Source organism: Bubalus bubalis, chromosome 9, assembly GCF_019923935.1.
Source record: "Bubalus bubalis isolate 160015118507 breed Murrah chromosome 9, NDDB_SH_1, whole genome shotgun sequence".
In the NCBI taxonomy this organism is placed as follows: Eukaryota; Metazoa; Chordata; class Mammalia; order Artiodactyla; family Bovidae; genus Bubalus; species Bubalus bubalis.
The window spans coordinates 47,319,174-47,391,262 of record NC_059165.1 but is presented as its reverse complement, the minus strand read 5'-3'; the positions used below and the strand labels follow the sequence as shown (position 1 = coordinate 47,391,262).

The following is a 72,089-nucleotide window of genomic DNA, read 5'->3' as shown; positions in this document are numbered from 1 at the left end:
AACATGAGTTTATCAACTCTTATTGCTAAGAAGTCCAGAGAGGGCTGGCTTCAGGGCTCAAATAATGAAGTCATGACCTGTCACTCCTCTCCTTGTTCTCTTGATTGGTTCCATCATGAGATAAGCCCTCTTTCTCATGTACTTACTCAACTCATGTCTACAAAAGACCCTTCCGTATTTTAAAGATGAAGTAACACAGAGGAAAGGACGCAGGTGTGGCAGTTGGGAAATCTGGATGCTAGTCTCAATTCTACCACTGGCTACATGAACTTCACCTGTCAGTGTCACTGGAGAAGTGTGAGTAGGTTCCTAGAATTATATCTTTCCAGATGCAGACCTAGAGTGAGGAGTGGGCAGGGGGAAGCAGGGAGGATGGCTGGAGAGGGGAGCACCTTGACCATGGAATTTTCAGAAAAGAGATCATTCTCTGTTTGGACTCAAATGTGTCTCATGCCCACCCAGAACCACTTGTGAGGACTTGAGCAATGGAGTGCCACCTATGTACTTGTGTTACCTGAACCATGGAAGAGACAGAAACTTGAAACAGTGGGCTATGTATTGCTGGAATTACAGTGAATGCATTCTGTGTCCTCTATCCAAAAAATAACACACCAGGAAACATTACATTCACTGATCCCCTAAAAATCAAACCTCTGATCTCAACTTTTTGAGTCCTATGAGCTAATCCCTTTGGTTAGCCATTGACAGAACCAGAATTCATCCCTGCTTTTCCCTCGGAAGGACTCCCCAGTCACAAGATGCCCCAAGAGAAACTGGGCTGTTCCAGATGGCTTTGATCCATGCCAGTACTCTTCATTATGTAAACTTTCCTTCTGACAGCTCACGCGGAACATGTCACATCTTGAAAGAGGAGTTTTCATTAACTACTTTGCTGCTGCCAAATGGAATCAGTGTATTATATGGCCCTCTGCCAGAATGTCAGGGAGAGAGAGATGGCTCCTCTGTCTGCAGCAGCAGCCTGGCTCCCATTGCCAAGCGGAAGCCTTCTATTTTTCAAAGATCAATGTATTTCCTAGCTCATGTAGCAGGGTAAGGTTACACAGCCTATGGCAGAATTGAGAATAGAATCCAGGTTTACTGACTCTGTGTGTTGTGCTCTTTCCACTGTATACTGCTTAATCTTTAAAATCTGAAATGTCATTTTAAAAATATGAGTTGAGTGAAGTTTGATAAAGGGTATGTATTTATTACAGAAAGAAATTTGGCCACCATCTCTAGTTCCCTCTCCCACTTCTCTGTCATATGTAGTGAGTGAGTACATTCTTAAGTACTTCTAAATATCTTAACTTTTGGAGGTCTTCACTCTGTAGACCACCATCATCTTTTTCCTGGATGACAGCAGGTCAATACCTGTAGTGGACTGTGTGCTCACAGCAACGGACAAAGTCATATAAACTGTAAATCTAGTCCTGACTGTCCCTTAGAGAAAGCTTTTCAATTGCCCCCATTGCCTTTGCCCCTAACTTTTAAGTCTTTGACCATGTTTCTCCCACTACTTCTCTTGCCCAATCCCCAGACCCAGCTGCATCATGGCACAGTGACCTTTTCTTTTTCTTTTTTAATTGGAATATAATTGCTTTACAGTGTTGTGTTTCTGCTGTATAGCAAAGTGAATCAGCTACGTGTATATGTATATCTCCTCCTCTTTGGATTTCCTTCCCATTTAGTTCACCGCAGAGCACTGAATATAGAGTTCCCTGTACTATACAGTAGGTTTCATTAGTTGTCTATTTTATACATATTATCAATGGTGTATATGTGTCAGTCCCAATCTTCCAGTTCATCCCACCCCTCCCCTTACCCTCTTTGTGTCCACCTGTCACATTTTCCTCTATGTCTGTGTCTCTGTTTCTGCTTTGCAAATAAGATCATATACCATTTTTCTAGATTCCACGCATATGCATTCATATATGATATTTATTTTTCTCTTTTTCATTTACTTCACTCCGTATGACAATCTTTAGGTCCATTCATGTCTCTGCAAATGACCTCTTCTACTTCTTTGAAACAGCCGACTCTCCCTTTTTCACCTCAAGGGCTTTGCCCTTGCTCGGAGTGTTACATTCCTTCCCATCTCCACTCCCTCCTATTAAATGTCTGCTCATTCTTTAGAGCTCAGTTTAGAGACTCTCATCCTGACAACCTCTTCCTCATCTCTCAGTCTGGCTTATCTGCCTCTACTACTTGTCTTGAGAACATCCTCTGGCATTTTAGCCCCACTCATGTGCTTTCTGCCACATCAACTTGTTTGCACACCCCTTGATCCCTTTCTGTACACACATGCACGCACCACACATTCGCTGTCACTGTTCTGTGATTCCAGCGCGCACTGCGGAACGGGGTGCTTTCCTCTCTCAGGCCCTGCCTTTCACCTCCCTTTCATTTCTGACCAAAATGAAGTCTTCTCTGTGACCCAACATGTGCCAATGGCAATTGTATTTATTAGTCACACTTTTTTTCTTTTATAATCACTTTTTCTTCAGCTTCTGCATAAAAGGAAGTGTTTCTCTTAGAATATGTGCAGAGCAAGTCCCGACCCCTTTATCTAGCAGCAGTTTTCTCAGTTTCTTCATTCAAATGTATGTGTGAGTGACAAAGATCTATAGTGTTCAGGTCCTCTGGGTAATTCACGTCTAAATTGGAATTGAATCCTAAAGAAAAAGAAGAAGATCCTAAGGAAGAAGGAACTTTTTCCTGAAGTTTCAGGAAGCATCCAAAGAAGGACAAGGCTGTTGGGGTGAGCAGGGCTCTTGAGTCCCCTATAATCTCACCTTGCAAGTATCTGTCCAAGGTCCAGAAGTCTCAGGGTAAGAAACTTCATATTTATGACCCCATGACTAGTTCTTCCCCAAGTCTTTCAAAATTCTAATTATTCTTGGGTGTGTGTGTGTGTGTGTGTGTGTGTGTGCGTGCGTGTGTGTGTGTGTACATCTTGACCTAAGAGACTATTAATTCTCCACTGGATCAAGTAAATAACCTCTTAAATAAGTTCACTGATTTAGCCTTTGTTCTTCTGTGACTACATTCAAGCTACTGCATGGTAGCTTGAATGATGTTTTGGAAAAGTAGTTCTACCCATCCTCTGTTCAAGCCTCCGAAGGCTGCTGCTTTTACTGAGGAAAAGCCAAAGTGCTTAGGATGGTCTCAAGAACAGGGTGTGTCCCCTGCTACCGTGCCGCTTTGTCTCCCTGCTGCCGTCTCTCATCCATCCCACTCTGGCCACACTGTCCTCTGTGCTCCTCACTCAGGCCAGGCCTGCTCCCGCTTTATGACCTCTTCAAGAGCTGTTTTTCTTGGCTAGACACACTGCACTCTGCTACCAAACTTCCACATGGTTCCCTCCTTCACCTCCTCCTGTCTGTGCTCACATGCCCCTTTCTCAGTGAGGTCTGTCTTTATCACCCCATTTTAAATCATCACTTCTCCACAGCTCTTTTGATCTATCACTGTTCTGTTTCTTTCCATAGCTCTTCTAAAATTCACCTACTTATTAGACTTAGTATCTCTCTCCCCCAGCTAGAATGCAGTCTTCAAAAACACAGGGCTGTTTGGCTGTGCGTTTCACTGATGTATTCCTATCATCTGGAAGAGGTGCTCAATAAATATTGGTTGAATGAATTAATGGAACGTAACCTACTTTATACTCTTTCCAGCTTATTTGGGAGCTTTTTGAGAGTTTATAAAACCCTTTCAGCACAATTATAAACTTCCAGTTAGTCCCAGCTAAGGATGTAACAGCTATTCTTGTGTAATTCACCTCATGGTTAGAGGTGACATTCTGTTGTTTAAAAAACACACCCAGTGGCTCAGCTGGTAAAGAATCCACCTGCAATGAGGGAAACCTGGGTTTGATCCCTGAGTTGGGAAGATCCCCTGGAGAAGGGAACAGCTACTCACTCCAGTATTCTGGCCTGGAGAATTCCATGGACTATTGCATGGGATTGTAAGGGGTCAAACACAGTTGAGCAACTTTCACTAACAGAGAAAGTTCTCAGCTACCTTGTAAATCCTCCTATGCTCCTTTGTTATTTACATCTTCTTACACACCCCTTTTAACCCTTTATTTTGGTTCCTAACATGAATGTTGTTTTGTCATTACCAGGCTCCTCTTCCCGTCTTGCCTCATACTGCATTCAGCCTTACCTTTGCATCTTTTCCTTAGACACCTTTTGAGAAAAGACTTCCCTCCACTTTTTAATAGTTCTTCATTCATCTACTACCATCACCTTTATAATCATAGCTAGAAAGATGAGAAAATTTGCTTTCTCACTATTTAAATAGATATCAGAGTCTATTACTAAATATAATACATTTAATGTATAGTGTGGCCAAATTTATACATAGAGCTGCTTCATTCTCATCATATATGATTTCAAAATATTTCTTACCACCCAAAACTAAGTGACTTAAGTCAAGAACAGTTATTTTCATAAATCTGAGGTTTCCTAAGCTCAGCTGGGTGGATCTGTTTCATGTCAGCTGAGCTCACGTAACGTGGCTGCAATGCCCTGGAAGGCCTCCCACTGTGTGGGCCTCACTCTTCTCTTGGCCTCTCATCATTTGGTCATCTGTTCTGAATTTCTTTACAGCATGGAGAGTGGCTTCCTAGAATGAAAAAGAAACTGTCAGACCTGGGGTCCAAACCAGCATAGCATCACCTCTGGAGAATTGTGTTCATCAAAGCAGAATAGGGCTGACTCAGATTCAAACAGATCTGCCTATCGATGGGAGGAATTGTTGTCAGCCACAGTTGCAGATAAACTACCATACCTAGTTCTCAGAACTTAAATGATACAAAGTGTAATTTAGAATGCATGGTTAATGATAGAGACTCAAACAGTTGATCAGCTAAACAATATTTGTGTTGTTGTGACTGTATGTGTGTGTAGGTGGGTGGTGGTAGAAAACACATAAACACATAAAAGGCTCAAGATTTCCAAAATCATAGCAGTCTGTGGGACATTTAACATGAAGGCAAAAGCCTGTCAGATCCCTAGGAGCATTCATGTGTCCTAGCATCTCTTACTAACTGTTGTGCCTGACTCTTAAGTTACAAGTAGCTTATCTAATTACATGTATACTCTGTTTCAGTAGATGAAGAAATATTTAACTCATTACAGAAATTTTATAGGAAAAAAAGGGGCTACTTTGAAAAAAAAAAGTTGGGAAGTCAAAGGAATACATTTTAATTAAGGAGAATTCACTTATGAATAATAGTTTATTTCCCATCCATATCAGGGAAATAACGAGTCCTCTCTGTAATTTTTACAATTTATTAATTTAAGCACAGGCCTGCACACATGGTAGATACTGGGTAGATGACTGCTTATTAAAATCAGGCCATGAGCAGAAGCTAGGGGGATGTGGATGTTCTCATTCCATCCAAAGGCACATTCCCTATTCTATAAAGATTAATCTTAGAGCTTCTAAAAATATTAACAATAGCCTTTTACACAGAAGTAATGGTACCTGGGTGGTTTAATTACCTTTTGTTCTCATTAACTAGAGGCAGATATTCAGGGCCCATAGCACAGAGCCAAGGAAGTGATATTAGTCATGGTTTTGTTACAGGTCGTGGGAGAGAAAATTGGGTTAATGAGAGGGCATGGGGATTGATAACCATAAGCCACGGTGGAGCGCACCAAATAAAGAGCATCTGACTGTGAGCAGACATGTGTATGCTTGAGTGCTTCATCATGTCCAACTCTTTGTGACCCTTTGGGCTGGAGGCCATCACGCTCCTCTGTCCATGGGATTTTTCAGGCAAGAATAATGAAGTGGGTTGCCATTTCATTCTCCAGGGGATCTTCCCAACCCAGGGATCAAATATGTGTCTCCTGCAAGGTAAAGAACCATGGCAGGTGGAGGTGGATTCTTTACCCACTGAGCTATCAGGGAAGCCCAGGTAATAGGATGAGGAATAGCAAATGCACATTCTGAAACACCAAGGGTTTGTTATGCAGTTTCCAACCAAGTAGATAGAAGGTACATTCTTGCTGGAAGAAAGACAGTCTTCTTGGATAAATCAGCTCATCTTTGACTGTTTAACACCTCGGATGTTAAGGAATGCTCTGGAAGTAAAGTTCAGCTGGCATTTAAACCACTGGCTGTGTCTGTAGAATCTGCCTTCTCTAAGAATAGCCTTAGAAGTCTCTATACATTGGCTCCAGCCTTAAAGAGAAATGTCACACTCAGGGTTCATGACACTTGTTTCTTCAGTCTCTTGGACCTGTCCAGTGATGGGGAACATTCTCACATTATAGGGTTTAGTTAATTAACAAGGAAGTTTCTGAAATCAGAAAAGCTTACTTGAATACTGGACTCACAATTTATCAGCAGTGCTTTCCTTGAATAAATGACTTAATGTCTCTGAACTCCCATCTGAAAAATGCTGATGGTGGGGAGAAGATAGTGTTTACATCACAAGGCTGATGGGGGTTTAAGTGACGTAATGAAGGGAAAGCATTCATCAGGGTCCCTGACCCATATCCAGTCCTCTGTACACTTTGTTAGTAATTTTTCAGTTCATCCTTACAAATGTCTAACATTATCTTTCCATTGAAATAGCAACATTGAAAGTATTTTGCATTCTTATCTCCTTAGATGTTTGTAATAGTTCTGGTAGGAATCATCATTGTCATAAGTCTTCCAATGAGAAGCTAGTTTCTCTGTGTGCTTCTTCTTCCTCTTGCTGCTGCTAAGTCACTTCAGTTGTGTCCGACTCTGTGCGACCCCATAGACGGCAGCCCACCAGGCTCCCCCGTCCCCGGGATTCTCCAGGCAAGAACACTGGAGTGGGTTGCCATTTCCTTCTCCAATGCATGAAAGTGAGAAGTGAAAGTGAAGTCACTCAGTCGTATCTGACTCTTAATGACCCCATGGACTGCAGCCAACCAGGCTCCTCCGTCCATGGGATTTTCCAGGCAGGAGTACTGGAGTGGGATGCCATTGCCTTCTCTGTCCTCTTTCTCTTACAGACAAAAAAAATGCAATTTTATCTTGGTAGCAAAGCTTGATAGACAAGCCTGGTGTTGAACAAAATAGTGCACACCTCACCTGTTTCTTGTCCACTTGCACCAGGTCCACCTGATACCTCTAATCCTAGATGTCAAGAAATGACAAGATATTTCTCAGTAGCTTCACTTGGCAAAGTAAAGACTCTGCCAACGGCCACTGCATTTTGGGGAGATGGCCTTTGAGTTCCCTCTCCTGGGGGTTTTCATACTTGACTCCAAGGGCACTAAGACTTTTCTCACCAAACAATTCCAGGCATCAGAGAGCAGGTACAGGTAAGATCTGTGGTCATTAAAGTTCACAACATGTGGGCTTCCCTGGTGGAAACACAGGTTTGATTCCTGGGTTGGAAAGATTCCCTGGAGAAGGAAATGGCAACCCACTCCAGCATTCTTGCCTGGGAAATCCCATGGACAGAGGAACCTGGTGGACTGTAGACCATGGAGTCACAAAGAGTTGGACAGAACTTAGCACCTGAGGATGTACATGGTATGTTCTACTTACATGGCTAATATTCCCTTTTCCTAGGTATCTGTAGGCCAGAGGAAAGTTCTGGCTACTTAGCAGCTACAATTTTATTAGGGAAGAAGCCTAGAATATTTAGACATGAACATATTTTCATGGAAAGTGGGAAGATCATATCTTAGAATCAAGGACTATTAGCCCTGGGAGGGAATCAGTCTAGTCTTCTCATCCTTCCAGAAGGAATTGAATTGGGTTGGGATTTAACCTGAGGTCCAGAGGTCCAGAGGTAAAATATACATTGTACTCAAAGTCAGAGAGACTGAATGTCAGGACCCAGGATTCTTAGTCCAAGAGCCTGGTATTCCAGACCTGCAGGTCAACATCACTGATCAAAAAACCCACCTTCCCTTTGGAATGATTTAAACTCCCCGAGCTTGTGAATAGCAGATGGGTCTCTTTTTCTAAAACTACTTCCAAAATACATAGGTTTAATTCCCTCCAAAGGTAATCCTATATGCATACACAGTTTGAGTGGTTCTCTTTGATATAGAGCACTGAAAGTTAGAAAGCCTTAATCTTGCTTAGCAACCAGAGGCTGCATGGCCTGGTGGCTGGCCAAAGACAAGTCACTCTCTCTGTTACAGGTTGTTCAAGCCACCCTGCCTTCTGCACAGAAGCAAAAGGCAACAGAAATGCGGACACGTTCGTAGATTTATTTCACATAATCTAAGCAAGGTTGGAGTCAACAACCTGAATTTAATTACCGTCCTGACAGTTGGGAAGCAATTAATCCTTCTCTCTCCCTCCCTTCCTCTGCTCAGCTTCCAAGTGTCGTTTCTTTTCCCTCCTCCCTCTCATACTAATTAGAAACATGCTGTAGGGTGAAAGGTGACCAGTGTGAAGCTGGCACCATGTCACCTCAGCCCCTTTGTTAGGAGAGAACGCTCACTGTTTAAGGAGGCTGATTCTCAACACAGGAGCATCTGCTTCTGGGAAGGAGAGCTGGGTGTGGAGCCGGCTTCAAGGTCCAATGGTTCCCATCTGCTCCACAACTCGAGTAAGTCCCTTGACATCTCTTTGTATGTCTCCACATTTCAGAGTCAAGGACTCCCAACTTTCCTATTGCCCAGTATCCATGAGAGCATAAAATAAAAGTGAATGTGCTTAGTCAAAGCACCATCCAAGTGTATGAGATGAACCTGATATCTTTATCATCTTGGCCACCATAGCAAAACACCACAGGCTGGGTGGCTTAAGCAACAGACATTTATTTTTCATAGTTCTAGAGGCTTGGAAGTCCAAGTTCAAGGTCTTGACTGCCTTTTCCATATGTCCGTACAGACCTTTTCTCTGTGTGTTCATGTGGGTATGGAGATTTCTCTCTTTCTCTTCTTAGAAAGCTCTAATTTTTAAAAATTGTATTAGAACCTCACTCTTATGACCTCATTGAACTTTAATTACATCCTAAAAGCCATATCTCCCAATATAGCCATACTGAGGCTTTAATAGATAAATTTTGGAGGAACAGACTTCTGTTCATAGCACCTGAAAAAAGGCTCTCTTTAGATTAAGCCATGAACTAGATTTAGAGACCCAGAACCCAGAAATGTAGAGGATGCCAACTTCTTAAGCAATGTATTTAAATGTGGGAGTAAGTTTTTACACACTGTTCTGTCTTGTCCAATTGTCCCTTTCCTTCAACAGCGTCTTTCTAGCAGTAATGGTGGGCTCTGCTTTGGCCCTGGGGCCAGATTCTTGAGAGCAGTGAAGAGAGATTCCAAAACCCAAGGTCAAGAGCCCAATATTACCTCCTTCATGGTTCCCTCCAACGTGGGATTGAACATCTGTGGTTCCTCCTAGGTTCTAGATTCCTAAATATTTGTTTCAGTCATCAAAAAAAGATAAAGCTGAACAACTTTGGAAATAAAGGTGGGAGAGATTAATCATCCCAGGGGAGCTATAGAGAAAAAGGGACTTTTCCTCGTCATTGGCTGGTTAGATCTCAAAATGGGGCTAAAACCAAAACTTAACTGAATCCCAGTAGGAATTTTAGGTTGGTAATTAGGCTTTTCCATTATTCCCTTCTCCTATTTAAAGATGATTATGGCCCTGCATCTCTTTACATTAGCTGGATAACTCTTTCCTGATGTAGACTATTTGTAGAGGCACAAAAAATGAGATGAATTCAGCTTAAATATACCCTTCTTTTCTCCAAGTGCTTTCTTTCCATCTGGGTTGCATTTCTTACCCAAACCACCATGCTGTTTCCCACCCACCTTGAATGTATCATTTGATTTCTGAAAAACCATAGGGGCCAATCATAGATGAGAAGTTCTTTGCTTATATCATCATAGTATGATATATCACCATGGAAGCACCCACCTTAAAGGCTAAGAAGGAGTATGAATCTGCTCAGCTGTGGTGGCCTTGACCTTGCTATTCATGGTGACCTGGCAGTTTTACTTCTGTTTTGTGTCCTGACTCCACAAGCCATCAGTTTCTCAGGGACAATGTCCAAAATGATGCAAGCCTAACATACTTTGAACTAAGCTCATAGTTTTTAGGTCTATTCTTTGTTGCCTGAGGGCCGTTTTAGATCTGTTTAAAGTAGTAGTAATAATAATAATTGAAATCTTATTAATTATTAATAAGGGCTTCCCAGGTGGTGCTAGTGGTAAATAATCCACCAGGCAATACAGGAAATGCAGGAGACGTGAGTCAATCCCTGAGTCGGGAAGATCCCCTAGAGAAGGAAATGTCAATCCACTCCAATACTCTTGCCTGGAAAATCCCATGGACAGAGGAGCCTTTTGAGCTACAGTCCATGGGGTCGCAAAGAGTCGGACATGAGTGAGTACACACACACACAATTATTAATAACAAAATAATTATTGTCTATAATATTATTAAAGCATGAATGACTTTTTAAACACTTATTGAATCCAGTTCTGAGTAAGTCACCTTAAGGGCGGTGTCAGCATTCTCACATGCTCTCATAACAAGCTGGCACGACATCTAGACACACTCCCATGCTATGTGAGAGGAGGGTAAGATGTGACCATGTGCGTCTGAACCTTTCAAAAAAACATAAATGTACAATGTGAAATGAAAGTCACAGTTCTGTTTGTTCTGCAACTGTGTGGAAATCACATTTTTTCCCCCTCTAGATAAAAATGAAAAGCAAGGGTACGGGAGGAGTCATTTATGGAACAGCTCTCTGCTGCCACCTCTGAAGGGTTACCCCCTTCACCTCCCTAAAACACCCCTGACAGGTGCTTGGCTGGGCACTTTACTTCTTGATCTTTTTCTTTTAAAAAAATTTTTATTGGTGTATAGTTGCTTTACATTGTTGTGTTTCTGCTGTACAGCAAAGTGAATCAGCCATATGTTTACATACAATCCCCTCCTTTTTGGATTTCCTCCCCATTTAGGTCACCACAGAGCATTGAATAGAGCTCCTGGTGCTATACAGTAGGTTTTCACTGGTTATCTGTTTTATATAAGGTAGTGTGTATATGTCAATCCCAATCTCCCAATTCATACCCCCTCTTCCCTCTTTGGTGTCCACATGTTTGTTCTCTATGTCTGTGTCTCTCTTTCTGCTTTAAAATAGGTTCATTTTGAACTTTATGGTATCTGTTAAATATCTCCATAGGGTATGGAGATTCAGAAAGATTTCCCATGACTTGCACACGTTGTAGATCCAGAATGTGAGTCCTTGACATTGGAACCTTAACTCTGTACTCTTGATTACAACTCTGTCTTGCTACCACTGCAAATGAAAGGATTTACTGAGTGGTCTTTTGAAACCCTTCCAACACAGTCTATGATTTAGAATGGCAGAATGGCATAGGGCAAGACCATTTCTTCTTGTCTTCTTTTCTACATCTGGGGGAGGAGGATTTGGTGTGAACCTGACGCACTTTGTATTCAGAAAACTCAAGGTCATGATTATTTTATATATATATATATATATATATTTTCACAGTATGCACAAAACAGTGAGCATGGTGAGAGGAGAGACTATTTTTTCCTATAGATATTCTCAATATCCAGAAAAATTCTTTACTCTTAGTAGGCAATAAATATTTATTGAGTAAATGCTGATAAGTCAATGAAAGATTTAGTATCACAGAAGATTGTTCCGTGTCTAAAAGGAGCTGTGTGTTTTGGGGATTTTTATGTTGTCAGACAAATTCACTGCAGCAAGTTCCTGCAATTGCCACCTAAGCAGGGAAAACATGGCTTCATAAATCAGCACCGTCAGTCATGCCAAATGTGCCACTTTGAACCCCATTTCCGAGGCTTCCTGGGTGTTGCGTCCTGTGTGGACAGTCACTTGTGGCCTCTTGTGACCACAAGGGGGCAGTGCATATTCACCCAAGCCAGAAGCTGAATTTGTGCATAATGCTATCTGACAGTCTTTGTGTGGTCGTATTCCTCTGAGATGTCTTCATGGTGCTTACAAGTGTGGAACAAGATTGCTTTCTAACTCCCTGCACTGCAAACAAATCGTGTGGCTGTTATTGTTTAATATTTAAATAGCTATGGTAAGAAGCAAGTTCATTGCTTCTATAGGGCTGACACTGATAGAAAGCCATGTGACAGAAAGGTAGTAAGTAACTGGCCTTGCCCATTTTGTTAGTCCTCTAGTCTTACTGGGGGTGAATTCCATCTGTATATGAAAGGCCAGTTCGGGATTTATTCCATGGCCAGCACATTTGCAGCACCCAATTCTAGGAGTTATGACTTCTATTATTTTTCAGATAGAAAACGGAAGGCTAGAATTTCAGGGATATGAAGGACCTTTAATGTATGTCTAATTTCATGGTCTTGCAGCAGCTCTTCTAGCAGCTGGTCCCAAAATGCTTCATCCCGGCTCCTGGGCTCTGCCATGGCCCATTCGTGGGCTTTTGAGGTATGGTGGAGGAGGACCCCCCTCCCTTGTTGGTGAAGGATTGACTGTCCATTCTGAAATTGACATTTAGTCACCTTGGAATTATTTCCATTCTTTCCAAATAGAGAATAATTCTACTTATGAGACAGAGGTGTTTGGGGAATTGACTTTCACAGGCAGGATTTTGAAGTGATATGAAGAATTAACCTTGTGATGAGATCATTAGACTGATGGACCAAGACTTTGCTTACAGTTGCTAGTGTATATGATAAATTGCTATCTGTGGCTGCTGGAGACTACTTAGTTTGACTTACCTGACCTGTCTCCATTTGACTTTGCCCTGTCTCCGTGAAAATCTGTGTGTTTCCACAGTTTTCTTACTTTTCTGAAAATGTTTTTACTTTTGTTCCAGTGTTTTTCTGGCATCCTGGAAACAGTCCTGGGACTTAGGGCTGGCATATTGTGTAATTTCAGGACACGATTCATGTTGCCCTTGAAGCACAGTTCCAACTGGAAGTGACTGGATTCCAGTGATGGTCCAGAGACGAGGCCCTATTCTTTTGTAAGATTTAACCAAACATATCTCAACCTGGGACCTAGAAAATGCTTATTTTAAACAAGCATTCCAGATCAGTGTGAAGGAAGTGATCAATGGGCCACTCCTTGAGAAATACCCTAACATCCTAGAACATCCCTTTCAATACAGCAAGGGGATAAAAATAGACTGGAAAGCAGTACTCTAGTGATTATTTAATACTGATTCTGCCTCAGGTCCTGAGCTAAACATGTGTGGTCCTGTTATTGAACTTGTTTGAATTTCATCCAGTGTCTCTGTTCAACTTTCAGGAGAAGAACCTAGAACCCCATTGATTATAAAATAATTCTTCAATAATCCAGTGGTCTCAATGCTCAAAAATGCCTGTAATAACAGACAGCCAGAGACAAAAACTGTGCTGCTGAGGATACTGCTTCTCTCTATAGAGTATGTGCACATCCACGGGACTCAACTCCAGTTGACTTTTGACTTGGACAACCTTTTGTTGTCTGTCTGGAGTTTTCAAATGAAGCCAGAAAGATACATACTTTTTAAAAGGAAATTTCTCGATTTGTAAAAAAATATCTCCTTTGAGTTCACATTTATGAAAAATACCAGGTAGGGTAAACAGAACCCCTCTGTGGGCCAGATGCAGATAATGGGTTACCAGTTTACAGTCCTGGTCTAGTCTTTGACAGCCACTGTTGGTTTTGAGATGGACGAGGTCTCTGATTCTGGTAGATTATGGGAAAGGAGACTTTGTTTTAGTTTCACTTCTGTAGTTCATGAGCTCTGAGGCCTTGAGTCATTTGCTTCATCTCTCTGAGTATTCATATTTTATCTGAAAGGAGAGATGGGATTAACGGTCTCTTCACAGAATTTCTGCAAAAGGCTAAAGGGAAAGACTGTGTGTCAGCGTTTTCCAAACTTGAGTAATTCACAAACAACCTTCAGTTTTTGCCACATCCAAGTAATATGTCTACTATTGTTTCCTTAATATTTTGCTTTTGGCTCATTTTTAAAAATCTAAAAATATCTATGTTGCTTTTAGTCAAAGTATTAATATATATAGAAAGATGAGTTCAATCACAGCCCCTCCCCCAATCACATGATAAATTAAATCTGAAACCATTTTAAAAGAGTTTGGTTGTGTGCCACTTTACACTTCCAAAATCTTCAGGGCTTTCATAAGACTAACATGTTTGTTAAATAAATTACAAATAAAGAACACAGGGTGAAGTCAAGTGGGCCTTAGGAAGCATCGCTATGAACAAAGCTAGTGAGGGTGATGGGATTCCAGCTGAGCTATTTCAAATCCTAAAGAATGACGCTGTGAAATTGCTGCACTCAATATACCAACAAATTTGGAAAACTCAACTGTGGCTACAGGACTGGAAAAGGTCTGTTTTCATTCCAATCCCAAAGAAAGGCAATGCCAAAGAATGTTCAAACTACCACACAATTGGACTCACCTCACATGCTAGTAAAGTAATGCTCAAAACTCTCTAAGCTAGGCTTCAACAGTACATGAGCTGAGAACTGCCAGATGTTCAAGTTGGATTTAGAAAAGACAAAGGAGCCATAGATCAAATGGCCAACATCTGTTGCATCATAGAAAAGCAAGAGAATTCCAGAAAAACATCTGCTTTATTGATTATGCTAAAGCCTTTGTGCGGATCATGACAAACTGTGGAAAATTCTTCAAAAGATGGGAATACCATGCCACCTTACCTGCCTCCTGAGAAATCTGTATGCAGGTCTAAAAGCAACAGTTTGAACCTGACATGGAACAGTGGACTGGTTCCAAATTGGGAAAGGAATACGTCAAGGCCGCATATTGTCACCCTGCTTATTTAACTTATATGCAGAGTGCATCATGTGAAATGCCAGACTGGATGAAGTACGAGCTGGAATCAAGATTGCTGGGAGAAATATCAATAACCTCAGATATGTATATGACACAACCCTTATGGCAGAAAGCTAAGAGGTACTAAAGAGCCTCTTGATGAAAGTAAAAGAGTAGAGTGAAAAAGCTGGCTTAAAACTCAATGTTCAAAAAACTAAGATCATGCCATCTGGTCCCATCACTTCATGGCAAATAGATGGGGAAACAATGGAAACAGTAAGAGACTTTATTTTCTTGGGCTCCAAAATCACTGCAGATGGTGACTGCAGCCATGAAATTAAAAGACGCTTACTCCTTGGAAGGAAAGTTATGTCCAACCTAGACAGCATATTAAAAAACAGAGATACTACTTTGCTGACAAAGGTCTGTCTAGTCAAAGCTATGGTTTTTCCAGTAGTCATGTATGGTTGTGAGAGTTGGACCATAAAGAAAGCTGAGTGCTGAAAAATTGATGCTTTTGAACTGTGGTGTTGGAGAAGACTCTTGAGAGTCCCTTGGACTGCAAGGAGATCCAACCAGTCCATCCTAAAGGAGATCAGTCCTGGGTGTTCATTGGAAGGACTGATGTTGAAGCTGAAACTCCAATACTTTGGCCACCTGATGTGAAGAACTGACTCATTGGAAAAGACCCTGATGCTGGGAAAGATTGAAAGCAGGAGAAGAAGGGGACGACAGAGGATGAGATGGTTGGATGGCATCATCGACTCAATGGACATGAATTTGAGCAAGTTTTGGGAGTTGGTGATGGACAGGGAGGCCTGGCGTGCTGCAGTCCATAGGGTCATAGAGAGACAGACATGACTGAGTGACAGTACTGAATGAAAAGAGATGAATGAGTATGCTAGCTCCAGCATAACTCTATATTAAATTTTGACCATTACTTTTAATGAGGAGAAAAAAAATTTTTTTTTTTTTATTTATGAAGTAGCTGTTTAAAGTAGCAGGGCTCAGTTTCTTCTCTTTTCTTTTTTTTTCTTCATTTCAACTTGGTGTTTGCAATTCATCTTCTACCTTTAATAAAAAGCAACATAGAGTTTGTAAAATCCAATAACTTAGGATGTGTTTAATGTTGTAGATTTCATTCCACATTGATGTGTGCATTAATAAACATTTCAGGTTTTTAGCATCTCATTTTAGCGTTAAGTCAATGAACAGCAATATCTTTAAAATGGATTTTTGTATTACATGGTTGGTGAGTCTATTACATTTCACTTCCTAAAGCTGATTTATTCAACAAAACTGTACTAAGTATATATAATAGACATTGAAGATATAGCAGAGAACAAACCACAGTGTTAGTCCTTCATTCTGGTAGGGGGAAATAGGTAATTGAGAATAGTATACTTAATCTATCAAACGGTGATAAATGCTGTGGAATAAATAGCAAGATGGGAAGAGAGTGATAGTAGGGACTGGTTACTCTTTCAGAATTATTCATTTGGGACATGTTAATCTTAATACCTTACTATTTTATTATAGCATGAATAAGGTGAGCTAGTAACTCAGGATATTACTTAGGAGGAGAGCAACCCAGGGAGAGAAAGAGGTATAAGAGTCTTGATGTGGGTGCTTGGCATGTTTGTGGAAGAGCGAAGAAGCCAGAATAGCAGTAGAAGGCGGAACAGGAAAGAGAATTTAGGGCTTCCCTTGTGGCTCAGATGGGAAAGAAGCTGTCTGCAGTTCAGGAGACCCAAGTTCAATCCTTGGGTCAGGAAGAGCCCCTGGAGAAGGAAATGGCAACTCACTCCAGTATTGATGCCTGGAGAATCCCATGGACAGAGGATCGTGGCGGACTATAGACTTCAGGGTTGCAAGAGTCAGACATGACCTAGCAACTAAACCACCATACAGGCAACCTTTAAAAAAACAAACAAACAACTCTGAGTGAATGGGAGGACTTTGAGGGAATCTGAGCAAAGGAATGACATCATTTGATAGGATTTTGAACCATCTCTCTGGCTATTACATGGAAAAGAGATTGTAGGGGGAAAAGAATAGAAAATGGAGGCTGGTTCAGAAACCATTGTCACGGTCCAGTGAGAGATGATGCTGGCTTGGACTAAAGGGACAGCTTTAGGATCAGATTCTGGACACCTTTTAAAAGTAGAGCAGGTGGAGCAGGGGTCATTAAGAGAGAAAGTTAGGAGTCAAGAGAATCCCAAGCTTTTCAAGAATTGGTAAGAGCATGAGGAATAATAAAGTTTTGATTTACTGAAATCTTCATCTTTCTTGAGTCTTTCGTATTTTCCTTATCTGCAGGGCTTCCTCTGTAGAGCATCCTGATATAGTTTACTTCTCCATGTGGCCAAGGACAGTTAAAAATCCATGCCTCCTTAGGCAAATGCCTTTTCTTTCTTTCTTTTTTTTTTTTTTTGTGTGCCCAATACCCAGCAAGGCCAAACAAACTAAAATGTTGGCATTTGGGGCAGAGAAAGTTTTATTGCAAGGGCCATGCAACCTAGATGTCCATCAGCAGATGAATGGATAAGAAAGCTATGGTACATATACACAATGGAGTATTACTCAGCCATTAAAAAGAATTCATTTGAATCAGTTCTAATGAGATGGATGAAACTGGAGCCTATTATACAAAGTGAAGTAAGCCAGAAAGGCAAATGCCTTTTCACGTTGCCCATTTTTGTTCCAAAGGCAAAACCATCCATTGGAGAGCTCAAAATAGGCAGAGGATGATGCTTCCCTCTGATCCTGGTTCTTCTCTATTTGGCTTTTAGCTGTAATAATGCACAACCTGTGCATTATTTATCCCTAAAGCTTGGATATCAAGTAAAACCATTCAACTCCAATAGAGTTATTTCTATTTTTCTTTCCCACTTTTTTATTCCCATAAACCTAATCATCCACTATTTCCTGGCACAATTCCTGGGCATCAGTCAGGGCTCTGTCTTCTTTCTCTTCCGTTAAATACTATACACTTTTACACTTTACATATTAATAACAAGCTTACTAATATGTCCACATCAACTCTAAGTTAGTTGTGTTACCTTCTCTTGCAGTTGAGGCAACAGCGGTTTGGAGACTTGCCTTGAGTTAATCAAGCCTCAAAAATGGCAATGCTGATATTTGACGTTGGGAGCAGTCGATTGCCAGTGCCAGCTCTTAAACGCGTTCCTGTTCTGCTTATGCTGTATCACATTAGCAGTAGTCACTTTCTTCCCACTCCACTGCTTCCATTAGCTTCCATGAAGATGTTATTTTAAAGAAAAAAGACATTTCTAGAGTGGAAGGACTGCCTCCACTGTTCAGCCTCCCTTGAATGCCTCAGCATTTCTGGGTCTGATTTTTTCTGGAAATACTGATATTCAAATATTATCACTGATCTCCCTAAATTCTCATCTCCTTTGTGAAGGCTTCCCACCTTTTCCCTCTTACGGTACTTAATCAGTTCTGTGATGATACTTAAGAGTCTGCCTCTGGTAGTACTGCTTCTAGCACAGTAGCACTTGTCGTATTGTAGTTGCTATGTGTCTATTTTCTGATTAGATGTGAATCAGAAGCTGGGCCTATCTCTTTCTATTCTTCATAGCCCAGCATTGGTCCTTATTGTATTTAATTATTTGAGCATAAAGATATGATGTGTCTTATATTGGCTTTCAAGTTCCTTGAAAAAGTCCAGATACAAGTGGACGTTAAATATATCTCCAAGAACAATGAGCAAAAAGGAGAGCTGCTACTTCTCATATTTCCTTCTTAAAAAAAAAAAAATTGAATGATCAGCTTGTCTAGCTTTTGCAGCCTTGTGAATTTCCCTTCATATGGAAGACTTAGATTTTCGTCAAATGAGATTTGCTAAGAGGCACATAAGGCTTGTTGAGGTTCAGCTTACTCTTTTGTGCAGCAAAGGCCAAGTCAGCAGGGAGACTCCTGCCACCCACCCCCAGCCTGCTGCAGACTTCATGCAGTTTTCATTTGCCTTCTTCTGGCCAGCCATCCCAATCCTAAGCTTACATAAAAATTCAATCCTCTGGCATTTGATGAATAAAACAACTCCTTGGCCAGAACACGAGCTCTCCATGTACTCAGATTTCCTCCTCGGTGGGGCACCATTCCATTTCAGTGCCTATCAGCGATTAGACCTGTGCCCCTTGCTCACCCGGAGAGTCTTTGCAGCAGGAGACAGTGAGGTAGGATGACAGGAAGACCGGACTTGAAAGCAGGAGATGTGGTTGGACTCTGCTGTCTCTCTGAATATTCTGCCTCTGCAAAGCAGGAATAAAAATTACTTAGATAAATAACCCCTCAATTGCCTCTAGAATCAAATGAGAGAGGATGTATGAGACTGTTCTCTAATCATAGGATGTTATTCACAAAAGAATGCTGAAACGAGCTAATTTTTCAGACTGGGCATTAGTAAAATGAAGTGGAGTCAGAGGGGCACACGTAAGGAAACGGAGGACACAAGACATAGAAAGCACGTTGCACAGTTCCCAGTTCATGGGAAATGGCTCAATGCAGCCAAAGCAGTTTCTGCTCTTATTGTTTTAGTTGTTGTAGCCTATTTTCTTGATTTAACTGTGCCAGGCAGATGATATCATTTGTAGACATAATAATTATTACCATGTTTGAGTGTTTGGGATAGATTTCTCATTTAATGATTTTAATAGCACCTTCTTTCTTCTCCTCTTCCTTCTCTCTCTCATTTTTTTTTTCTTGTCCTTTTTATTTTACAACTGAGGGAATTTATACCAAGAGAGGTTATAATCAAATTCCTTAAACTAAGATAGCTTATCAGTAATGATGCTGCTCAAGAGTACCTATACTTCTTGGCTATGAAGTATTGGCTCTTGATGACATGTAACTCTGCCAAAAGAAAACACAACAGAGTTGTCTAGCTGTAATAATTCTAGAATGCTCTGTTAATAATCTGCCTTTGATCTGTGAAGTAGAGAAGACATATTTTATTATCTTCATAAGTGAAGAGACTGAGGATTAGAGGCCTAAAATGATGTGACAAGAAACTGTGCTATTTCACAGAATTCTAGAACTCTTGAGCTCATTTTGTTTGAACCTGTCATTTTAAAGAGGAAATTTTTGTAGGGAGGAGGCATCCTTTATTCATTGTTATATGTTGCACTAGTAATAGCATCAGGGTTAAAGCATACAGTCTTTTCATCACATTTATGAACAAATTGACTAGGTAAGGGGCACTATGTATAGCTATATGTCATATATTAATTGATGCCCACAACGTTAGAATGACTAACAGATCTTCTAATCCATCTTAACTCCTTGAGTGTCTGCAAATATGGCCATTGGTTAGTTACTGGAGGAAATCCTTGCTATTATTTCCAGTGTGAGCAGCTTTAGATTGGATTATAGGAAGCTATTTGAGGGTTTATCAAGATTCTTTATTAACACTTTGAATGAGAAGTACAATACAAATGGATTGTCTTGCAAGTATACTTGAAATAATTGATTTGTCGAAACCAGCAGGGAAACTGATTTCCATCAAAAACTAGAGACACTAGAGGGGGACAGAGTCTCATTGACCTCACGGAGTCTGAGTTTCTTGGGAGTGACTGGGGTGCTAAGCCTTTGTGATCTGACAATGGGATGCCAACATTCTATGTGTAACTATGGTTTCTGGGATTATTTTTCCTCCTATTGAAACAAATCAGTCATCAGCAGAACACTTACTTTCAGTAAAACTCGAACAGTTCTTTCTCATCTAAAATCTCATGCCTCGCCAATGATAGTTTGAGATGCTTTTCTTTCTTTTCCTCTGCAATGATACCCTAATATTGGCGATGATACTTAAAAAAAAAAAAGCAATAATGACTCATAAAACTCTCAGTCACTAAACAACAACAACAAAAAAGATGACAGTTTTAAGATTCTTTTGAGATTTGGCAGAAATTACTTTTTTGTCGTCACTTTATGTACTTTATCAAAAAACTTGCTGTAAAGCTTGGTGATGGCTCAGAGAGAAGTCTAATGCACATGAAATGTTGGATGCTGCATCTTAAAATGCCACTGTCTCTCTCAGTGGAAGAGAAAAATATATACTTAGGGTTGTGACAACTGCTAGACAAAAGATGCATAATAACACTTCTGGGGAGCACTTGTACACAGGCTATTGTGGATGAATAAGTGGAGCTGTCCATGGGACTGGACAAAACCCAAGAATCTGTGCAAAGCCATCTGGAATATTTAGGCCTTCACAATGGGGGCAATCAGACCTCCTCTATGAGGACTGATTGCTAGTCTTGTTAACAGGGAGGAGTTGGTGATCAATGTATTTAATCACAGCCTGACAACAACTTCTAGTAAATACAGTTTTAAGGAAGGAAAAGTATTTTAGAAATGAATTGGTGTTTATAGTGTTGGAAAAGTTTTGTGCTTTGCTTCCTCTCTAGTCTCCCAACCCAGGCAGCGTTTTTCCTATCCAGTGTCTGCCTTTTTTCATAGTAAAATCCACAGGATAAAGAATACGAGAATCTGTAGGGCACAAGGATGTTTACTTCATAGACATGTGTGCGTAGGAGTCTATTACCGTGGAGGTGACTGCGTTTAGTGCTTATGCTGGGACAAGAATAGATGGTCACGTATGCATGCTTATTTTAATTCAGTGAATTAAAGTCCACTTTTAGCAGTTTCTCATTTGGGGCAGATTTAGAAATATTCCAAGCACAGTGCTAAATGATGTTGGAGTTAAAGAGCAAAAATGCACAATCCCTGATATCAGAATGTAAAATGATATATGGTGTAACTGCTGTCCTATACCCAATACGCTTCACTACAAGGTGAGATAAGTTAAAGCCTTTACCCAGAGCTGCAGAAAGTATAATAGAAATGTAGCCCAAAGAGATCATATATTATGCAAATGAAAGACTAGATGTAGAAGATGGCATTTGAAAGAGTCTTTGACAAGAAGGTCACGTTTAAGTGCCTAGTAATGAGTCATGGCCACACATCATTTTACCTAACTGATAATCTTCTATCTCAATTGTAAAAGAGAAGAGAGGGGCTTAATTTGACAGGGATTTGGGTATGAAGTACCCAAGGATGAAGCCAAGGAATGCCAACTGATAACTGCAAAGTCTTACAACAAGCACAGGTGTTTTGTCTAAGCACTTTGTCATGTATAACCTTGTATAGATTATACATAATGAAAGAAAGCATACAGATTAAAAAACATTAACAGTTTCACTGTTTCCTAATTGTTCAATTGAGTGAAGCACTAGGCAGTGTATTTCAATTATTTATTCTGATCATATCTTGTGTTGAAATATATTATGTAGAAATACATTCTTGTTTATTATTTTGCACTGAGGGTGAAAAGTGTCCTCACTATCTCCTTGTCATTTATGCTCTGTCCTCCGACTAGTAAGTCTTTATTGTTTATCTTTTTTGCAGCAGGAATTTATAATATTTAAGAGCACTTGGGTATAGGGGAAAATGTTGACATTAGAGAGAGAATTCATTGAGTAAACTGACACAGATTTATTGTGACTGAGGGTCAGTGTGCTGACATCAATTCTCTCAAGCAAAATTGCTTTATCAAAATACAAACCAGTGAAGAAAAATTCCCTATCTATTTTCCTTCCCTCAAAGAAATCACTCCTGCACCTTCTGATACAGAGTGCTGAATATTTCTGAAAGTAATTATTCCTCTAGGAAAATCAGCTTTCGATAGCTTCATGAGTTGTGAGAAGCAAAATGCCAATGAAAAATATCAGATTTTCTGGCTTCAAATAAGACATTTTCCCTTCCTGAGATTGTGGTGTTCAGCATGGACTAAGGTACGCATAGTTTGAGTTTCATAGCACTTGAGTATATTTGTATAATGTCTTATGCCAGTGGTTCTTAAGCTTGAGCATGCACCAGCATTTCTGATTCAGTAAGTCTGGGGTGGGGTGTAAGAATTTGCATTTCTAATAAGTTACCAGGTTGTCCTAAAGTTGCTGACTCAAGGATCACACTTAGAGAAAATGCTTCACACTATTCTTTAAAAATCCATTTTACATTTTCATCAGATTCATTTCTCATTAAGCTTCACAAAATACAAAATGTTGGCATAATTCCTTGTATGTTATGCATGGAAAAAAGCAGGTGCTGAGGTTAATTTGCCAGTGTTATTCATATGGTAAATTGGTGATAGAGTATGGAATCCATCTTCTAACTCTGAGTGTTGGCTTTAGTGATGCAAATTCCTTTTTTTTTCCAAATAGGATCCAACTGATAAGTCCCTGTAGCTCATAGGTTAAAGAATCTGCCTGCAATGCAGGAGACCCAGGTTCAATCCCTGGTTTGGGAAGATCCTCTGGAAAAGAGAATGGCAACCCACTCCAGTATTCTTGCTTGGAGAATCCCATGGACAGAGGAGTCTGGTGGGCTACAGTCCATGGGGTCACAAAGAGTCAGACATGACGGAGTGACTTAGCATGCATGATAAGGCCAAATGATAGGATATGAGATTATTTTATTGTCAGGTATGCTACATAGGATATAAATTAGGAACAAACTCCTTTGCCTGGAATTCGAAGCTTTATGATCAGTCCCTAAGCTAAGTTTTTGCCCCATATCCAAATTATCTATTTAAGCAAACTAGACTTTTCTCAAATGAGGCAGGTTATTTTCTACTTTCAGACAGAGAGATGTTTAGGTTTCTTCCTTCTATCTCTTCTCACTAAAATTATGTTTCTCAGTATTCAGTGATATTGAAGAGGAAAAGTTAAAATTTATATTAACTTCTTGCTTGTTCTGCTTCTGTAACTCAGCTTGCTCCTTGCAAAGCCTGGATCACGTAAGTCACATAGTCTTGAGAAAATGGAGACTTGCAACAATACTAGAAACTAAAGCTTATCTCACTCACCCTTGCCCTGCTTTTTCAATTGCCCAGCCGCTGTAATCCTGCTTAACCATGCTTGCCTGTATAAAGGTCAGACATTCTCCTGCCTTGTCCTAACCTCTGTTATCCCTAGTTTAAACCAGCCTATTAACCGTTAGCATTGCCCACTATAGTCTGATATCATGCACAGTCTGTAAAACTTTGTAACCCCTTTGTTCAGGGCTCAGAGCTTGGAGTGTTAACACCTCTGGGCCTGCGGGCATAAAAAACCTGAGTTTTCCAACTCTCCAAGTTTGGTGCTTGATTTCTCAACAGTCCAACTTCTGCAACAATATGTCACTTTTTCCTTAGAATTTTTTTTCAAACCTTTCTCCTAGCTCTTCATCTTCACGTAGTAACTCGCGTCTCTTGCATCTCCTGCATTGGTGTGCAGGTTCTTTACCACTAGTGCCACCTGGGAAGCCCCAAGTACTATGTACTGCTGCTGCTACTGCTGCTAAGTCACTTCAGTCGTGTCCAACTCTGTTACAGTTCAGTTCAATTCAGTTGCTCAGTTGTGTCTAACTCATTGAGACCCCATGAACTGCAGAACTCCAGGTTTTCCTGTCCATCACCAATTCCCAGAGCCTCTTCAAACTCATGTCCATCACATCAGTGATGCCATCCGACCATCTCATCCTCTGTCATCTCCTTCTCCTTCCACCTTCAATCTTTCCCAGCATCAGGGTCTTTTCCAACGAGTCAGTTCTTTGCATGAGGTGGCCAAAGTATTGGAGTTTCAGCTTCAACATCAGATCTTCCAATGAATATTCAGGACTGATTTCCTTTAGGATGGACTGGTTGGATCTCCTTGCCGTCCAAGGGACTCTCAAGAGTCTTCTCCAACACCACAGTTCAAAAGCATCATCAATAGAATAAGTCTTTCAATTTATGAATATCCTATATCACTCCATTTTATCCAGGTGTTTTTATGTTATCAACATTTGTAGTGTTCAGTATACAGACACTATTAACATTTTGTTAGATTTATAGTTCTGTATTTCATTATTTTGGAACTCTTACACATTAAAAAAAATTCTGTTTCCAGTTTTTCGTTGTGAATATATAGAAATACAATTGAGTTTTGTGTGTTAATATTGTATTCTATGACCTATGTAAAATCAGTAATTAGTTCTAAGAAGTTGCTGTGGCTTGTTGGGATTTTCTCCCATCATTTTCCTTCTCAGTCTGTATCACTTAATATTTCTTGTTTTAAGCTTACTTTCCTGGCCAAGACTTCCAGTATGATGTTGAATAAGAGGTGAGAGTACATAACCATGCCATGTTCACAGTCTTAGGGGGAAAGCATTCTGTCTTTCACTTTTGTGAAAGTGAAGCATCATAACATCATACATATGACTATGATGTTAGCCATAATCTTTTTTTTTTAATTGAAGTATAGTCACTGTACAATATTATATAAGTTATAGGTGTACAATATAGTGATTCACAACTTTTAATTGTTATACTCTGTTTGCAATTCTTATACTGATTATATTCCCCTTGTTGTACAATATATTTTTGTAGCTTATTATACACTTCTTAACTCCCTACCCTTATATTGTCACTTACCTCTCTCCTCTAGTTTGTTCTTTATATCTTTATATATAGTTTGTTCTTGTGAATCTGCTTCTGTTTTGTTATTTTCTAGATTCTAGTTTTTTGTATTCTTTGGATTTCATGTATAAGTGATGCCATACAGTATTTGTCTTTCTCTGATTTTCTTTTACTTAGCTTAATAAGCTCTAAGTCCATCCATGTTGCTGAAAGTGGCAAACATTCATTCTTTTTTATGCTGAGTAGTATCCCATTGTATCTGTATACCACATCTTTTTTATTCATCCATCTGTTGATACACACAGGTTGTTTCTGTGTCTCGGCTATTGTAAATGAAGTTGCTTTGAACATTGGGGTGCATGTATCTTTTCGAATTAGTGGTTTTGTTTTATTGCTGGGTCATATGGTAGTTCTCTTTTAAGTTCTTTTTGAGAAACCGCCATACTGTTTTCCACAGTGGCTACACCAATTCACAGTTGCACCAACAGTGTATGAGGGTTTCCTTTTCTTCACATCCTCACCAACATTTTTTATCTGTGTTCTTTTCGATAACAGCCATTCTACAAGTGTGAAGTTTTCTTGTTGTGGTTTTGATTTGCTTTTCCCTGATGTTTCGTGATATTGAACAGCTTTTCATGTGCCTGTTGGTCATCTGCTTTTTGTTCGGAAAAACTTCTATTTAGTTCTTCTGCCCATGTTTTGATTGGTTGTTTTTTTTTTTTTTTTTGATATTGAGTTGTATGAGCTATTTAAGTATGTTGGATATTAACTCTATTTCGGTCACAACATTTACAAATGTTTCTCCCTTTCAGTAGGTTGTCTTTTCATTCGTCAATGGTTTTCTTTACTGGGCAAAAGCCTTTAGTTGTAATAAGGTTCCATTTGCTTATTTTGGTTTGTTTTATTTCCTTTGTTTTAGGAGACATATTTAAAAAAGAATATTGCTACTTCTGTCAAAGAGTGTTCTGCCTGTGGTTTCCTCTATGAGTTTTATGGTTTTCAGTCTTACATTAAGTTTTTGACACCATATACAAAAATAAATTAGACTTAAATATAAGACTGGAAGTTGCAGTCTTTATAAAGATATACCCTCTTTCAGTCGAGGAAGTTCCCATCCATTCCTACTTTGCTTATATTAATAGCGTTATCATGAAAAGATGTTGTTTTGTTAAAAAGCTTTTTCTGTGTCCATTTATATTATCCTGTAGCTTTTATTCTTTAGATTCTTAATATACTGGGTTAAATAGATTGATTCTCAAATATTGAACCAACCATGCATTCCTGTGATAAGCCACACTTTGTTGTGTTGTATCATTCTTTACATAGAGTGTTGGATTATATTTGCTAACATTTGGTAAAAAAATTTTCTTTTTAATAGAAACATTGGCTTTTACATTTCACTTCAAGAGCTATCATCTGTTTTTAAATTTTTATTTTATGTGTTTATTAATAAGTTAGTTAATAAAAACAAAATAGGCAGAAATATGATTTCCATAATTTTGAATCGTATAGACCCAGGTATTGTGGAGTTCACTGGGAGGTGATCAATGTCACTGCTGGATTTTGATATTTGGGTAACAGATCTTATACAAGGAGTAGAGAAATGTTGCCTTATTTTAAGTTTTCTAATATATTTGGTAGAATTGATGTTATTTCTTCTTTTAATATTTGGTAGAATTTACCAGAGAAACCATCTGGGCTTGGGAATTTTTTTCTAAAGATTTTTAAGTATGAATTCAATTTCTTTAATGATTATATAACTATTCATGTTATCCATTTCATTTCTCTTGCATTTGTATTTTTTAGCAAGTTGTCAATTTTATTCAAGCTGTTAAACTTAGGTGCATGGAATTTTTTATAATATATGCTTATTTTAATGTCTGCAGAATCTGTACAGGAATCCCCTCTTTCATTCCTACTATGGTAGTTTACCTCTCTGTCTCTCTCTCTTTTCCAGTTTTGTCAGAGGTTTATAAAGTTTAAAGACCTTTCTGAAGAACTAGCTTTTGGTGTCATTGGTTTTTCTCTATTTCATATGCTTTATATTTTATTGACTTCCCTTACCTTCATTATTTCCTTCCTTATATTTGCTGTTATTTCTCTAGTGTCTTAAGATGAAAGTTTGGATTACTTACTTGAGATCATTTTCCTTTTCTAATGGAAACATTAATGCTATACATTTAGCTGCTCACAGTACTTTAGCTGAATTCCACAAATTTTGGAACGTAGTATTCTCATTTTTGTTAAAATCACAATATTTTCTAATTTTCTTTTTTTTGTTGTTTTGTTTTGTTTTGTTTAATTTTATTTTTAAACTTTACATAACTGTATTAGTTTTGCCAAATATCAAAATGAATCCGCCACAGGTATACATGTGTTCCCCATCCTGAACCCTCCTCCCTCCTCCCTCCCCATTCCATCCCTCTGGGTCATCCCAGTGCACCAGCCCCAAGCATCCAGTATCGTGCATCGAACCTGGACTGGAAACTCATTTCATACATGATATTTTACATGTTTCAATGCCATTCTCCCAAATCTTCCCACCCTCTAATTTTCTTGGAGACTCCTTGTTGGATCTGTGGATTATTTATAACTGTTTTGTTTAATTTTCAAGAATTTGGAGATTTTATTACTGTCCTTCTGTAACTTAGTCCTACTTTACTTTTATTATGGGCATAGAAATTGCCGTGAATGATTTCACTTCTTTAAAATTTGCTAAAGTTTGTTTTATAAACAGATATGATGTATCTTGTTGAATATCCTATGTACACTTGGAAAGAATATATATTCTACTGTTGTTGGATCAGTGTTCTAAAATTGTCAATTAGATCCAATTGGTTGATGATATAGTACCGTTATTCTATTACTATATTTTTACTGATTTATTACCTGTTTTATCCATTACTGAGAAAGGACTGTTGAAGTCTCCATCTATAATTGTGCATTTGACTCTATACCATCAATTTTTGCTTCATTTTTAAGCTCTATTATTAGATGTACATGCAATTAAGTTTATTTTTATTCTTTGTTGATGTCTTGATCCTGTTATCATTATTGTTTTTTTCCTTGTTACTTGTCTTTGCTCTGATGTCTCATTTGTCTTATATTAATGTAACCCTATTTTGGTTAATATGTGTATGATATATTTCTTTTTTATTCTTTTGGCTTTTAACCTAATTATGCCATAATATTAGAAGTGATTTTTCTCAGAGATATAGCTGGATAACTTATATACATTCTGAAAATCTTTGATTTTCAATTTCTTTGGTTAGGCCATTTAAATTTAACATAATTATCGACATGTTTGGATTTAGGACTATTATTTTATTATTTTTTTCTATTATCTCTTTTTTTTGGTTTCTTTGTTTTCTCTGGTGTTATTTGAATATTTTTTAAAAATACTCTATCTACTGTGTTTTTAAACTTTAGCTTATTCTATACCTTTGGTAGTGAATTAACTTAGGATTATAAGAAAATAATTAACTTCCTAATAGTAGAATCAGTATTTTACCACTTAAAGTAAAATATTAAAACCATATAGATTTATTTTTCCTACTCCCTTTATGTTGCAGTTTTCTTATGTATTATATATACAGCCATTTAAAACCTCTTTAAACCATAATTTTGATGTTCAGCAGTTCAACATATTATTTAAAAGTACCCTCTGGGTCCATACATATTGTTGCGAATGGTAAGATTTCATTCTTTTTTATGCCTGAGTTATATATAAGTATCTCTCATCTTTGTCCATCCATCTATTAATAGGCATTTATATTGCTTCCATATCTTGACTTATAAATAATATTACAATGAATGTAGGGTGAGTGTATGTATGCTTTTAAACTAATGTTTTTGTTTTCTTTGGAAAAACACCTGAAAGTAGAATTGCTGACCTAGGGGGTATTATGCTAAGTGAAATAAATCAGACAGAGAAAGACAAATATTGTATGATTTCAATTACATGTGGAGTCTGAAAAACAAAACAAAGCAAACAAAGCAAAACAGAAACAAACTCACAGATACACAGACCCAACTAGTGGTCGCCAGAGGAGTGGGGTAGGGTTGGCAAAAGAGGTGAAGAGAATGGCGATACATGTTTTCAGATATAAAATAAACTAATCACGGGGGTGTGATATAGCACAAAGAATGCAGTCAACAGTACTTTTGTATGTTAACAAACGTCTATTAGACTTACTGTGGAAATCTTTTCACGGTGTATTTGATTGTCAAAAACTACATTGTACACCTGAAACTAATACTGTACATCAACTATATTTTGATAAAAAATAAGTGACTGAGGACACAGATGAAAAACCAATAGAAGCATAATATAATTAATTATATTAAGTATATTAATCATATATTTACTTATTGATTATAAGTATAATAATTATATAATAATTATTAATTAATTATATAATAATTATAATAAGTATATTAATCATATATTTACCACATCTGTTGCTCTCTATTCATGCCTGATATTCCAGGTTTCCTTCTTATATCATGTCCCTTGAAGAGATTCCTGTAGCAATTATTTTATTTAGAACAATGGTTTATTAAAAATTTTGTTTCATCTGAGAATCTCTTTGTTTTCATTCATGGAAGATATTTTTTTCTGAATACAGAATTCTGGTTTTGCAGTCATTTTCTTTTAGCACTTGAAATATATTGTTCTATTATTCTTCTTGGCTCCATGGTTTCTAATGAGAAACATGCAGCTATTTGAACTTCAGTTCATCTATAAGTAATGCATAATTTTACTCCACTTTCCATATTTTTCTTTGTGTTTAGTTTGTAGTGTTTGATTGTGATTTGTCCTGGGATGGATTTCTTCATGTTTATCCTGTTTTGTATATTCTGAGATTATTGAATTTGTAGGTTTATAAGTTTTCCTTCAAATTTAGGAACTTTTCGGTCATTATGTCTCCAAATATTTTTATTATGCTGTACTTTTTTCATCTTACTCTGGTTCTTTGACATGAATATTTGACTCTTTGGCATTGCTCCACAAGTAACTGAGGCTGTCTTAACTATTTCCCAGACATTTTCCTCTGTTTTTCACATTAGCTCATTTTTATTGAGCTTTACATTTTAAAACTATTCCCTCTGTCATCTTCATCCTGAGATTTGCCCATTTAGTGAATTTAATGATACTTTAGTCATTCTCTTTTTCATTTCTATTTTGTTCTCCTTTACATCTTCTATTTCTTTTTTTAAACTTTTAAAGCTTCCAGTCATTTCAAGAGTGTTCACAATTACTTGGAGTTACTTTAAAGTCTGTCAGACAATTACAATATCTGGGTCATCTGGGATTGGTATTTCTTAATTGTCTTTTTCCACATGAAGTGAGGTTCTCCTGATTATTTAAATACCATGTAATTTTGCCTTGTATTCTAGACTTCTTAAATTTTATTTTATGAATATAGTTCTTATTTAAACCCTTCAAAGAATTTCATCACTTTTGTTGTAGCATGTATTCAGTCTGCTTGGGTTTAGGCCACAAGTCTTGAGCAGTTATATATGGACAGTCATCTCAGTGCCATCACTTCGTGGCAAATGGATGGGGAAACAGTGGAAACAGTGGCTGACTTTATTTTTTGGGGCTCCAAAATCACTGCATATTGTGAGTGCAGCCATGAAATTAAAAGATGCTTGCTCCTTGGAAGAAAAGTTATGACCAACCTAGACCGCATATTAAAAAAGCAGAGATATTACTTTACCAATAAAGGTCTGTCTAGTCAAAGCTGTGGTTTTTCCAGTAGCCATGTATAGATGTGAGAGTTGGATTATAAAGAAAGCTGAGTGCCAAAGAATTGATGCTTTTGAACTGTGGTGTTGGAGAAGACTCTTGAGAGTCCCTTGGACTGCAAGGAGATCCAACCAGTCCATTCTAAAGGAAATCAATCGTAAATATTCATTGGAAGGACTGATGCTGAAGCTGAAGCGCCAATATTTTGGCCACCTGATGCAAAAAAATCAACTCATTGGAAAAGACCCTGATGCTGGGAAAGATTGAAGGCAGGAGGAGAAGGGGACAACAGAGGCTGAGATGGTTGGATGGCATCACTGACTCAGTAGACATGAGTTTGAGTGAACTCTGGGAGTTGATGATGGACAGGGAGGCCTGTCGTGCTGCGGTTCATGGGGTTGCAAAGAGTTGGACATGACTGAGCAACTGAACTGAATCTCAGTGTCAGTTCTGTGGTCAAAGCCTCTGCAGTGTTACTTGGACCTGTCCTTCATGTGTGCCACCTAGTGGGGAATTTATTTTTATTGGAAGGTAATTGCTTTACAATGTTGTGTTGGTTTCTGCTGTACAATGAAGTAAATCAGCCATAGGTACACATATATTCCCTCCCTCTTGGACCTCCCTCCCATCCCATCCCCTCCCCTCATCCCCCCCACCTCTAGGTCATCACAGAGCACTGAGCTGAGCTTCCTGTGCTTTATAGCAGCTTCCTAGTAGGGCATTTGTCCCACTATAATTTAGTTCTCAAAGTCTTTGCTGTCTAGAGTCAGATCCATACATGTTCAATCTAGTTTAAGTCTAGCAGTTCATAAACACCCATATTATGAAGACTCTTTCTGAGCTTTTTCCTCTCTACAACCTCCCCAGTACTTTTTGTTTTCCTGGGGTTTTCTTCTCAATCTGGCCAGAAAGCTGAGACTAGTTCTTCTATTCTACCATGCAATTCTGGCAAAAGCATCACTGTTTAGGACCAGGCAGTGGAAGGATAGAGGGGAAAAAAATCACTCACTCTTAGGACCACAGTTCCTTTAACCAGAGAGGACAATAGTCTTCCCTTGGAGTTTTGGGTCCTGTGGCTCCTCTTATTGTCACTGCTGCCAATTGCTATGAGATTGTTGGGGGGCCAGGACAAAAGAGAACAGAGAATTGAAAAAACAGTAGGTTTCTACTCTCCTTTCCCACTCCTTAAGTCACTCCTAGAGGTTTTCTCTGGGATCTCTCTTGATCCAATTAGTTCCCACTTCCCAATTTTGAGCCATATTGAATTTAGATATGGGGATGATGCAGGAGGAAAATGAGTGTGGCAGTTTTACTTCCAGTTGGGTGGTACTGGAAATCGTGCTCTCCTTCCTCAGTCTGTCTGCCACTTTGACTTGTTAGAATCTTCAGTAACCACTGCATGAAACAAAGAAAACTGCTCACCAAGGGTTGAGGAGGGGGGTAAGTGAAGAGATGTTCAGTTGATGTAAAATTTCAGTTATTCAAGATGAGTAAGTTCTAGAGACCTGCTGTACAACATAATTAGCAATACTGTGCTGTCCACTTAAATTTTGGTAAAAGGGTAGATCTCATGTGAAGTGTTCCAAAAAAGAAGGTGGGGCACAAACTTTAGGGGTAATGGATATGTCCATTACTTTGATTGTGGAAATGGTTTCATAGGTGTATGCTTATATGCAAACTCATTTAATTATGGGATTAAACATGTGCAGTGTTTTTGCATATCAATTATACCTCATTGCGTGCGTGTGCCCTCAGTTGTGTTTGACTCTTTGCACCCGCATGGGCTATAGCCCACCAGGCTCCTCTGTCCATGAAATTTTCCAGGCAAGAATACTGGAGTGGATTTCCATTTCACTATCCAGGGGATCTTCCTGACCCAGGGATTGAACCCATGTCTTTTGTGTCTACTGCTTTGGCAGGCAGGTTCTTTACCAGCTGAGCCACCAGTTAAGAAATAACTGCTGCATGCATTTGCCCAGATTTTTTAGCCACATTTAGTAGAAGAGATAAAGTAGTGTGTGATTACTTTCTTACACAGAACCAGAGACTCCTAACAGCCATATGATCTTTTGTTTGCTGAGGGCCATGTGGTATATTTTTGAAACCTCATGGGCTTGTATGTATGAATCAGTTTCATCACTGGTGGAGAGTCTTTATGATAATAGGATACAGTTTCTTACCAGAGTTGTGTAACCAGCAATGCTTAGGAGGATGTCTATATTATTTGCTGTTACTCAGAAACTACTTGTTGAATCAGTTATTACAGAAAATCAATTAACTTCCCCTCTGAATCATTTCCATTAAGCCAGTCTAGGGGAAATCCAGATGATTTGAATGCAGTTATGAATAAAATGCAATAGTCATTGTGCATTCATCTTTTTTACCAGAAAATCAAGAACAAGACCTGCACCTAAGTTAAATCCTCTTCTAGGAAAGAGAGTGAGTGAGGAAGGGAAAGAGAGAGAGAATTAAAGGACCTACATAACCAATTGTTAGAAGATACTTAATGTCACTAAAAATAATGTCTAAAATTGATTTCCTAAGGAGAAACTGCTAAAATACGTACAGAGGGCCCTTCTGTCATTAGAGTTACATTAAATTTTTGACATCATGATTTGACTATTACACAATTTTCATTGGTAAATCAAGCTATGACCAACCTAGACAGCATATTAAAAAGCAGAGACATTACTTAATCAACAAAGGTCCGTCTAGTCAAAGCTATGGTTTTTTCCAGGAGTCTTTTATGGATATGAGAGTTGGACTATATATGAAAGCTGAGTGCTGAAGAATTGATGCTTTTGAACTGTGGTGTTGGAGAAGACTCTTGAGAGTCCCTTGGACTGCAAGGAGATCCAACCAGTCCATCCTAGAAGAGATCAGTCCTGAATATTCATTGGAAGAACTGATTCTGAAGCTGAAACTCCAAAACTTTGGCTACCTGATGAGAAGAACCGACTCATTGGAAAAGACCCTGATGCTGGGAAAGATTGAAGGCAGGAGGAGAAGGGGATCACAGGATGAGACAATTGGATAGCATCACCGACATGATGGACATGAGTTTGAGTAGGCCCAGGGAGTTGGTGATTGACAGAAAAGCCTGGTGTGCTGCAGTCCATGGGGTCACAAAGAGTCAGACATGACTGAGCGACTGAACTGAATAATTAATTGATAGATCAAGTAACTTCAGAACCACCTTTATTAATTTGATAGAATTTACTAGACAAATATCAAACTCCTGCAGTATGAAAATTTCTTGATAATGTGATGGGATGAAAAAAGTGAGTGAAATAATTACTTTTCTCCAAGATAGAGGTTGACAGACTTTCTTAAAAGGGCCATATACTTAATGTTTTTGACTTTTCAGGCAGTAAGGTCTCTTTCACAGCCACTAACTTAGTCTGGTAACAATGCTGCTTACAGAAGTCTTCCTGGAAAAGCTAATGGCTGAGATAAGTTCTGAAGTGAAAGTAAAGTTAGGTGAAGAATTATCATAGAGAAAAGGGCAGAGTTAAAGTACATTTCATTAAAAGGAGATAACATGAGCAGAGTTATGGAGCTATGTGTAAAGAATTACCCATAGATTTGGATTTTTCTGAAGCTTTAAAGAAAAGGCCAAGAATGAGTTGTTTTAAGCAGGTGTGGAGCTCAAGGGAGAGATGAAGTTGGAAAAGTTGGTCACTTGGTATCCAGCAAAGCATGTTAGGCAAAGCTTCAATGTGTTCAGGTTTTCATTTTATAAAAATACCTCTGGGACCATGTAGAAGAATGGTTAGGGAAAAAAAAGAAAAACAGCACAAGAGATAATCACATTATTAGGAGGCTATTCAAAAGAGGATTGATATAAAAAAAATAGAGTAGCCATGAAAGACATTAGAGGTACAAAAATCAGATTCAAGAAACATTTATAAGACAAAATCATTATGATTTCTAATGACTGATTAGAAGAATAATTATGCTGTATATAAAGATGAGAGAATGAGGAGAGTAAGGGACGAATCTTAGATTTACAACTTTGTGGTACCACCATATGACATCTAGAATATTTATAGGAAAAAAAAAACAATTTGCATGGGGGAGAATGTGAATTTAGATAAGCTGTGTTTCAGGCAGGTGAAGGTTTATCAAACTGGTTGAATATACATAAATAAAAGGTTAAAAAGGAAGCATGATATAAAGAGGAAGCAGTTTCTGGAGGGAAACACTGAGGAATTCTCCAGTAAATTTAATTTCTCCAGTGATGTTGGCCTACTTGATCTGAGAAGCAGAGAGAGCACTATAGAACTGATCCAAAATTATGAGCTTTCTAAATGTGTGTGGAACTCAAGTGAGATGGAAGACAGGGGGAGAAAGCAAGAAGTGTGCTGAGCACATCATCATTTCCCTGCTATCGCTGGATTTTTTTTTTTTTTTTCATGACTGAGTATCTTACTTACAACAATGCTGGATTTTATGCTGTGACTTCCAATAGCCTTCAGATGATTCTTTCCTTTTCCTCTCTTTGTGATTTTAAGGTAAAACAGAACACCTGTATCTGATGGTAAACATTTTCCATCTTTAGTGAACAATGATTGACAAATATAATTGTACATATTCAAAGTATACAGTGTGATGATTTTATATACATTGTGGAATAATCACCAAGATCAAGATAATTAATAAATTCATCACCTCACATAGTTAACTCTGTGTGTGTATGTGTGTGTGTTAAAAATGCTTAAAATCTACTTTTAGCAACTTTCATTATAAACTGCTATATTAACTATATTCAAGATGCTGTACATTAGGTACTCAGAAATTATTCTCATAATTTAAGGTTTGTACCCTTTGATCTGCATCCCCACATTTCTTCCTCTACTTCAGTCCTTGGCAACCACAAAGGTATTTTCTGTTTCTATGAAATTGGCTTTTTTTTTTTTCTTTTCTTTCTCTTTCTGTCTCTCTCTCTCTCTTTTTTTTTTTTTTTACAGTTTCCACATGTATGTGATACTTTTTGATTCCACATGTAAGTGATATTATAAGGCATTAGCCTTTCTTTGAGTGGCGTATTTTACTTAGCATAATGTATGCCAGGTCCATCCATGTTGTTGCAAATGACAAAATTTCTGTTTTTATGGCTGAATAATATTCTACTACATATATATGATATATGCAATATAAGACATAAGATATAGGATATATATACAGAAAGATATAGGATATATATAGAGAGAAATCGTGTATTATATGCAGGTGTTCCTCCACTTAAAGTCGGTTTATATTCTGATAAACCCATCATCAGGTTCGATGCATGATACTGGATGCTTGGGGCTGGTGCACTGGGACGACCCAGAGGGATGGTATGGGGAGGGAGGAAGGAGGAGGGTTCAGGATGGGGAACACATGTATACCTGTGGCGGATTCATTTTGATATTTGGCAAAACTAATACAATTATGTAAAGTTTAAAAATAAAATAAAATTAAAAAAATAAATAAATAAAAAAACACCCAGCAGTCTTCAAAATAAAGTACTATTAGATAAAAATAAATAAATAAAATAAAATAAAATGAAATAAAATAAAATGAAACTTATAGAAAAAAAAAAGAAAGTACCATAAGTAAAAATATGTTTGTTACAACTAACCTATCAAACATCACAGCTTAACCTAGCCTACATTAACTGTGCTCAGAACACTTACATTAACCTACAGCTGGGCAAAATCACCTAACACAAAGTCTCTTCTATAGTAAAGTGTTGAATATCTTATGTAGTTTGTTGAACACTATAATGAAAATGAAAAACAGAATGCTTGTGAGAGTACAAAACCACTGTAAATATGAGGAGGGTGTTTACTCTCCATGGCTGGCTCGCTGCCACTGCCCAGTATCACAAGAACGTGTGCATGCCAAGTAGCTTCAGTCATGTCTGTCTCTTTGCAGTCCCATGGACAGTAGCCTCCTCTGTCTAAGGGATTCTCTAGGCAAGAATACCAGAGTGGGCTGCGTGCCTTCCTCCAGGGGATCTTCCCAACCCAGGAATGAACCTACTTCTTTTCAAGTCTCCTGCATCAGCAGGTGGGTTCTCTACCACTAGAGGCACCCTACAGTATATTACTAGCCCAGGAAAAGGTTAAAATTCAAAATTTGAAGTATGTTTCCAGTGAATACATATTACTTTCACAGCATTGTAAAACTGAAAAATATAAGCTAAACCATTATAAGTTGGGGACTGTCTGTATACATCTCACGTCTTTCTTATCTATTCATCTTTTAGTGGACATTTAGGTTGCTTTAGTGTCTTAGCTATTAGGAATAATGCTGCAATGAACATGGGTGTGCAGATATCTCTCCAAGATACTGATTTCGATTCCTTTAGATATATGGTGGTGGTTTAGTTGCTAAGTCATGTGCAACTCTTATGAACCCATGGACTGTAGCCTGTGAGGCTCCTTTGTCCATGGAGTTCTCCAGGAAAGAATTCTCTAGGTGGGTTGCCATTTCCTTCTCCAGGGGATCTTCCTGACCCAGTAATCGAACCTGGGTCTCCTGCATTGCAGGCAGATTATTTACCAACTGAGCTATGAGGGAAGCCCAATATATACCAAGGAGCAAGACTGATGGATCATATGGTAGTTCTTTAAGTTTTTGAGGAGTAGCCATACTGTTTTCCAGAATGGTTGTACCAATTTACATTACCACCAACAGTATGTAAGATCCTCTTTTCCCTACATCCTCACCAATATTTGTTATGTCTTGTCTGTTTGATAAATAGCTGGCTTCCCTGGTGGTTTAGATGGTAAAGAATCTGCCTGCAGTGTGGGAGACCTGGGTTTGATCCCTGGGTCAGGACGATCCCTTGGAGAAGGGAATGGCAACCCACTCCAGTATTCTTGCCTGGAGAATCCCATTGACAGAGGAGCCTGGTGGGCTACACCCTTTTGGGTCACAAAGAGTCAGACCCAACTGAATGACTAACACTTTCATTTTCACTTTATATCTTAACAGGTGTGAAGTGATATATTATGATGCTTTTGAGTTACATTTCACTGATGATTTGTGATGCTGAGCCCCCTTTTATATATCTATTGCCCATTTGAATGCCTTTGGAAAAATGTCTGTTTGGGTCCTTTGCCCATTTTTTGTTTGTTTTTGCTATTGAGTTGTATGAGTTCTTTATATATTTTGGCCATTAAACCCTTTTAAATGTATATTTTGCAAGTATCATATCCCCTTCTGTAGGTTGTCTTTTGATTTATTGTTTACTTTGCTCTGCAGAAACTTTTTAGTTTGATACACTCTCACTCACTCATTTTAATAGTTGCCTATGCTTTTGGTGTGTTATCCAAGAAATCATTGCCAAGGAAACTTTTTTTTTTTTTTCTGTTTTCTTCTAGAATTTTTATGGTTCTAGGTCTTACATTTAAGTCTTTGATCCATTTAGGGTTAAGTTTTGTGAGTAGTATAAAGTAAGTGTCCAGTTTTGTTTCTTTGCATGTGACTATCAAGTTTCTCAACAGCATTTTATTGAAGAAAGTTATCCCTTTCTTATTGGATGTTCTTGGCACCACTGTCCAAAATGAACTGACCATATATGCATGGATTTATGTCTGGGCTCTCTGTTCTGACCCAATGACCTATTTGTCTGTTTTTATGCCAGAACCATATTGTTTTGATTACTACAGCTTTGTAATATAGCTTAAAATCCGGAAGTGTCTACATTTAAAAATGTAGCATCACAAATAATAGTATGGTAGTATACTAATTTGAGAGCAGATGTCAAGAAAGTAAACTTGAGCAAGTATTTTCAATGTAGACTTTCTCAAGTTCTTTTATTGCCATCTGCTTGAAAATTACAGTGGTACCTCAGCACATAAATACAGGGATTGGCACTTCCCTGGTGGCTCAACCAGTAAAGACTTTGTCTGCAATGCAGGTGGGGGCCCCGGTTTAATCCCTGGGTTGGGAAGATTCCTGGAGAAGGGATGGCTACCCACTCCAGTATTCTTGCCTGGAGAATTCCATGGACAGAGAAGCCTGGTGGGTTACAGGCCATGGGGTCTCAAAGAGTCAGACGTGACCAAGTGACTGATACACACACACACAGAGGGATCAGGAACGTGCCCTCTAGTGTTGGGAGACAGAAAACTTGCACAATAATAAACAGTGGTCCTGGCAAGACAAATAACATGCTCTTTTCTTGATATACACAAAATAAAACAGAGCAAACCTAAAGGAAAACCAAACTCCTGATTCAGTTATACCCCTGTCCTGCACTTTGTTAACTTGCTCAGTTCTTCCTACTTTGTCATCTCTAATTCCTAATCCAGAAGACCAATATATCTGGAATAAATAGAAATCTTTTCAGTTCATTGTACTTTACCTTGAGGTAGAGCTTGATTTCCAGATGTCATAGGAACTGTTTCTACTCAGCAAATACATTTCATTCATAGGAATCCATGCTGCTGCTGCTGCTGCTGCTAAGTTGCTTCGGTCGTGTCCGACTCTGTGCGACCCCATAGATGGCCTCCCACCAGGCTCCCCCATCCCTGGGATTCTCCAGGCAAGAACACTGGAGTGGGTTGCCATTTCCTTCTCCAATGCATGAAAGTGAAAGTGAAGTCGCTCAGTCATGTCCGACTCTTTGCGACCCCATGGACTGCAGCCTACCAGGCTCCTCCGTCCATGGGATTTTCCAGGCAAGAGTACTGGAGTGGGGTGCCATCGCCTTAATCACAAATTATCACGCTGAAAAACCCATGGACAGATATGAAAAAGATCAACGGTCCTCCCCTATCCAATGTTATCTGCTTTTTATGCTTTAGAGACATAAATTCATTTTGGCTTTCATGAAGTTATGGAGTTCATGGACTTAACAGTTGTTTGCCTAGAGTCATCCTAATGGATGTGTGAGTTTTCAAGTTGTTGAATCTGGATTCAAATGTCAGCTCTTGCACTTAACTATGATTAATGTCTAAACTGAGAAATTTAGATGTTTAAGCTCACTTTCCTTTTTCATATATATATATGGGTAATTTAACATAAATTAAAATTTATAGAATTTTTGTCAAGATTCAAACAAAATTTTGCAGGTGTTATTAGCTTTTTTCAGAAAAGAAAAAACGAAAGGTACATAAAGTTAAGTATGCTATACAATCATGTTCTTTAATAACACATAGCATATTTGTACTCTGAAGATTTTAGTGTCATATGTTCTTTTGATCTCCTTTCTGTATGGGAAAACAAAACTTAGATGTAATTCATGTGTGCTATGTGTGTGTTAGTCCCTCAGTTGTGTCTCACTCTTTGTAATCCCATGGACTGTAGCCCACCAGCCTCCTCTGTCCATGGGATTTTCTAGGCAAGAATACTGGAGGGGGCTGCATTTCCTCCTCCAGGGAATCTTCCCATCCCAGGGACTGAACCCTGATCTCCTGCATTGCAGGCAGATTCTTTACCACTTGAGCCCCCTCTTAACTGTTGAGTTAGGTCAACAGAATTGGAATGAGATGAGGTTGGCATATTTCCTTCCCTATAGGAATTTTTGTTCAGATAAATACCATATTCCCTCTGAATTGAAAGGTTTGCACACATGCTAATGTGTATGTGCACACATACTTAGCAGAGATAGCCAATCTAGCAAGAAGCCAGAGGCAATCCCAAGATTCTAGTCAGTGCCACTTCTAAATTCAGTTGCTCTGAGCTGACTGAAATCCATCTTTCTTCATATCCGAGGCAGGGTCTCTGCAGAGACATGGTAGTTCTGAGTCTGTGGCCTCATCTGGTACAAAACTGTGCTCTAATGAAAGGCCTGGAGCCAGAGACCTCACTTCCTTTCCCCAGAGTCTTCACAGATGGCAGAGAGGATTTCTGTTTCACAAAGCAAAAGGGCATGCTATCACAACTACAGTGTCTGCTTCTTGATTCAATAAAGCAAATTCAAAAGCAAATGCAAAACCTAACGTCCCTCGCTGCTGGCATTGTCACAGTGACTGTGTATTTTCAACATGGTTGTGTCTGCTTTGTGACTGTGTTTAACTCACTGCAGGATCAGACTCTTGCATGCATGGGAGTGATGCTGCAGAAACCCTTGTCCTTTCCTTTTATGTACTATACAGGGATGATCATTAGAATTCCATAGGTTCACCTTCTTTTATAATTGAGGAATCTGAGTCCCAGCAGATTAATAACTTTCCTAAATTTATACATAAGCTGGTGGAGGTATCCTACAATGGCAGCCACAAGAGATCTGTATGCTGCTGCCCAGGCAAAGTCTCTGCATTACAAACGTGCTATCTGGAGGGCCTGCTATGGTGTGCTCTGTTCGTCATGGAGAGTGGGGCCAGAGACTCGGAGGTCACGGTGATTGGGAAATTCTGTGGACAGAAGGTTAAATCCATGAAGACTGTGGATGGCCTAATGATCCACAGTGGGGACCTTGTTAACTGCTGTGTTGATGTCATCATGTACCATGTCATGCTAAGACAGGGTGCATTGGGCATCAAGTGAAGATCATGCTGTCCTGAGACCTAACTGGTAAGACTGGCCTTAAAGAAGGCCCTGCCTGACCATGTGAGCATTGTGGACCCAGAATTGAGACACTGCCAACCACCTCTGTCTCAGAACAGAAGGATAGGAAGCCAGAGTTGCCTGCTCCGCCCCAGCAGTATGCCTGGCATAACAGGGTCTCCTTGACAGCTGGATCTGGAGAGTCTGCATGTTGGTCTATAAAGACCTTTAGTAAAATCTGTTCAAAAAATGAAAAAAAATCTAGATCTTACACAAGAGTCTCAGGTTGTATTTTCCATTTACTCACCTCTAATCATCACTTATTTTACTCTGAAGCAGTATTTGTTTCAGACCAGAGTTTCTCCAAGTATGATCCCTGAGAAATTTGCATTAGAATCTTCTTGTGTGCCAATTAGAATGCAGATTCTTGGACCCTGCTCCAGGACTACTATTTTCATGCCCTGAAATTGGAGAATTTTGCATTTTCAACATGTACCTGAGGTGACTCCTATGAAATACAGTGTTTTTACTTTTTATTTTGAAATAATGTTAGACTTATAGAAGAGTTCCAAAGATAGTACAGAAAGTTCTCATGAATATTTCATCCAGCTTTTAATGTTAACATTTTACTTAATAATACAGTATACCTATCCAAAAATCATATCATTGGACCCTTATTCCTACCAACCATGAACTTTATTCATATTTCACCATTTCTTTTCATTAATTATCTTTTTGTTGTTCTGAGATCCAATTTAGGGTCCCACATTGTTTTTAGTTGTTATATATACACCAAATTTTGGGTTCCCCAGGTGACTCAGTGGTAAAAAATCTGCCTGCACTGCAGGGGACCCAGCTTCAATTCCTGGATTGGGAAGATCCCCTGGAGAAGGAAATGGCAACCTACTCCTGTATTCAGGCCTGGGAAATCCCATGGACACAGGAGCCTGGCAGGCTACAGTCCAGGGGGTCTCAATGAGTCGGACATGACTTAGTGACTAAACAGTAACAGATACAGTGGCTGAATTCTGGCTCTGAAGGCAGCCAAAGGCCCAATTCAAGTACTGATATGCTGCTGCTGCTAAGTCGCTTCAGTCATGTCCGACTCTGTGCGACCCCAGAGATGGCAGCCCACGAGGCGCCCCCCCCCCCCCCCCGCCCCCCACATCCTTGGGAGTCTCCAGGCAAGAACACTGGAGTGGGTTGCCATTTCCTTCTCCAATGCATGAAAGTGAAAAGTGAAAGTGAAGTCACTCAGTCGTGTCCGACTCTTAGCGACCCCGTGAACTGCAGCCTACCAGGCTCCTCCGTCCATGGGATTTTCCAGGCAAGAATACTGGAGTGGGGTGCCATCGCCTTCTCCGAAGTACTGATATAAGTATATTTAAATTCAAGCTACAATGACAGTATTCTTAATAATTTGGTGCAGAGATTCAATAACCCAGAAATAGAACTGAGGGAGACATAAAAGACCATTCAGCCTCTGATTTTATGGATAGAGTTTCCAGAGGAGACGTGTGAGCAAGCTGATGGAAATATTGGAACTAGAGTCCATTTCACCTGGCCCTGGATTTCCTTGTAATTTCTTTAAGCACTTGCCTGATATTATAGCTTTTCCCCTTTATTCTCAAAGTGAGGATCATGAAAAGTTTTTTAAAAAGTCTATCTGTGATTTCATATGGTTTTCCACTTATCCATGAGAGGAACATGAGAAATCTATTTTCCCCCAATTTGATGATCAGGGAACATATTCAAAGAGGAAAAACTAAGGTCCTCAAGGTTCCAAGGCAAGCATACTGCTGAGCTCTATCCATACCTCTACAAGCTGATCCTGAATTAGTGCCTTTATGCAGTATGCCACACACCTCCTCTGGCCCTGAATTTATACACTCTGTGCTGAAGTGAATATTTTGTGTATTCAACTAGAACATTTGGAGGAATGAGTATTTATTAATAAATTCAAACAGGGGACCCAAATGGGGAAACGTCATGAACCTGGCTTATTTAGCAATTATAAATGGGAGACATGACTGTGGGAAGGGAGCTGACATAAATCATCATGGATATCTGTTCCCGGTGGAAAAGACTAGATAATTCTAAGGTTTTTTTTTTTGTTTGTTTGTTTGTTTTTAATTTAGGTACCTCTTTCTTTGTCTGTCCTGAGAATGAAATGAATGACTCCTATAACTCCTGTCATTGCTCACAACTTGGCATGTTTCTGGAAAAAAATTGTTTATGGGGGAAATCAGAATAATTTAAGACCCCATCACACACATAGCTACCGACAAAGTTGCATACAGGAGAGATAGAATTCTATTCCATTTTTTACCACTAAAACTAGTTTTGTGCCTATACACAAGTAATTGCTTTTTTTTTTTTTTTTTTTGATGCTGTGCCACAGCCCAAATGTAAATGAGAGGATGAGAACTGATCCATCATGAGGGATTACCATGGGAAGGAGTTGGTAGGTTAAGCCTACCTGTTGTGTGTGGATAGATGAGGGTATATTCACATGAAAGGCTATCACCCTTTGCCTGTGTTGGCCATGATTCCCAATGTCTTGCTCCAACTCTGTTTCCTCTGAATTGGATGCAATCTCATGCATGCCTTTGTTTTTATTGATTCCTTTAAAGTCATAACTAAGGGAGAAATATTCTCCTGCTCTCCATCCAACTGTGGCTGTGCTCTAGGGTCTTGGCTGAATTCTTATACTTCTTAAATTTCCAGGACTGAAGTGTTTCTCAGCAAGTAGAATGAAGAGGCTTTCTCTTCTGTGAGGTTTTAGATCACAGACATTTGGCAGAGTGGGTAGTCTCTTTGGCAGAGCCATATGAAGCATTCATCTATCAAATCTAGAGACCCAAGTGTGGGAGGCAACCTTGGTGAATTAGGAGATAAGTGAAGTGCGACTTTCGTGTCCAGCCTTTAAGTAAGAAACATAGGCTTAAGGGGTTGTCCTGCCAATAGGATTTGCCTTCTAACAGTGGAACTTAGAAGATCCATCAGCCCAGAAAAATATATCCTTAAAAGTAAAACTTCTGAAGGGTGTCTGGGATTGTGAAATATATTGTTAACCTGGACATACCCCCAAAGCTAACACAATGGGCATTTATTTTGCACTATATAGTTAAAATTAGCCCCAGGAGTTATTTTGGTAATTTTACTTAGATTTGAAATACATGATGGACACAAATTGGCTTTTTTTCTCCTATATTACTTCCTTTTCATCCCAGGACCATAGTTACAGATAGTGGTGACACCATAATTTCCCTATGGGAGAGTCTTAAATGGCCTAGTAAGCTTGTCTTGATATTGACACGTTGTTTGACTTTAATATACTCACTTGAGGTAGCTAGAGTAGAGAGTCACCTTGCCAAGAATGGAGACAACTATATATATTACTTGCTTTGACTTTTCTCTAATTTGATGAGGACATTGAATTCAAAGATGGGGGTCAGGTAGTAATTGTTCCAAGGTCACAGAAGGGTTGGGTTTGAAAACTAGGTCTCAATTTCTGAGGAAAGCAAATCCTTTCACATATAGCAATTACTTAACCTTATAGCTTCAGTAGGAGAGAATCTCTGCTTTCTAAGGTGAGTACCCTTTCTCCAAGGCCAGCTAAATACCAAGTGCATTGTGGTCCTACTGATTCTACAGAACACTTTGTGCAGTTCTCTAAGGTGTGCGAAAAGCTTTTATTTGTGGATCAGATTTGAACTGCTTAGCCTCCAGTATGTTACAGGTGTTCTAAATGAAAGGGTAATTTCTGTTTAGATGCACAAGTATTTTGTGAGTCATAGAGAAGACAAAAAGAAAGGCAATAGAAGAAGATTCTGTCCTTGAATTATATAATTTCAAGGTGTTATGTAAAAGGAAAGTTTAGTAGAACTAGTGGATCAATGAAGACTAATAAGGCAGCCAGGTCTCATCTCAGAGGAGTTAGGCTCTCAAGTCAGTATGTGAGGCAAAAGTAGTCTCGTTAAAACCACCCTTGAAAATACCTATGCAGGTGGCACAAAACCTGAGAAGTCCAACCAGGACTTCTTCCAGTTTTTCCTCCAGAGAGAAGAGGTGCTTATTTTCCAGTGTCACTTCCAGTGAGAGAACCTCTTTATTTGCATGAATACGAAGTATTTTCAGGGTTGTGCTATATGGAAGAAAGTGCAGTATGTCTTTAAAGATGAATCACATACAACTGTATAAGATGCTCACTCAGGAGGGAAGGTGCAGTTAGGTGAGGAGGGGACCTTCTGAGGAACAGTCACTTTAAGTCCCCACTGAGGGGAATGGTATGTGGAATCACACTCTCCTGTTCTCTCTCTCATCTTTTCACTTATTGTTCTTTCCCACTGCCCAAGAATGAGTCTAATTGAATATTCCTAAATGCATGTCAGATAGTTCAGTTCAGTTCAGTTGCTCACTTGTGTCTGACTCTTTGCGACCCTATGAACCACAGCACACCAGGCCTCCCTGTCCATCACCAACTGCTGGAGTCCACCCAAACCCATGTCCATTGAGTCGGTGATGCCATCCAACCATCTCATTTTCTGTCATCCCCTTCTCCTCCCACCCTCAATCTTTCCCAGCATCAGGGTCTTTTCCAATGAGTCAGATCTTCGCATCAGGTGGCCAAAGTATTGGAGTTTCAGCTTCCACATCAGTCCTTCCAATGAACACCCAGGACTGATCTCCTTTAGGATGGATGGGTTGGAGCTCCTTGCAGTCTAAGGGACTCTCAAGAGTCTTCTCCAACACCACAGTTCAAAAGCATCAATTCTTCGGTGCTCAGCTTTCTTTATAGTCCAACTCTCATATCCATACATGACCACTGGAAAAACCATAGCCTTGACTAGATGGACCTTTGTTGACAAAGTAATATCTCTGCTTTTTAATATGCTATCTAGCTTGGTCATAACTTTCCTTCCAAGGAGTAAGCGTCTTTTAATTTCATGGCTGCAGTCACCATCTGCAGTGATTTTGGAATCCCGAAAAATAAAGTCTGACACTGTTTCCATTGTTTCCCCATCTGTTTGCCATGAAGTGATGGGAGCAGATGCCATGGTCTTCGTCTTCTGAATGTTGAACTTTAAGCCAACTTTTTCACTCTCCTCTTTCACTTTCATCAAGAGGCTTTTTAGTTCCTCTTCACTTTCTGCCATAAGGGTGGTGTCATCTGCATATCTGAGTTTATTTATATTTCTCCTGGCAATCTTGATTCCAGCTTGTGCTTCTTCCATCCCAGCATTTCTCATGATGTACTCTGCATGTAAGTTAAATAAGTAGGGTGACAATATACAGCCTTGATGTACTCTTTTTCCTGTTTGGAACCAGTCTGTTGTTCCATGTCCAGTTCTAACTGTTGCTTCCTGACCTGCATTACAGGTTTCTTAAGAGGCAGGTCAGGTGGAGAAGAAAAAAACCAGGTGTTTTTTTCAAAATTTAATTAATTAATTATGACCTCACTGGGTCTACATTACTGCATCTGCTTTCTCTAGTTGTGGCGAGCAGGGGCTACTCTTTGTTGTGGAGTATGGGCCTTAGATGGAGAAGGAAATGGCAACCCACTCCAGTACTCTTGCCTGGAAAATCCCATGGACAGAGGAGCATAGTAGGCTACAGTCCATGGGGTCTCAAAGAGTCGGACACGACTGAGCGACTTCACTTCGCTTCACTTCACTTCACATGAGCCCTAGAGTGCATAGGCCTCAGTATTGTGGCTCATGGGTTTCAGTAGTTGTGGTACCCAGGCTTAGTTGCCCCAAGGCATGTGGAATCTTCCAGAAGCAGAGATCAAACTCATGTCCCCTGCACTGGAAGTTGGATCTTTAACCAATGCTTGCAACACCAGGCAAGTCCAAAACCCAGGTTTTGACTCTGGTTCTAGTCTGATGTTTCTCAACAACCCCACTTCTGTCTAGCCTCTTCCCTTTCTTCCACACATAGTTAGTTTGTGTCTCTATATGGAGACTCGAGAAACCACTCATGTTAACCAGAGTCTTACCCCTATGGTGTTTACAGACTTATTATGGAAGAAAGAAATTAAAAACAACAAATAATTGCTAATAGATTTATTCCATGAAGAGGAAATAGAATAGTACTAGCCAATCACGTAACCAACCTAATCACATCAGGCTTGGATTGGGGGGAGCAGAACTCACGCTATTTGATACTTGTGAGACTTCCAGCATATCACCTCAATATCTCAATTTTTATTTCCTCAGCAACTATATATCTGTGGTTGTAAGAATTCAATTGAATAGGGTAGCCAGTTAGTTGGAACATAAATTATCTGTCCTATCATTGCCCATCTATCCTGTGTCCACATTTTTACTGGGCTACACCAGAAATTCCTGAGAGGTATAAGATACAGACTTGCTTCTTTTTTTCTGCATGGAAAATCAGATTAGTTCAAGGGAATAATAAAGCTATTATATAATGAAGCTTAAGCAAAACATGTCACATGAGTTCACAGAAGAGAGCAATCTAGCAAGGAGAGTGGAAATATAGGGCAGACTTCAAATAGTTGACTGGGTTTTATCTAGAGGGGACAATGAGTAATGTGGGATGTTATTAAGGGGACATGGAATATAATGCGTATATGTGTAAGGATGCTGTCACATTGGACTAACATATCATAGGTATAATAGGATAATATTAAAGTTAGAGCAAACCATTATGGATCCAGATGACTGGATTTTCACTACACTGATTTTTTTCCTTGCAAAAATTTTTATTTTTTTTTTTCAAAGTGAGTCAGCTATGCGTGACATATATCCCCTCCCTCTTGAGCCTCGCTCCCACCTCCCAATCCCACCCTCCTAGGTCATCACAGAGCACCCAGCTGAGCTCCCTGCGTGCACTGATATTTCTTACCATAACTTTAAAGACAACAAAATGTCCAGCTTCTAATTACAATTAAAAAGTGCTTCATTATTATAATGTCCCTATTAGTAAATGCAAGTGAGTGAGAATGTTTTCTCTACTGCTTTTTTTTTTCTTTTCTCTACTGCTAGTTTTTGGGATAGTCATGCATGCCTTTAGAGATAGGTTCTTTATATCCTTCTTTTCTCATATTTCAAGGTTGTTTGCGGTCTTATGAATTACCTTACTATTCCATAATTTTACAATTCAAAGGGAGACAGAAACAGTTTTTGAGATTCTTATATGAGTCCTATAGACCATATAATTGTTCTTAATGTAAAAATGATTCCTCCTCTCTATCAAATTTCTTCACTGCCAGTCAAGGCATTTACTAAAATGCAGAGCTTTATAATCATACCAATCTTTGAAGGCATATGAAATTCATTCATAACTAGTTTTATTTTCTTAATGCTTACAGTGTACATTTTATAGATCACACAGTAGAGCATATAATTAAATGTTGCCTTGGATTGTATTCTGTAAGACTGGTTGGTTACTTCTCTAGTTTCAAAAATATTTTAGTGCTAAATCCTATATGACCTTTGCATTTAAAATGTCTAACAGAGAGCTAAACATATTTAAAAAAATTTTTCATTGCTTGACATTTTGTTGGACACCGTGTTCATGTTTCTTAATTGATGAGATACCTGACACATATTAAGCTATTAATAAATACCAGTCTGATGCTTCCTTGGTGGCTCAGTGGTAAAGAATCTACCTGCCAATGCAGGAGGCTTGGGTTCGATCCCTGGGTGAGTAACATCCCCTGGAGAAGGAAATGGCAATACACTCCAGTATTCTTGCATGGGAAATCCTGTAGACAGAGGAGCCTGTCTGTCCATGGGGTTGCAAAAGAGTTGGACATAACTTAGCAACTAAATAACAACAAATATCAGTTGAAGGGATGATTAAAGTTGGTCAAAAGACATGAAGGGGCTCAGCATGTCATCATCTTGAGTATCTTCACATTAGGCTAAAGGAAAACAGTGATTATCTTTAACAATGTGTCTTCTGCCTACTCTGAATTTCAATCCCAGCTCTAGTACTTAATAGGTATAAAGTTAGGTCTCTCAAAATATGGTCAATAATGGTATCTACCATGGAATTATAAAGAGTAAATGAAACAATGCATTTAAAGTAGTTTGTGCACTCTTAGAATGTTACTAGCACTCATTAAATGTTAATATTATCTTCAAGAGTCCCAATATAGAATGACTTTATTTTTAATGCCTAATTTGGTAGGGGGCTTTTTCAATATATTATTTTCAGAATTAATCAACTCTCCATAATAGTCCAATTCAGGCATTTTCCCCTGAGAATTATTATAGTTGAGGATAAGACCTCTGTGGTCTTAATTATTCCCTGACCAGCTCTGCATGGAAATCACTGAGGGTTTTCAATACCATGCCTGAGATTAATGAGTGACAGGAAATGGCTAGAATTCCATGCTTTTTGGCAGCTCCTCCTTATCAATTGAAGGCTTAATGTTTCCTTGCTTATTGCAGCATGAATCAAGAACTTACTCACTTTGACACTTTAGTTGAATTTCAAGGTATAATCAATCAACATTTGCTGAACCAAGAAGCAAACCACCCATTCTTTGGATCATGAGTCCAAACTGGGTCCTTTCCTTCATGTTGTATTTCATCATTGTGGATGTCCTCAAGACTTGCCACAGGAAAATCTTTAGACCTATCTGCTTAAAGAAATGTTGTCTTCAAGGCAAGAAAAGAAAATAGTCTCTATGCTCAAAAAGTCCCTTTGAAAGCAGCTGTATTTACTGAGGAGGTTTGTTTACTAAGGGTTATTGCATGCATCCAGTCACTCAGACATCCTATCCAAGAATAGTTCTTTCTTTCACACAAGAAGTGCTCTACCTCAAAATGTATCCTGAATCCTGCCACTTCCCTTAGTCTTCACAGTCACCTCATCAATGTACTACAGTTATTTTTTACCCAGTTGCCTTCAAGCAACCCATTCTGCACACAGTAACCAGAAAGATCCATGGTTTTAAAAAGAGAAATAATAAAAATAATGAAAAATAGTAATAGTGATGACTATCCCTGATACAGCGAAAAGCAAAGGAGAAAAGGAAAGATATAAGCATCTGAATGCAGAGTTCCAAAGAATAACAAGAAGAGATAAGAAAGCCTTCCTCAGCAATCAATGCAAAGAAATAGAGGAAAACAACAGAATGGGAAAGACTAGAGATCTCTTCAAGAAAATTAGAGATACCAAGGGAACATTTCATGCAAAGATGGGCTCGATAAAGGACAGAAATGGTATGGACCTAACAGAAGCAGAAGATATTAAGAAGAGGTGGCAAGAATACACAGAAAACTGTACAAAAAAGATTTTCATGACCCAGATAATCATGATGGTGTGATCACTGACCTAGAGCCAGACATCCTGGAATGTGAAGTCAAGTGGGCCTTAGAAAGCATCACTACGAACAAAGCTAGTGGAGGTGATGGAATTCCAGTTGAGCTATTCCAAATCCTGAAAGATGATGCTGTGAAAGTGCTGCACTCAATATGCCAGCAAATTTGGGAAACTCAGCAGTGGCCACAGGACTGGAAAAGGTCAGTTTTCATTCCAATCCCAAAGAAAGGCAATGCCAAAGAATGCTCAAACTACCGCACAATTGCATTCATCTCACACACTAGTAAAGTAATGCTCAAAATTCTCCAAGCCAGGCTTCAGCAATACGTGAACCATGAACTTCCTGATGTTCAAGCTGGTTTTAGAAAAGGCAGAGGAACCAGAGATCAAATTGCCAACATCTGCTGGATCATGGAAAAAGCAAGAGAGTTCCAGAAAAACATCTATTTCTGCTTTATTGACTATGCCAAAGCCTTTGACTGTGTGGATCACAATAAACTGTGGAAAATTCTGAAAGAGATGGGAATACCAGACCACCTGACCTGCCTCTTGAGAAATCTGTATGCAGGTCAGGAAGCAGCAATTAGAACTGGACATGGAACAACAGACTGGTTCCAAATAGGAAAAGGAGTATGTCAAGGCTGTATATTGTCACCATGCTTATTTAATTTATATGCAGAGTACATCATGAGAAACGCTGGACTGGAAGAAACACAAGCTGGAATCAAGATTGCCGGGAGAAATATCAATAACCTCAGATATGCAGATGACATCACCCTTATGGCAGAAAGTGAAGAGGAACTCAAAAGCCTCTTGATGAAAGTGAAAGGGGAGAGTGAAAAAGTTGGCTTAAAGCTCAACATTCAGAAAATGAAGATCATGGCATCCGGTCCCATGACTTCATGGGAATTAGATGGGGAAACAGTGGAAACAATGTCAGACTTTATTTTTCTGGTCTCCAAAATCACTGCAGATGGTGACTGTAGCCATGAAATTAAAAGACGCTTACTCCTTGGAAGGAAAGTTATGACCAAGCTAGATAGCATATTCAAAAGCAGAGACATTACTTTGCCAACAAAGTTCCGTCTAGTCAAGGCTATGGTTTTTCCTGTGGTCATGTATGGATGTGAGAGTTGGACTGTGAAGAAGGCTGAGCACTGAAGAATTGATGCTTTTGAACTGTGGTGTTGGAGAAGACTCTTGAGAGTCCCTTGGACTGCAAGGAGATCCAACCAGTCCATTCTGAAGGAGATCAGCCCTGGGATTTCTTTGGAAGGAATGATGCTAAAGCTGAAAGTCCAGTACTTTGGCCACCTCATGTGAAGAGCTGACTCATTGGAAAAGACTCTGATGCTGGGAGGGACTGGGAGCAGGAGGAGAAGGGGACGACAGAGGATGAGATGGCTGGATGGCATCACTGACTCGATGGACGTGAGTCTGACTGAACTCCGGGAGTTGGTGATGGGCAGGGAGGCCTGGCATGCTGCGATTCATGGGCTCGCAAAGAGTCGGACACGACTGAGCAACTGAACTGAACTGAATCCTGTTTTTGTTTTTAAACAACTTTATTGATATATAATTGACATATCATAGAATTATGTACCTTTTAAAGTACACAAGTCATTGGATTTTAGTATATCCACATAATTGTGTAACCATTACTACTATCTAATTTTAGAATATGTTTCATCACCCCATCAAGAAAACCTTGTACTTATTAGCAATTCCCTGCACACCTCTCAGTCCCTGGCAATCATTAATCTTCTTTTTGTCTTTGCAGATTTGCCTAGGTTTTGCTGGATATAGAATTCTTTACTGATACCCTTTCTTTCAGCATTTTGACTGTGTCATACCATTGCATTCCAGCCCCCATGTTTTCTGATGTAAAGTATACTCTTAATGTTTCCGAGGACTCTTTGGATGTGAAGAATACTTTTTCTCTTGCAGCTTTCCAGGTTTTCTCTTTGACTTTGAATAGTTTGAACATGATGTGTCTATATGTAGAACACTTTGAGTTATCTTACTTGGAGTTAATTGATACAATTGGATGTGTAGGTTACTGTTTTTCATTGTCAACTGAAAGGAAAATGCCCAAACTATCAGTTTCAAGTTGTTTCATTTATTGCCTTACTGAGGACTATAGCCTGAAAGACAGCTTCTCAGATAGCTCTGCTCCAAAGAGGTAGGGGAACAGGATAGCTTATATATGATTTTTTCTTCATCTAGGGAATACATGTAGTCAAGCATACATCTTGGTAAGGATTACTGCTTGTCACAAAGAACAGCTATCTCAAATTAATGATTAAAGTGCTTTTCTATGTATGGGAAGGTGTTAGTTAAGAAATGTTAGTTAGCAAGAATCTGGGTTCATTAAAATTATTCCTGAAATGTTCCTAACTATCTACGGGGCCTAACTGTCCAAAGCACAGAGTATTGTATTATTGTCTTTAATTTCTTCTTTCTAAAGGCAAAGAGTGCCCTATTGGTCAGTGACTGTAGTGTGTTAATCTTTGTAGACCTGGATGGCAAGTGAAATGCTTTTTGTTCTTCTTTTGTTTGCATCCTCAAATTTGGAGAGTTTTTGGCCATTATTTTTCTAAAATATTTTTTCTTTTCCTTTCTCCCTAGATATATACCAAAGAAAAATGAAAATGTATGTCCACACAAAAACTTCTATGCAAATGTTCATAGCCACATTTTTCATAATAGCCAGAATGTGAAACAACACAAATGTCTATCAACTGATGAATGGATAAACAGAATGTGGTATATCTATGCAGTGAAATGTAAAATATTATTCTTCTATGATAAGGAATGAAGTGCTAGTGTATACATACATATGCTTAGATGAACATACATGAACCTTGTATGTTACATAGATGAACCTTGAAAGCAATATGCTGAGTGAAAAAAGTCACATACAGTTAACATATTGTCAGATTCATTTATATGAAATGAAGTCCAGCACATTCTTTTGCATCCAACAGCAAGTATTCCTGTTCAAAAGCAGTCCATCTGAAGAATTAAAAAAAATATATTATGTGCTGAGTACTTACCATGGTAAATGGTACTGTGAGAGGCATTAGCTATATATAACAAGAACATATGACATGTACAGGTAGCAGCCCATCAGTGAAATGTGCAGTGAGGGACTTACCTATGATAAAGGATGTGTCAAAATATACAGTAATGGGATTTGGGAATTAAGCACAGCTCAATTTCTGACTCTATCCCTTACAAAATTACTGATTTAGTTTAGAAGTTTGTTTTTTTTTTTCTTAACAAATCTGATATATGTTTTTCATTTTTAAAATGGATATAGGTACAAATGCTGAAAAATGACCAAGACAAGTGAGATAACTCATGGACTATTCCTAGCACATAGCATTTTCTCAATGCAAGTTCATGGAGGGATTTCAATGCTGAGAGAGACAACTTCAAAGCAGGCGCTTTCACAAATGGCTTACTGAAGGAGCCTAAAGTTGAGCAAATTATTATTTTTGAAAAAGACATATGTGTGAAATGTCAAATTAATGGCACAGGTGATATGTATTATTGTAAATACAGTGTGAAAATGAGAAGTGTGAAAGTGTTAATTGTTCAGTCGTGTCCAACTCTTTGCGATCCCATGGACTGTAGCTTGCCAGGCCCCTCTGTCCATAGAATTCTCCAGACAAGAATGCTGGAGTGGATAGCTATTCCCTTCTGCAGGGGATCTTCCTGACCCAGGGATCAAATCATGGTCTCCTACATTACAGGCAGATTCTTTACCATCTGAACCATCAGGAAGCCCAAAGGCAGTGTGAAAGTGAAAGTCTCTGAGTCATGTCCAATTCTTTGTGACTCCATGAACTATACAGTCCATGGAATTTTCCAGGCTAGAATCCTGGAATGGGTATCCCTTCCCTTCTCCAGGGGATCTTCCCAGCCCAGGGATCGAACTTAGGTCTTCCACATTGCAGTCGGATTCTTTATCAGCTAAGCCACAGGGAAGCCCAGTGTAGTTGACATAATTTCATGTGAAACCAGTGTTTGAATGCCCTAGGTCTACCTCTCACTTAGCTGTGAGATTTCAACCAATTTTGTTTTTATAATCTGGGAAAAAGGGAATTAAGCTTCTTCGTTCTTAGAGTGTTGGAGTTATCTAAATAGATGAAAAGCCTTTAGCAAAATGCCTGGTCCCCAACAAATTGACAATAGACTTTGATGGAGTAAAAAGAGTATTTCAGATCCAAATAATCAGAAAAGTGTTATGGAGGTGGTAGAACTTGTGGTGGTAGAATCCCAGAACAGTAGTTGAAGAGTTGAGTTTTCATAAGCACAGGGCCTTCAAGGTCTGAGATCTCTCACACTAGCTGCTCCTCACTTGAACTTGATGGTTGCTCTATCTGTGATTATTGTCTGGTTCCAGGTTGATTCCAGGTGGAGAAATCGTGAGACAAAGTGTGCAGGCAGGGGTCACTCGGTGCTGATTTAGGTCAGAGGTTTTCAAAGTGGAATGCCTGCCTAGCAAGAGGCAGGGGAGGGAATATATCTTACATTTATATATCCAACTCCTTGGGACCCTATGGACTGTAGCCCACCAGGCTCCTCTGTCCATGGGGATTCTCCTCTGTCCATGGGGATATTGGAGTGGGTTGCCTTTTCCTTCTCTAGGGGATCTTCCTGACCCAGGGATTGAACCTGGGTCTCGCACATTGCAGGCAGACTCTTAACCCTCTGAGCCACCAGGGAAGCCCATTTATATGTATTATAATATTATATAACTAGATAGTAAATTCAGGAAGTGACAAGGTTTATTTATATAGGCTTCTGGGCCCAGTTCCTTATCTCTGGAAATGAGGGTGTCTTTCTACCTCCAGACACAGGAAGGATACCTTTCATATGGGAGGTAAATTTCCTGCATTCAATGAGGCTGAGAGGAAGGTCAAAGTATTTCTTTTGCATCAGTTTTTTCTTAAGTAACTTTAATTCAAAATAATCAATATTTCATTAAGGTGTATTTTGGGGCAGTGTACCCTGGGTCCCAAGATTCTTAAAAAAGCAGAAACAACTGCTTGAGTAGAATAAAGGAAGAAATGTAGCTGGGAACCAGAGCCTCCCATGAAACAATTGTTTTTCTTGGGGTGATGGGAAAATGTATGTGCCTTGATGTGGTTATGGGAGTTGGAGGGGTCATAGTCAGTCTTTAGTTTTAGTTTTTGTCTTTTTCTACAAGATAATGCTGGCAAACCTTAGTTACACACAGGCCCCGTAAACATGTATTAGAGAAGCCAGTGCTAAGAAAATTCATCACTCTCTCCCTTGCCAGAGTTCTCTTCCATGACTCTTGGAATATTGATTCCTGTTGATTTCTGTTGATTCTGTTTCAAAAATGTAATTTGACTGAATGACAAATGCTCTTTGTGGTAAAGCACACACTCAGTTCCTGTGACCTGGGTGCCTAAAAGGCATGAATTTTTCTCTCTGTGGAATTACCTTGGGAATCACCGAAGCATCTGTGAAGCCATTATTGCCAAGCAATATTTCTTTTTCTCCCTCTGCAAGGAAAAGGGAGATTGGAAGTCTGGCTGAGGAACCTGTCCCCATTGAGAATTCTTTGCATTTTAAATAAAGAGAATCTCAGGAGTCATTCCATCTATTAACTCATGTGAAAATGTCTCTATGGCTTAGATCACCATTCATTAAAGGCAAAGTTTTGATTTTGTGCTTAAAAGATATACGGATAGTAACAGCTTTGGGCAGCAGAAATATATTTGTTTATTGACTTTAAGAAAAATGATTTTTCTAGTAGAAAAAGGAATGATGTATTTTATAGATTAGATCATTAGGAGGGAGCAATGCCCCCAGGAAAATGTTGTGTTCATTTAAAATGTAAATGAATTTCCGCCATCATTCACTCCAGGTCCTCTCAGCTGCCATTTTGTGCAGTCATGTGGGTTTTTATACAGAGAAAGCTTTTCTACTCACAGCAGGCTATTCCCTCTCCACACTGACACTTGTTCTGATTCAGAATTCTCTTGGGCTTCCTATCAGAGGGAAGGCCCTTTCCGCTTGGCATAGCCAGGGCCTGCTCAGTGGGATGGGCACGTTTGCACCTGCAAGAGTCCCATCAGCATCCTCTCAGTTAGTGAGAACCTTCCAGTGCCTCCCTCTGAGGGAACCAAGCATGCAGAGGGTGGAAAGGCCAGCAGAGAGAATGCCTTACTGAGGGACAGATACTTAGGGAGCAATGGATCCTGGGGCCATGGCTTCAGAGAAACGGGCAAGTGATTAGAATGAGAAGCGGTGGGTTAGACCTGACAGTGATGAAATGTGAGGGAGAGGACTGGATGGCAAAAAAAAAAAAAAAAAAAAAAAAAAGGTGGGGGGGCGACAAATTGCAGATCTAGAAACTCGGTTCTGGCCTAGGTTGAACATCAGCGATCCATGGACCCTCATGAACATCATAGTAGACTTTGCCCCTCGGTTTCCCTGTCGGTAACGTGGCAGATTTGCATAACCTGACTTGTAAGCCTTCTTCTAGCTTTAATACTCTGTTGAGAAGAAAAGCCCATTAATTCAGTTTCCATTTGGCCAACTGTTTATGATCTTGTCTAAGGCCTTTTATTCTAGATTTCCACATATCTTGTGTTTACATAAAGTTTTCTGTCTCTGAAGGAAATTTAGTACGTCTCAGCACCCTTCTTTGTAATCTGTGGTCTATAAAACCAATACATGTAAGGCAGACAGAGAAATTATTACCTGAAACCTGGATGCCCATGAATTTAAACAGTGCTTCATGGCAAGAGACTAAGGAAGAAACACTGATGTGGAAGGGGTGATAACTTAGGTGCCTGACCATGGGAGTATCCTTCAACTCTTCTGAAGTACACAGTGGTGGTGATGTTTGCCCTGCCTGAAAGCACAGGGCATGACCAGGTTTCCACTTTAGGATCTGAAATGCAAATTCCATATTGTGGAATGCATGCATAGTTGCTGCACGGAATGTAACTCCCTGGATGCTTCTTGCTTTCACTGAAGCTGTCCCCACAATTGTCTGTTTAACCAACCCAGAAAGGCAGTAGTGATTGAGGCTAGACCCCTGAGCCTGTATCTCAATTGTGTCGCCTGCTAGTTCTTTAACTTTGCACCTGTTTGAACCTCAGTTTCTACACTTCTAGAATAGGAAGCACAACAACAGTAAACATAAAAAGTTTCATAAGGATAAACTGAAATCATACATATAAATTACTTATGTCAGGATCTGATGTGTAGTAAGAACATAGTAAAAAAAATAATAACATAGTCATTATTCTCATATGTTTCAGATCAACCTTGGGTGCCACCTTCTCAATTAACACACTTTTTTTACTTTGACCCATAGTGATCTATTTAGTCTCAAATGATAGCACTTAATATTTTCACAAACTCACTTAGCTCTTGCCTATAACGACATCTTGGAATAGTCCTTAATGGCAGAACTTCCCAATCATATAATAAGCTCCTTTGTGGAAAAGGAGGGGACTCAGACAACTTAAGTATCTTGGTCAAAGTGAAGCAGCCTAATACATGGCTCACATCTTACTTTCTGGCTCCCAAATCACTCTATCCCTCATTGTTTCTCACAATACTCCTCTACCCCTGAAAATGAAGACTGGTTGAGTTTTCCCATATGTGGTGCTAAGTAGATAGCCCTTTCCTGGGAGCTGGTAATCCCAGCTGGAGGAATGTTACAGCTAGACTGGTAGGCTACCATGTTCTAGAAATAGGGGCCTGGAACTTTCCCTTTCTGAGCTTCAGTTTCCCCAGCTTTGAAATAAGATGGCAGTGGTCATAATTGGTAAGAGCTTGAGCTAGGGTTAGACAGAATGGGCCCCTTTGGGTGCTGTCACTGGTTTGTAGCCCTGAGCATGTTACTAGCCTTTCTAAATTAGTTCAGATTCTTCAGGTAAGTAGTAGATATTAATGCCATGCCACATGAAGAATTGTGACCATTAAGTGAAGCAGTACATGTAAAGCACTTGGCATAATGCAGGGACCACAGTTGTCTTTTGTTGTTGCTGATATTTTTATCCTTAACAACAGTAATACCATCACCACCACTATCATCATCTCTATTAGCTTTTATGGAACAGGAAAGAATATAGACTATGAAGTGAAACTCTACTTGGATTTAAAAGCCAACTTCATTTCTTACTAGCTGTGTGACCTTGGGCAAGTGACTTTGGTCTTCTAATTCTTAGCTAATTCCTTAGTAGAATGGGAGTAGTGATAATGGTTACCTTATAAGCTTGGCATGAGGATTAAATGAGGTTTTGTTGAGTGTTTTCTACATTGTCAAGCACATGGGTATTCAAATGTGAGGTATTCACATATAAGTCATAAGGATAATCTCTTCAGCTATAACTTTGTGATGCCCTAGTTATAAGTTGAAGCTTGGAAAGAAATCGAACTTATGCTGTGCAAGTTGGTAAAGCCATCTGTGGGTAGGCGTGGAATAAACGTCCTCAGATGCAGCCTGTCAGACATCTGTCTACAGCCAGTGCAGTGGCCTTTGAAAGAAAACGAATGGAATGCAGCAGGCTTTTGGCCTCCTTCCGTAGGACCTGCATCTTGGCACTAATGTTCCTGCTTCCGCAGACCAGCTGGTCCAATGAAGACTAGCTGACTTTCTCCCCACCCCACTCGTCATTTTAGCAAATGAAGGAGAACACACAAGAGGTTTCCCTGGAGGAGATATGATGAAACCTGAGACCCTGAGATGAAAATTAAGTGCAACAGTGATGAAGACATTTTGGAAGAAATAAGGGAGACAGGAAAGTAATGGTCAGTAGGAATAAGTGTTCTTTACAAAAAGTACTTCTCTTTTATTAAAAGAGACCTCCTAAAAAAAAAAAAAAAGACCTCCTTTAATTAGACGTATGTTTTATCACAGAACCCAAAACTCACAGGAAGGAGAGCCTGGGAGTAACCCCACTGGGTCAAAGAATCTATACTTCCACGCCGAACCAGAAATGATTCTTTTTATAACCTATGTCATAGACTTTCAATTCAGGTGTATTTGGGTTTAAAATCCAGATCTGCAACTAATTAGCTGACTGATTTGAGGCAAATGATGTACATTCTACATTTTTCTCATCTATTAACTGGAGATGTTTCTGATTGGTTCTACCATATCATTGTTAGGTGATTTAATATAGATGATGGTAAAACACTTAGCCTAATGTATGGCATTTAGTAATCAATAAATTTTGACTTGGGGCTTCCCTGATAGCTCAGTTGGTAAAGAATCCGCCTGCAATGCAGGAGACCCCAGTTCTATTCCTGGGTCAGGAAGAACTGCTGGAGAAGGGATAAGCTACCCACTCTAGTATTCTTGGGCTTTGCCAGTGGCTCAGCTGGGAAAGAATCTGCCTCAAATGCAGGAGACCTGGGTTTGATCCCTGGGTTGGGAAGATCCCCTGGAGAAGGGAAAGTCTACCCACTCCACTGTCTGGCCTAGAGAATTCCACAGACTGTATAGCCCATGGGGTCACAAAGAATCGGGCATGACTGAGAGACTTTCATTTTCACTTTCAAATTTTAACTAAATGAAGGTAAGATTATGGGGTAATCCTGTCTCTGTAACTGAAAATTAAGAAAATCTCTAATCTTTCCACTTATATACAGCAAGAAATCTAGACACCAATCAGTAGTATCTCCTAAAGATCTCCATGTCACGATCTCTTGCAAGCAATAACTCAGGAGACAGAGTTGGAAGAAACTGACCTTGGAGATTCTAGTTTCAAAGGTTTGGGACATGATGAAGACATCCTGTTCTCCTTTGATAATATGTTTTCCTAAATCTGTCTTTTAGTTCTGCATAGCTATTTGGAAGTAATGAATTTGCCAGACTTATAGAAAAAATAACTTTGAAATGGGAAATGACTCTGTGGTCCTTTGATGTTAAGTAGTCATGTGGCCTGAGGCAAAGGTTAATTTTCCTCAGTGGTCAAATGGCAGGGCCGGGGGGCAGCGGGGGAGCATGGTGCTTACTTGGATGAATTATAAGGTGCTTGAGAGATCTGAAGATCTGAGTATAGGATTCTAAACCATCGTCTGTCATTTATGCTGAATTTTCCTGACCAGAGCCTTACAGTTACATTAGTTAAGGTTGAAGTAAAACTGTCACTGTTTGCAAATGACATGATATGATACATAAAAAGCCCTAAAGATACTACTACCAGAGAATACCAGAACTCATCTATGAATTTGGTAAAATTGTAGGATAGAAAATTAACACAGAAATCTGTTGCATTTCTAAACACTAACAAAAGATCTGAAAGAGAAATTATGGAATCAGTCCCATTTACCATTGCATGAAAAAGAATAAAATATGTAGGGTTAAACCAACTTGAGGTAAAATACTGTACTCTGAAAACTATAAGACACTGATGAAAGAAACTGAAGTCAACACAACCATGTTATTGGATTGGAAGAATTAGTATTGTTAAATAACCATACTAGCCAAGACAGTCTATAGATTCAATGCAGTCTCTATCAAAACACCATGGCATTTTTCACAAAACTAGAACAAATAATTTTAAAATTTGTATGGAAACACAAAGGACACTGAAGAACCCAAACAATCTTGAGAAAGAACAGAGCTGGAGGAATTGTGCTCCCTGGCTTCAGACTATACTGCAAAGTTACAGTAGTTAAAATCATGTGATACTAGCAGAAAAACAGACACGCAGATTAATGAAACAGGATAGAGATCCCAGAAATAAAGCTGCACACTTGTGGTAAATTAAGCCACAGCAAGGGAGGCAAGAAGACACAAGGGAGGAAAGACAGTCTCTTCAATAAGTGGTGCTGGGAAAGCTACATGCAAAAGAAAGCTACTGGACCGCTACATGCAAAAGAATGAAATTAGAATACTCCTTAACACTATATAAAAAAATAAACTCAAAATAGATTAAATACCTAAATGTAAGACCAGATACTATAAAAATCCTAGAGGAAACCATAGGCAGAACACTCTTTTACATAAATCACAGCAATTTGTGGGAGAATCCATTTCCTAGAGTAATCAAAATAAGAGTAAACATTAAAGATGGGAACTAATTAAATGTAAAAGTTTTTGCACAGCAAAGGAAACCAGCTCCCCTACAGTCTGTCTAAATTCCTAACTCATAGAATTCACACACACAACCAACAGCTGACTCTGGAAGTGTTCCTGGAAGCTGAAAGAAAGAAAACACTTGTGATGTGGTGATGGAAAGTTTAGGAACACGATCTCCTGTGATAATATGGAATCTGGAAAATGGATTGAATGCTCTGGATAAATGAACATGGGCCTTTCTTTCAGCTTCTACTGACACTTTTCTTCCATGCCTTTGATCCCTCACTTTCAGTCTTCTGAAGAGCCATCAAGGTTTCCTGACGGACTTTATAAGACCCTTGAAGTTTTGATAAATAACCTCCTCAATGTTTCACCAGTCTCTGCCCACCTCCAAGTCACCCACTGGTTTTAGGTATTTTTGCAATGGCATTTCCCTACTTCCAGGTATAAAAATCTGTTTCCATTATCTGGTGCTGCCCAACAAATTGCTATGAAGTTTAGGATATAGGATAATCATCTGTTGTGTTCGTGGATTCTCTGAGTTAGGAGTTTAGACAGGGTGTATAGGGGATGTTGTGTCTTTCCTCTGTGATGTCTTAGTTTAAGCTAGATGATTCATTCTGAGGACTGGAGTCATCTGAAGGCATGTTGATTCAGTATGGTGGTTGATCAAGGCTGTTGATTGAGGTTTCGACTTCTGTCCACATGGATCTCTCTCCGTGTGATCTTTTCATGTGGGTGAATGTGGACCTCTTCACAGCATGGTGGTTGGTTTCTCAAAGCAAACATCCCCCACCCCCAAAAAAGGGGATTTACATGAAAGCTGTATTTCTTTTAAAGACCCAGCCCAGAAAATAAAGTATTGCTTCACTCATTTGGTTGGTTAAAAGTCACAAGCCTTCCCAAGTTTGAGGCGAATGAAAATAAACTACAATTTAAAAAATCTTTAAATACTTATTATTTATGTATTTGGCTGTATCAGGTGTTAGTTGTGGCACGTGGGATCTTCACTGTGGTGCACATGTTCTCTGGTTGTGGCATGTGGGCTTCGGAGGGTGAGGGCTGAGTAGTTATGTCATGTGCCCGCTACAGAGTGTGGGCTGAGTTGCTCTGTGCATGTGGGATATTAGTTGCTCAACCAGGGATTGAACCTGAGTCCTCTGCCTTGCAAGGCAGATTCTTAACCACCGCTCCCGGGCAAGTCGCAAATACAACTTTCAATGTGGAGTTGCAAGGTTTTGGAGGCACATGTGGAACTAAAAATATTACTGTGATCATTTTAAGAAACTACAATCTTCTATGCTATCTTTTATTTACATTACTAAAACATTCCTGGCTTAAAAAATTAAACTTATATATATAATAAATATAAGACAAAAAAAAGATAGTGTGAAAATTAAGACTCCTCTGCTTTTTCCTACTAATAATTCTGCATTCCTGTTTATTAAATAGTGATGTAATTTATCTTATTAGCTTTGCATAATCTTTCAGAGGTATTCTATGCATGTACCAACACACACATGTAAATGCTACTATATACTATTAAGTCTATATATATTTGAGTTATAAAATCCTTTCTCATTAATCCATATTAGTAGGATAAGAAATCAGAGAACTCTCAAACTTTAGGGAGTTACTCTATTAAAAGATTTTATAAATCTTTTTTTCTCAGTAGATGTGCCATAAGCATTGTTTGCTTAAGCTAAACTATATCTGTATTTCTAATCGCTTTCTGATAATGGCCAGAGGCAAAACAGAGGCTCACCTTAAGCTGGGATGTTAGAATGGCCGTTGATGAGGAAAACAGTTGGTCCTTGATGGCCAAAAACAGGTTTGATTTTGTTTTCTCATGTTCCATGTTCTTAAGTATTTGATAGGGCAGAGAACAAACTCATACAGAGATTTTTGCTTGTTAAATGTAATAATCTCAGGACCAAGATTTAATGACATGGGAATGAAGGAAGAATGTGTTTTGGGTTTCTGATAGAAGCTACATAATAGGTACAATTCTGAGTTGGTATTTTAGAGACTTCATGTCTGGTTTGATCTTTTTACTGAAAAACTTTGTGACCTTGAGTAAGTGTCCTTTTCTTCTGTACCTCTTCATTTTTTAAAAATGCATAACATGAAGAGATTGGAACTGAACTTTGCTACTCTAAGTCTGGTCCATGAAAGAGCAGCACCCACATTGCCTGGGATTACTTGTCTTCAGACCTATTGTATCAGATTCTGCATTTTCTCAAAATCCTCTGATGGTTCACATTAAAGTTTGAAAAGCATTGGACAGAAGACTCTCTAAGTTCCCTTTCTATTGTAAAGTTTAATGCTTAACAGGACTTAAAAGAAAAAAGTAAAAAACAAAGCAGCTTCAGTGACAACGCTGTTTTATTCTGAGAAGTAAGAATGACCTATATTTGTGGTGTAGATTGCAATGCTCCCTACTGACATAGTCAAAAAATTTTCTTTCTTGTTAGTTCAAAATTATGGAGGCAAAAATGCCAAGGGATACAAAGAGTTCTTCTTGTGTTTAGTCATTCTTATAGCTCTGTTGTAGTTTCCAGCTATATCCTTTTCAGATTCCCTGGCTCTTAGCATCAGTCAGCCTCTCAGGCTGCTTTAAATAATTCTAATGGAAACAAACTAGGAAAAGTAGAGAGACCTATCAAAGGTCATGCCACAAGGCAGTGCTGAAAATGCCAGTAATAATGAATGGCAACTATACTCCAGAAAGATCTATATATGTAAAGTATTTAGTCCATTGAAACCTAGAATAGTAAATAGTATTCAAGGTGATTTATTATGTATATGTATAAGTAAGGTGAATGACATTATACTTTCCTCAAATTTTTAACACATTTATCCCTTATTGTAACTGCTTTCCTGAACACAAGAGAGAGGCCTATTTCTAATGGATTTATTCTTTCTTTAATATTTCCAACAAATATTTATTGGTACTTAGTAGGTGTCAAGCATTGTGCTATAAAAAAGAATAGGAATATTGATCTTTTATTTTTTAATAGCTCTACTGAGATATAATTCACATACTGTACAATTCATACATTTAAATAATGAAATTCAACATTTTTTGGTATTTTTACAAATATATGCAATATATTTCAGATGTCCAATTTTAGAATATTTTCATCATCTCAGAATGAAACCCCATACCAGTTAGGTATCCCCTTCTCCCCCAAATTTGTCCCCTACCAGCTCTAACCAATCAGTGATTTACTTTTATATTCTGGACATTTTATAAGAATAGAGTCATATAATATGTAGTCATTAGTGATTGACTTCTTTCATTTCTCATAATGTTTTCAGGGTCCATTCATGTTCTAGTATATATTAGTACTCTATTCCTTTTTATGGTCAAAATATTCCATTATTTGTATATATCACATTTTGCTTATCTATTCATTAGTTGATGGACATTTGTGTTGTTTCTACCTTTTGGCTCCTATGAATAATACGGCTGTAAACATTTGCATATATTATTTTACTGGTGTGTAGTTGATTTAGTTCTGTTAGGTTCAGGTATTCAGCAAAATGATTCAGTTATACATGTATGTATATTCATTGTTTTTAGTGTACACATGTTTTTGTGAGGGCATGTTTTCATTTTTCTTGGGTACATAACTAGTTGTAGAGTTGTTAACGCTATATTCAATCATTTGAAGACTATTTTCAGGCTTCTCCCCTAGGTCAGTAGTATAGAATCCTCCTATAAGGTAGGAGGCACAGGAGACATGGGTTCCATTCCCTAGTTGGGGAAGATCCCTTGGAGAAGGAAATGGCAACCCATTCCAGTAATATTGCCGGGATAACCTCATGAACAGAGGAGCCTAGAGGGCTACAGTCCATAGGGTTGCAAATAGTCAGACATGACTGAAGAGGCAGCATGCATGCAGACTATTTTCCAAAGTGTGTGTGTGTGTGTGTGTGTGTGTGTGCACATGCATGTACGTGGACTCAGTCATGTCCAACTCTGGCAACCCCATAGACTGTAGCCCACCAGGCTCCTCTGTCCATAACATTTTCCTGGCAAGAATACTGGGGTGGGTTGCCTTTTCCTCCTCCAGGGGATCCCCATTGATTGAACTTGCATCTCCTGCATTAGCAGATGGATTCTTTACCATTTGAGCCACCTGGGAAGTCCCCATTTTCCAAAGATGTGGCATGGAATTTCAGTCTTGGCAAGCTTAAGGAAATGAAGTCAAATTGGAGGTGGCAGAGTGTGGGATATTGGACAAATGTAGTCTGTCTCTCATTACCCCATCTATTTCATTCTTCCTACTTCAATCTGTATAGGATTCTTAGAACAGCTCTTTCAAAATGTTATTTCCTTGCTAAAGAATCTACTGTGGAAACCCAATGAATGGTAGGATTATATCCTCAAAGATATGGTATTCAAGGTCCCCCATATTATAAGCAAAGCACAGTGGTTTGAACATAGACTTTAACATTAAGGTGAATTAAATTCTAATTCACCTTTGGAACTTTATTGCTTTGTAGCCTTAGCTATAAAATTAAATTTATCTCTGTCTTAGTTTGCTTGTCCCTGTTTTAAAAATTAATTTTTATTGGAGTATAGTTGCTTTATAATGTTGTGTTAGTTTCTACTATAACCAAAGTGAAACAGTTGTATGTATACATATCCCCTCTATTTTTGAACTTCCTTTCCATTTAGGTCATCATAGAACAATGGGTAGAGTTCTCTGAGCTATACACTAGGTTCTCATTAGTTATGTTTTATGCGTAATATCAAAGGTGTATATAAGTCAGTCACAATCTCCCAAATCACCCTGTTCCTCCTCCTTTCCCCCTTGGTGTCCATGTTTGTTTTCTACATCAGTGTCTTTATTTCTGTTTTGCAAATAAGTTCAACTATGCATTTTTTATATATGGTATTTGTTTCTCTCTTTCAGTCTTACTTCGCTCTGTATATGGTCTCTAGGTCCATCCACATCTCTACAAATGTGTTCACTTGTCTCCTAAAGAGATTTCTGTAAAGATTTTAGTGTGGAGCATGTTTAGTATAGTCTGTGGCACATTATAGGTATTCAGTAGGTATTGGTTGATATACTGTCAATATATACTAGCGGCACATGTTTGGAACATAAACTTAAAATATGCCATACACAATAGCATAAAAGATACCCAAAAAATCTAGGGATAAATTTAGCACAAAGATACATGAGATTTCTCTACTAAAAATTCTAAAATATTCCTAAAAGATTTAAAGAAGAACTAAATTGGTGGAGATATCATGAACTAAAAGAGTCAATGTTGTTTTGATTAAACATGATCTCTAGCAGGGGCTTCCCTGGTAGCTCAGCAGGTAAAGAATCTGCCTGCAATGCAGAAGACCCTGGTTCAGTTCCTGGGTGGGGAAGATCTGCTGGAGAAGGGATAGGCTACCCACTCCAATATTCTTGGGTTTCCCTGATGGCTCAGATGGTAAAGAATCCCCCTGCAATGTGGGAGACCTGGGTTCAATCCCTGGGTTGGGAGGATCCCTGGAGAAGAGAATAGCTACCCACTCCAGTATTCTGGCCTGGAGAATCCCATGAACAGTGGAACCTGGCAGGCTACAGTGCCTGGGGTTGCAAAGGAGACAACTGAGTGACTTTCCCTTCTCAATCTCAAGCAAAACATTTTCCACAAATTTTTTGTGTGAAAACAAAAAATCTTATTCTGAAATTTATATGAAAATGTAGAGAATATACAATATTTGAAATTGTATTGAATAATAACAAATCAGGTGAATTGTATTACTTGATATAAGCCACAGTAATCAAGACAGTATTGTGTTATATAAAGATACATAGGTTGAAGCAAAGTAGAGTTCAGCACTAGAATGGTACACATATAATAAATTGCATAGAAACTTCAAGGCAGTTCAGGAAAAAAAATCTTTTTAAACAAATGGTGCTGGAATAATGGGATAAACATATGGAAATATGAATCTCAACTTTACATCATCCACAAAACTAATTTAGATAAATTATAGACCTAATTGTAAAAACTAAAACATTAAAACTTTTTGAAATAAACATGGAAGCATATATTTATGATCTTTGAACAGGCAGAGGTACTTGGAGTGAAAGTAAAAGCCACAGAAAAAAGATACCTTGAATGTCACCAAACAATACCTCTACTCAGCAAAAGAAAATTAAAAGTTTAGCTACAATATGGGAGAGAATGTTTACAGTATATATTTTACAATAAACTTGATCCAGAATAAATAAGGAAAAAGCCAATAATAAAATCACAAGCAATTTTTATACAATGAGGCAAAAGATCAAACACTTCACCAGGAAAGATGTATGAATGGTGAATATGAACATGAAAAAGAACTTGATATCATTAGTTACCAGAGAAATGCAAATTAAAACCATAATATAATACCACTTCCTTGTTGCATCAACAAATGCTGTTGGCAATGTGAAGTCATACAACTCGTGTATTGCTCTGGGAAGTAGGTATGTAACAAGACATGCACTTTAGAAAATAGTTTGGTAGTTTTTCCTAAACACATTTATAGCACCTTTATTAATAATCAGGCAAAAACCATTAGTTAAAAACAGACAAATGATTATCAACAAGACAATTGGTGAACAAATTGTGGTATATTCATATAATAGAATACTCCTCCGCTACATAAAGGCAACTCACTACTGATACAAGGAATAATATAGATGCATATAAAAAAAAAAATGATGTTGAACAAACCAGTAAGAAACAAATGAGGGGATTTCCCTCATGGTTCAATGGTAAAGATTCTGGCAGTTAATACAGGGCACACGGGTTCATTCCCTGGTCCAGGAAGATCCCATATGCCGTGGGGCGACTACGCGTATGTACCGCAACTACTGTGCCCATGCTCTAGTGCCCATGCTCCATGACAAGAGAAGTCATTGCAATGAGAAACACATGTACTGCAAATAGAGAAAGCCCAAGTGCAGCAACGAAGACCCAGAGCAGCCAAAAATAAAAATAAATAAAATCTTTAAAAAATGTAAGTGAAAGTGAAGTCGCTCAGTCGTGTCCGACTCTTTGCGACCCCATGGACTGTAGCCTACCAGGCTCCTCCCTCCATGGGATTCTCCAGGCAAGAGTACTGGAATGGGGCGCCATTGCCTTCTCCAGGGGATCTTCCCGATCCAGGGATCGAACCCTGGTCTCCCACATTCCAGGCAGATGCTTTAACCTCTGAGCCACCAGGGAAGCCCTTAAAACAAACAAACAAACAAAAACAAACAAACCATTTTTTACATAAAAAATGTAAAAACAGAAACAAATGAGAACACACTATATAATTTCATTTATGAACGTTCTAGTCCATAATGATAGAAATTGGAATCATAGTTGCTTGTGGGGTGTGGAGTGAGTAGAAGTAGATATGGGGGAATTTTTAAGGTAATGGAAATATTTAATATCTTGATTGTAGGTTTGGTTACATGGGTGTATGTATATATTTGCCAAACACATGTAATGGTATGCTGAAATCTGTACATTTTGTTTCATGTAAATTTTCTCTTAAAGAGGCAGGGGTAAATGTATCCTATATTTCTTAGCTTTATATACTTGGCGATATAATTTATCTTTCTGTGCATTACTGTCTTCATCTCTTTAATGAATTGTTAAAACTTATAACTATACATCAAGTGTTTAGTGATTTTGGGCACATTATTGGCACTGAGAAAATGCATTGCATCGTCAATGCAACTAAATTTCCAAAAAGCCAAATATTTGCTATAATCAAATAAGAGTCTTCACAACTTTTGTACATTCTCCTTTTATTACCTCCCCTATGCATTTGCTTTTAGGCATCTTCTCTATTGGAACTTAATCATTGATGATTAAGGAAAGGCTTGCTCCCTACAAAGTGCTAATATGATCTTGAACAAATCCCTTTGCTTTTTTCAGCTTTAGTTTTCTCATTTTGTTTCTCATGCCTTGCTGTACATTAAGAATCACCTGGTGAGATTTTCGAATCACACTGATGCTTGTTTCCCACCCTCAGAGATGCTCATTCAGTTGATCTGGTATGGGAGCCAGGCATTAGTATTTTTTAGATCCAGGGGTTTGAATGTGGTGTCAGAGTTGAAAACACCCAGATCAGGTGCTCTTTAAAGACCTCTGGTTTAAAAAAAAAAAAAAGAAAAAGACCTTTGCAGCTCAAATGGGAGTCTAAGCTGTGAACATTCAATTATTTTGTGAAGGCGCATTTTTAAAATGTTGTTGCTATTTATATTATTGAACTATAGTATGCTTAGAGCACAGAATTTCTAACTGGACATCAACACTGCTTTCTGTTGCCTCATATCCATCCTTTTCAGATATCTGCATTATCTTTCTGGGCCTTTAAAATATTAGACTTCTTAATTTATGATCTTATTTATGGTCTTCAGTCTAAACATATTCACCTACTATCATTGTTGTTTAGTTGCTCAGTCGTGTCAGACTCTTTGTGAGACCATGGACTTCAGCCCACCAAGTTCCTCTGTCCATGGAATTTTCCAGGCACGAATACTAGACTGGGTTGCCATTTCCTTCTTCAGGAGATTTTCCTGACCCAGAGATCAAACCCTGGTCTCTGTGTCCCCTGCTTTGCAGATGGATTCTTTACCCCTGAGCCACTGGGGAAGCTCATAAAACCCAGCACTTACTTATAAAAATTAGTTGCATTCATGGAGAAAAAAATATCAGACTTTATAAATGATGTAAAATGTTACTAGTTATTTTTTATTTGAGAAAAACATATCAAACCAAAATGGTTTCATTTTCATAACACCCCCTTACATAACAAATTATCAAACACATTTGTACATATGGGTATACTATCTTAGCATATCTTTATAAGTAACCTAAAATCTGTTTTTTTTCTTTTTTAATTACTGTTATTTTTATTGTCCTTGTATGTGAATGAAAGCCATGATCTTAGTCATCTGGAAAGACAGAACTGTGATACTGGAAATTCTGAACACAATCTCTCATCCTTCATTGCTCAGTGCAGAAAGTTGGCTAGAAATGTGCCCCTCATAGCTATTGTGTGTACTGCTGTATCAGCAAAGTAAGGAAAAGGAAATCTGATATAAAACCTTCTGAAAATGCAGAGATATTTCTTTTTAATCTGGAAATTGCAGATGAAAAAACAGCTTCATTCTTTTCTTTCCATGTATAATAAGGTATTCAACTAGGGTAGAGGCGATGAGGTCACCAACTGCATTACGAATAGCTTGGTCAGGTGGGCTGATTCTTGCAAGGATGATGACTTAGTCATATTTTTAAAGAGAGAAAAGAATGGGATCCCAGGATTGCTCGTGAAGCCCCTTTCAGTTCAAAGAAACTGGGCTAATGCTCCCCACCAGTGATAAATGATTTGCTATTGTCCAATCTTCTTGAATGGTTGACGGTATAATCCACAGCTCAGAAGTCTGTAAAGAGGGGACATTTTTTGCTCTTATATGGGGAAAACTAAAAGAGTAAATCCTATGATGATTGAAGTCAGTGATATCTCACTCCAGCTATCTTGGTCTATTCAGTAATGTGACATATTTCACTTCTACTTAATTTTGATTGAAAAATTCTATGCCTTTTCATAGAAATTCCTTCATTCTTCTTCCTAGTGCCTTACTTCTTGTGCTTAGCACAGAACTATGCCAAATCTTCCACACCAGTGCCTAGTAAAGAGGAAAAGATATCTTTCAATGTACATACCTATGAGTTGGTTAAATGCATGACTTTTTAAAAAGTCCTTCCTTCCCACCTGACATGAAGCATTTATTGAGAGATTTATAACCATGCCTCTTCTTCAATACCTGAGATATTAGTAACTCTCACTATTTCATAGGCTGTGTTTATCATTTTTGGATAGGTTTTAGTATTTCCACCTATCAGTTGTATTCTGTTCTCTGAAACCATATTCTAAAAATCTAAGCACTCTTCAATATGACAGAAAGCAAAGGAGAAAAGGAAAGATAGACCCATTTGAATGCAGGGTTCCAAGGAATAGCAAGGAGAGATAAGAAAACTTTCCTCAGTGATTAATGCAAAGAAATACAGGAAAACAATAGAATGGGAAATAATAGAGATCTCTTCAAGAAAATTAGAGATACCAAGGGAACATTTCATGCAAAGATGGGCACAATAAAGGACAGAAACAGTATGGACCTAACAAAGCAGAAGATATTAAGAAGAGGTGGCAAAAATACAAA

General features: G+C 38.7%; 1 pseudogene; it reads left to right on the top strand.

The window, feature by feature from the left end:
* The first annotated feature begins 41,028 nt into the window (after window positions 1–41,028).
* Window positions 41,029–41,860, top strand: LOC102408228 (annotated as a pseudogene).
* The last annotated feature ends 30,229 nt before the right edge of the window (window positions 41,861–72,089 follow it).